At 32.4% G+C, this 72,089-nt stretch overlaps 5 protein-coding genes across 9 annotated transcripts; 1 reads left to right on the forward strand and 4 right to left on the reverse strand.

The window, feature by feature from the left end:
• The first annotated feature begins 16,663 nt into the window (after positions 1 to 16,663).
• LOC121229587 (uncharacterized) lies at positions 16,664 to 37,057 on the forward strand. 4 transcript variants are annotated; one of them, XR_005927364.1, is made up of 8 exons: positions 16,710 to 17,275; positions 17,367 to 17,634; positions 18,194 to 18,289; positions 18,406 to 18,611; positions 18,875 to 18,956; positions 19,585 to 19,654; positions 36,673 to 36,732; positions 36,828 to 37,057. XR_005927364.1 is itself a non-coding variant. In XM_041114271.1 (5 exons), exons 1-5 carry the CDS (start codon positions 16,860 to 16,862, stop codon positions 18,948 to 18,950), a joined length of 1,062 nt encoding a protein of 353 aa, XP_040970205.1. In that variant the 5' UTR covers positions 16,664 to 16,859; the 3' UTR covers positions 18,951 to 19,112. The 4 variants fall into 4 exon arrangements, 1 of the variants encoding a protein (XP_040970205.1); XR_005927366.1 differs by lacking the exons at positions 36,673 to 36,732; positions 36,828 to 37,057 and adding an exon at positions 34,993 to 35,394; XR_005927365.1 differs by lacking the exons at positions 36,673 to 36,732; positions 36,828 to 37,057 and adding an exon at positions 34,996 to 35,394.
• Positions 37,058 to 37,148: 91 nt separating this feature from the next.
• On the reverse strand, positions 37,149 to 38,663 carry LOC107959799 (probable galacturonosyltransferase-like 10). The gene has a single exon (XM_016895952.2). The coding sequence runs from the start codon at positions 38,328 to 38,330 to the stop codon at positions 37,242 to 37,244; it is 1,089 nt and encodes a 362-aa protein (XP_016751441.1). The 5' UTR covers positions 38,331 to 38,663; the 3' UTR covers positions 37,149 to 37,241.
• Positions 38,664 to 40,375: 1,712 nt separating this feature from the next.
• On the reverse strand, positions 40,376 to 44,303 carry LOC107959801 (uncharacterized). Its single transcript, XM_016895955.2, has 3 exons — positions 44,058 to 44,303; positions 43,869 to 43,935; positions 40,376 to 43,253 (listed from the first exon to the last, which is right to left on the reverse strand). Exons 1-3 carry the CDS (start codon positions 44,112 to 44,114, stop codon positions 42,442 to 42,444), a joined length of 936 nt encoding a protein of 311 aa, XP_016751444.1. The 5' UTR covers positions 44,115 to 44,303; the 3' UTR covers positions 40,376 to 42,441.
• A 1,726-nt stretch (positions 44,304 to 46,029) lies between these two features.
• On the reverse strand, positions 46,030 to 54,774 carry LOC107959802 (paired amphipathic helix protein Sin3-like 2). 2 transcript variants are annotated; one of them, XM_016895957.2, is made up of 23 exons: positions 54,486 to 54,774; positions 54,325 to 54,400; positions 53,591 to 53,806; positions 53,315 to 53,495; positions 53,139 to 53,237; positions 52,843 to 53,016; positions 52,490 to 52,763; positions 51,624 to 51,760; positions 51,449 to 51,524; positions 51,342 to 51,371; positions 50,564 to 50,754; positions 50,322 to 50,476; positions 50,031 to 50,158; positions 49,681 to 49,935; positions 48,778 to 49,389; positions 48,549 to 48,625; positions 47,779 to 48,390; positions 47,585 to 47,685; positions 47,365 to 47,503; positions 47,131 to 47,283; positions 46,825 to 46,988; positions 46,552 to 46,663; positions 46,030 to 46,455 (listed from the first exon to the last, which is right to left on the reverse strand). In XM_016895957.2, exons 2-23 carry the CDS (start codon positions 54,396 to 54,398, stop codon positions 46,327 to 46,329), a joined length of 4,089 nt encoding a protein of 1,362 aa, XP_016751446.1. In that variant the 5' UTR covers positions 54,399 to 54,400; positions 54,486 to 54,774; the 3' UTR covers positions 46,030 to 46,326. The 2 variants fall into 2 exon arrangements, with proteins under 2 accessions (XP_016751446.1, XP_016751445.1); XM_016895956.2 differs by having other exon boundaries at positions 48,549 to 48,628.
• Positions 54,775 to 58,899: 4,125 nt separating this feature from the next.
• On the reverse strand, positions 58,900 to 65,749 carry LOC107959803 (ABC transporter B family member 15). The gene is made up of 7 exons (XM_016895958.2): positions 64,866 to 65,749; positions 63,583 to 63,637; positions 63,303 to 63,481; positions 62,763 to 63,220; positions 62,083 to 62,623; positions 60,704 to 61,615; positions 58,900 to 60,504 (listed from the first exon to the last, which is right to left on the reverse strand). The coding sequence occupies exons 1-7, from the start codon at positions 65,088 to 65,090 to the stop codon at positions 59,116 to 59,118; spliced, it is 3,759 nt and encodes a 1,252-aa protein (XP_016751447.2). The 5' UTR covers positions 65,091 to 65,749; the 3' UTR covers positions 58,900 to 59,115.
• Positions 65,750 to 72,089: the final 6,340 nt, after the last annotated feature.

Here is a 72,089-nt window from a genome sequence, read left to right on the forward strand (position 1 = left end):
AAATAAGAGAAAATATTGAACCAAAATGAAAAATTGTCAACAACGGGTTTTCATACAGTGTTATTGTTGAAATAATGAAAGAAAAGGAGGATCTTGTATAAATCTATTGAGAAATATAGATATAGAATATATTGACCCAAACGAAAGACACAATCCATGTAGAATTAAATTGTGAATTTTCTAAACTAGAAGTCCAAACATCTAAAGTTAATAAAGCCAATAAGGTGCAAATGAGTAGTTTTGCAAAAATGAAATAATAAAATGAATTTTTTCACTAAAGTCCTAGCAATGATTATGAAAATATATCCTTTTGTGATAGATACAACAACTTTTAAATTTCTTATTAAGTTTGGAAGTTTGTGAAAGATTTAGCATGTGTCTTATGATTGTTGTTACAATCTTTATATGAATCACTATATGATAAAAGTTTATATTAAAATACTTGAAGGATTTAAATTGCTAGAAACATATGAAAATTCTCGGGAAATTGTTCAATACGGTTGCTTAAATATTTATATTAATTGAAATGATTTGAACATATGTGGTAAATTTGACTCAGTGAATAATAATTGAAGGAAAATTATAAAATGATCTAACATGAACATGTATAGAAGGATCATGACCAAATTTTTTATGTTTATTGTTGGAGCTCTTGAAGGGATCAAAATAAATTTCCTTAAATTTTTTTGTCATTCGTGACTTTCAAAAGAATGGTGATATAACTTCTTGGCAAATACATTCAAGCAATTATTTGAAAAACTAGCATTCAAGATTGAATACATAGAATTTGAGATATCATATGATGTCATCATGAGGGGAGTAAAAACGTGTTATACTATTTTTTTCTTAAATAAGATTTTGTCAAGCAGAGTTTTCCTGATAAGGTTTTTAATGAGGTAACATGTTATGCATATTATAGATATGGTACTATTTCTTCCTTCACTAGGAATTTTCTTCTCGCAAGGCTTTTATTGTAATAAGGTTTTAACAATGCACATTATCTACCAATAGACATTGAAGGGAGAGTTTAATGAATATTTTATTATTAAGTGGATGTCCATCAAGATTTAGATAAGTTTGATATACTTTAAGATTTTAATATTCATTAGAAGTAGAGTTTTATTTCATTTATACTTCTTATGCTTATAAATATAGACTTTAGAGAAGTATTGTAAACATCACTATTGATCAATAAAATACACATTTCTCTTTTACTCTCTTATTTCTCGTTTTTTCTATCTCTATTCTTTTGTTTCATAAAAAAAACATTATATATTTGGATTAATATTTGGTGCACTGGCAGAGCATTTTCTTAATTCTACAAGCAGCCTTAAAAAATTGTCACGTGTCTCTTTTTTTTTAATATTTATTTTCTTAATATTTTACCATACCCCTATAAAACACTCGTTAACCTTCTAACCTTACTTGTGGAGTCTAAAAACTTCATTGGCAGTGTATCAAATATTTTCCACATATATATATATGAAAATATTTATGTATTTGTATATATTTCTTTGATTTTTTTAGAATTAGGATCAAATTGAGACCATTTGTAATTTTGAGGGTTAATTTTTTGAAAAATTATGACTAAATTGATATAATATATGAAAGTTGAGAACTAAATTTGTCATTATACCCTTTTTTTTCATTATACCTTTTTTTTAACTACCACATCATTCTTTAATCAAACATTAAATGGAAATGGACAAAAAAACACACCGATTAATAGGATGACCAATTTTTTTTTAAAAAAATCATATTTGGGTGACCAAAAAAGAAATGGGCCCATAGTTTACCCCAATTATTTAAAAATAAAAATACATAAATATTTTTAAAAATACATAAAAACTATTAAAAAAACCAAAAAATATTAAAAAATATTTTTTTTCTAAAACCTCCCTACTAACCTTAAATACTCATATTGATTTAAAAAAAACACTAAATACCCATGCCCTTTCATTGTTATCATCAACCTCTCACCAAGCTGCACTTCCATTCTCTATTCACTCATATGCCCATAACCCAACACCTTATGTCCAAGTTTTCTCGTAATAAAAAAAAACTAAGCTTTCATTTGCTTAATTTGCATTCTGTTCAAATTTGAATCTCATTTTCAACTTATAATCTCAATGTTTTGTGAAGGGAAGGATTCATTTTCACCGATGTAAAACTTAAGTGGTTTTATATCTTTTCGTAAATTTTTATGCAAATAATATTTAAACAATCCAATTGTTATATTTCATGCTCTATTCATGTAGATCATGTATATCAAGTTTAGGATAAATTAAAATTTTCTAACAATTCTGTAACACCCCGATACTCGGCCAAGAAGTTAGACAGAGTTCCGGGGGTTACATTGACCACCGAAGCGATCCTAGGAATATTTTCAAAAGAACTGTTTGAAACTTAATCCGAACACGGTTTGCTTGAATTGAGCTTAATCGTTTATCAAACAGATTTTGAAATTTAAAAGACTGGCGTTATGAAAAATTATTTACAACGGAGAATGTAATACTTTCCATTTGAATGCAAAGCACAAACTAATATTTTATGTTTAAAACTTGCATTGTCTTAAAGGTTAAACCAAATTTTTCAGAAAACCAAAACCACTTACGAAAATTATATTCCAATTTGAATCCAAAAAACTGTAATCAAACTTCAATGCAAACTAAAAAGTTTGTGAGTCCAAACCAAATTATACCACGGTCCATAAAATGTTGCTAACAGTTAAAATGAAAATGATTTAACAAAGTTATTGAAATTTTTAATAAGTCCAAACCGATTTGCGAAACCCGAGAAGAAGTGCTAAAATCACCAATGCACTGAGTCCGACACCAAAACATGAGAAATACCTGAAAGGGAGAAACACTAAGGGGAGTAAGCTACATGAGCTCAGTGTGAGTCTGAAACATAAACAGATGGCAAAAGACTGTTAACACAATAAATATTCTAGAAAAGCATATTTATAAAAGTCACTTACGAAGATCTCAAACCGGTGATTCAAAATACAAATGTTCCCAAATCATACCAAATCACAGAAACGATGTCCCAATTGTATGTAATAATCGGAACACATCATAACACATTAACCATATTGTCAATAACCAATGTTCACACAAACAGACGTATATTCAAATCTAAAATGAATGCAATAAGTCAAAGATCCCACCCCACCAACCTTACACCACTTCGTCCACCCCGCACACCACATAAGGGCTACAGTAGGCCCGTCCACCCTACACACCACATAGAACCATAATAGGCTCATCCACCCGACACACTACATTGTGAAACTAAGCCACTCGAATAATAATATACAGCTGAGCTGACATATGTATAAATCATTGTGGTAAATCGCTATATAGAAATATTGCAGTTGAATTGCCGAATCAATCTTCCTTCTCTTCACAACCAAAAACCCCAATTTTATGCAAATGTATGAATGCACACCAAACACTAACAATCTCGTAGATACAGAAACTTATATTCAGTTGGTCACTTTCAAAATCAGTTTTACTTGTATTACAATTCATATGTAACGATAGCAAAAATACCTCAAATTCATTTATCACATCACCTAAACACATGAACAAACAATTAACTTAAATCCTATAATTGTAAATACACACCCGAATCTAAGTTGAAAATAGAGTCCCAACATATTTACAGAGGCCTCAACGAAAGTTAGACTACACAGGAATTGAAACGGGTCAATTTCCAACACAGAACACAAAATCTGCGAAATAGGGCCACACAGCCATGTGTCCAGGCCGTGTGAAAGGTCTAGGCCGTGTGAAGAACAACATGGCCATGCGAAGGAGGCACATGCCTGTGTGTCCAAGTTACATGATCGTTTGAGTAGCCCGTGTAACTCACTATCCAAAAGTGCCAAATTAATAAGCAGAGTAGGAACGGTCATGTGTCCAAGGTACACGTCCGTATGAAAATCGACAAAAATCCCCAAATATAGCCACACGGTCGTGTCGCACTAAAAAATGTACAAAACGCTAATTTTGAAGCTTTACATAACCGTGTAAATCGCCCATGTGCGGCACATGCCTGTATGGTCACAAAACCACACCAAAATAAGCTGAAAGTCATGCTTTTGGCAACAAAACAACCCCCAACTTTTGGTAATTCAGAAATATACCAAAATATACAAAATCTCATGCAATTTAATAGAAATACAATACTTCAATTAATCAATTTCAGAAACACACCTTAGAATGCGATATCAAGCACTAAAAACTGATCGATCCGCTCCCACCAAACTGTTCAGAAACCTCAATTTTGCATACAAACTAAACTATAATAGTTACAATTAAGCAACATAAAAGATATCAAAGCAATTCTTTCGTTAATCCAAAAGACAAACATACCCAATTTAGAATTCAATTAGATGGAACACACGAAGACAATTTACCCTTGACCAATTGCAAGTAACATATATGTAGAAATTAAAAAGAATAAAGAAAGAATTGAAAAGTAGAAGAAACCCCAACAAAATTCTAAAAATTTGGGGAAACAAAAGGAAATAGAAAGAGAAGAACATGAAGAGAGTAATGGAAAGAACGTGATATTTGTTTTATGAGAAATCTTCCTATTTTTAAAAAAATTCAAAACAAAAATAAAAAAAATACTTAATTAATTTAACTTAAACCAAAATTAAAATAAAATCAACTCCTTTCTAACTCACATGAGGATTCAAACCTGAGACCCAAAGGTAAATTAACTCACATTCAATCATCGAACCAGTAGATTCATTCTAACACTAAATCGATAAAATAAACTCAACTTCTCAACCTATTCATAGACCCTAACTACAAACCTCAAAACTTCTAACCCTAAATTTCGAGATGTTATAAATTCATTTTATGTAAAAAAAAAAAGAAAAAAAAACTTTCAACTCTTAAGTATATATTACACCATTAAAAGTCTTACAATTTAAGTTCTTTAGTGAATTTTTATAATCATTTACCATTACTTATCTCTATTTTTAGGTTTAAGCTCTCTGTTCAATTCAAATCACCAATCTATTAACCCTTGTAAACATTAATACAAACTCTTTCACTTCACTTCAAATTCAAGTAATCCACTCACTATCCAAATCACTTACTAATTTAATTTAAGCAAACATTTTACTTCTTTATAACCAATGGTTACTTCTATATTCATTTCATATTTCCATTACCAATTTTAATGCTAATTACTATTCCTACCTTCTCCGATTGGAATTAGAAATCTTTGTACTTGAGCTTAGCATTCATCTTGACTTTAATTTATCTCTTATCAATTACTCTTGATATGGTACATTTATGATAGCATTTCTGTGTCATCTATTATACAAGATTGTCCACCTTCATAATGCAATATTTTACCATTAATCTATTTGTAAACACCCACTTTTCAGTGGTGTCAGAAAATACAGTTTTGAAATCTTATTTCCGTAAACCAAGTCCGTAAGGATAAAATATAAAATTTTAAAAAGTTAGTATGAACATATATTAAATTTCAGTTAAGTAATTTAACTGAGAAAATAACTAATTAAAGCTCAATGGCTAAATTGTCAAAGTCCAATCGTTATTTAGTTTTTATTTAGAAAATGCTTGAGGACTTAAATAACAATTATCCAAAAGACCAAAATAGTTATTAAACCATTGCTCTTTTAAAGTTAGTGGGATGAAAACCATTAATTAAATTAATTATAATTAATATATATTATTTAAGTTAACAATTAATTAAGATTAACTAAATTAATTAAACTTTAAATTAAATATATATTAAGTTTAGTGGAAAGAAAGATGATAAGAATTTCTTATCATCTTTCTCCACTATTTGTCATTAAAAAAAAGAAAAAAAAAAGAAAATCCCAAGCATTCAACTAAGCTTTCGGTTATTCATTTCTTAAGGTAATCAAATCATTTCTTTGAAATTTTTATAGATTTATGATCATGAGAGCTTGATGTAACTAACCCATATATCAATTTGTTCAATTGCTTAAGTTTTAGCAAGTTGTCATTAGAGAGAAATTGATTATTTAGGGCTTATTTTGAAGAAATTGATAGTTAATAAGCTTAGATTGTTAATATGATTAGATTGGAAATTGAATTAAGCTTGTTAGATAACTTTGTAACATTAGGGATTAAATTGAATAAATTAAAAACCTATCATGAGATTATGTTATGAATAGAAGGTATAGGGTCCCTTATGAAAGAATGTGAAATCGGATTTCGATCCAATGTTAGACATAAAAAAAAAAGCATATCCCGAGTATAGGGACTAAATTGAATAAAATATAAAATATGTTTGGCTATATATTTGAATGTTAATTGGATGTAAACTAATGTTGTTTCTATTAATTGAATTATTGAACATAGCTAAAGGCGACTGTTAAATATGACTCTTATTTTCAGTCAAATTTGAGAAATAATCTTTCAGTTAAACTCTATTTACTTGTTTCAATCAAACACTGATTAGTTTAGATTATTTTATTATTATTTCAACTATGAATTTAGCCTATAAATAGGATTTTTTACAACCTTAGAAAAATACTCCCATTAGAGATTAGAACTCATAACACATTTAGATAATTTTGTGTTTACGTTTTGTAGGTTCTTTGTTTTCGGGTTTTTGGCGTTTAGTTTTTATCTCCATCTTTTGTACTCGTCGTTCTTTTGCTATTATAGTAAAATTACCTTTGCCCGTGGTTTTTTATCCTCTTTGGAGGGTTTTTCCACGTTAAATTTGTGTGTTCAATTTCTCAATTTATTCTACTATTTTACTTATTCGCTGCTTAATCGGGTCAAAATCTTAACAAGTGATATCAGAGCTAGTTCAATTTTCATAGATCAGCCTATTCAGAGATGGCAACAACAAGGTTTGAAATTGAAAAGTTCGATGGTAAGACAAATTTCAATCTGTGGCAAGTTCGGATGATGGCAATTCTAGTTCAATCAGGCTTGAAAAAGGTTGTTACCGGGAAAAAGCCTGAGAATCTAAATAAAACAGAATGGGAAGAGCTTGATGAAAAGGCTTTGTCTGCAATCCAGTTGTGCCTCGCGAATACGGTATTGCAGGAGGTATTGATGGAGAAGACCTCATCCACCTTGTGGAAAAGGTTAGAAACTCTTTATGCGACTAAGTCTCTAGCTAATCGTTTAGTGTTGAAACAAAGTCTATTTACGTTTCTCATGAACGAAGGTGAGCTTCTTAGATATCACATCAGTCAATTTATTACTCTTTTAAATGATTTAAAGAATGTTGAGGTTCATATTGACGATGAAGATCAGGCTATGCTATTATTGTGCTCTTTACCCCCTTTATACAAGTCTTTCAGGGAGACCCTGATTTATGGTAAAGACAAACTCTCGTTTGAATATGTGAAGGGTCATTTGTTGAGTAAAGACAAACTCGACAATGAGCTTCATTTGGATAGCAAGACAGATAGGCAAGCTTCCGTTTTGGTAGCATCAAAGAAACGAGATAAAAGGTGTCGCTATTGTAAAAAGTTAGGATACGTCAAAGCAGATTATTATAAACTGTAAAATAAAAAAGCTGCTGAGAGTAATGAGGAAGATGTAGCTGGTGCTAATTTGGCCAACGAAAATGGTGATGATTTCTTGTTAGTGTCAACAAGCGATAACACCAAGCTCACGCTCAAGTGGATCCTAGATTCAAGATGTTCTTTCCACATGTGTCCCAACAGAGAATGGTTCTCCACATACAGTTCGATTGAAGGTGGAGTTGTGCGCATGGGAAACGATTCATCTAGTAAGGTAATTGGTATTGGTACTGTTAAAATTAAGATGCACGATAGGACGATTAGGACACTCTCAGATGTCATGTATGTACCTGATTTACGAAATAATCTCATCTCCTTAAGTATTTTAGACTTGAAATGATACAAAATCAACATCGATTCGAGCGGCATTAAAGTATCTCGTGGAGCTCTCATTTTGTTAAAAGGTAAAAGAATCGGCAGTCTTTATATTCTGGAAGGTTATACAGTGACCGGTGAAATCGGACGTCCCTCATCCGTTACGGAGTTGAAGTCAACTTGTTTGGAGCGGAGGCAACTTGGTCATAGGAGGGAAAACGTATGACTGTTTCGTTGAAGAAAGGTTCTCTTTTAGATGCAGGTTTTGAAATGATAGGGCACTGTGTTCGTGAAAATCAGACCCGGGTTAGTTTTGATTTGGCAGTGTACAAGTCGAATACTAGAAGTCTTCCAGTTTCTAAGAACAAATTCGACTCAGTTAATTCCCTGCATAGTTCAAGATAGGCTCGTGGTGGGCTTTGGCAAAGATGGCGTTGTGAAAATATGAGTCAATGTGGAGATTTGTTAAATATGACTCCTATTTTCAGTCAAATTTGAGAAATAATCTTTCAGTTAAACTCTGTTTACTTGTTTCAATCAAACACTGATTAGTTTAGATTATTTTATTATTATTTGACCTATGAATTTAGCCTATAAATAGGCTTTTTTACAACCTTAGAAAAATACTCCCATTAGATATTAGAACTCATAACAAATTTAGATAATTTTGTGTTTACGTTTTGTGGGTTCTTTATTTTCAGGTTTTCGGGGTTTAGTTTTTATCTCCATCTTGTGTACTCTTCGTTCTTTTGCCATTATAGTAAAATTATCTTTGCCCGTGGTTTTTTATCCTCTTTGGAGGGGTTTTTCCATGTTAAATTTGTGTGTTCAATTTCTCAATTTATTCCACTATTTTACTTGTTCGCTGCTTAATCGGGTCGAAATCCTAACAACGACGTTGAGTCGTCACGAGAGAAGGGAAAGACGAGAGTCGTAGACAAGTGTCAAATGTTTCGATTTGTACTTTTATGATTCGAGATCATTCTATTCATATACATACATATAAATATTTTTTTTTTGCATATTAACTATTAAGGTAAGACTATTACTTATCTTGAATTGGATTATGTGACGATATTAAATGTCAAGATTGTGAATTGGTCTGAGCATAGTAGAAATGAGTATGACATGAATTGCTGGTAAGAGATCATGATATCTGAATTGGTTTATAATATGAAATTGAAACATTGGTTACCTTATTAGTTGTTTGGGTAAAGTTGGATATAGTTGGTGTAACATCCCGACTTAGGGTCTAGCCAGAACAGTAGTTTTGAGACCACAAATTTGACGTAATAAAATTTATTTTTATTATATTTTTATGGTCTACGATTTCACAGGATGATTTTGTAAACATTTATTTTGAAAATTTTGACGTTTAGGCACTCAATTTGGTCAAAAGGACTAAATTGTAAAAAGTGCAAAACTTGAGTTCTAGAAGCTAGAGGTGTCTAATTGCTATGAAATTTTAAATTGGAGGTCCTTATATGGTAATTAAACCATTGGTTAATTTTTGGGACAAAAATGGACATGAAATAGGTGAAATAGAATTTTTTTAGGTTAGGGGCATTTTGGTCATTTAGTAATTAAAATAAATTAAAAACAAAATTAAAAGCCAGTTTTTTTCCATCTTCAAGATATGGTTGAAACTTGCATAGAGAAACCATGTCTAGGGTTTTCCAAGCTTCCAAGCTCGATTGTAAGTCCGTTCTTGCCCTGTTTTTAATGATTTTTATGTTTTTGAAATCCTCATAACATGATCTAGCTATTTCTACCATTTATTTGAGCTAGGGTTGATGTTTAAAAATTTACCCACGTGCTACATGTGTGTATTTTGATGTTTAAGGGAGGAATATGAATGTTTGTTGTGTGTTAAATGACTTTTACCAAGTAGTTTTCGGTGAAAACGCTAAAAAGGGTTAATTTGTAAAAGTTATAAAATTTGTCATCAAAGTGTGATTTAGTAGAAATTTTGGGCTGCTATAGTTATGAAAATGATTCGGATAGGCTTAAAGTACAAAGAAATTGAATAAATTTCATTTTATGAGCGTAGGGGCAAAAATGTAAATATGATAAAATTTAGGAGCAAAAACATAATTTTTTCATAAAATGATTTTTGGGTCACAATGAATAATGTGACTAATTAGTAAGCTAAATGTGATATTATAGATCAAGGAAAATGAGATTTGGACTTAAATCGGGGAAAAATAAGTATTTGACAGTTAAGTCCTTTTTTCACCATTTTTGGTATCGAGGTAAGTTTGTATGAAAATAATGCAACATGTTATTTTTATTATAGATTTAACGCTTAAATAAACATGAAAATGTGTTGATTTGAATGTTATGTTACATTGATTATGTATGTAAATTATATAGACATTGCAATGAATGAAATGATATATGCTGGAAATTATTAAGAAGGATTATATTCCGTTTGAATATTGAATTGTGTGAAAATGTCCATAAGCCCGGAATTTATTGAAAAAGGGTTGTAATTCGTTTGAGTACTGAATTCCGATGGATAGGCTATATCTTATGTGAAATGGAATCTTGCATGTGTTGTAGAAAGGATTTAGCCTGGACAGGTAATCTGTTGATCTCATTATGGGAAGGATTTAGCCCAGGCGGGTAATCCTAAAATGAGCCTTTCGAGCATATGGTTCAATTAGGATTTAGCCTGGACTGATAATCCTAATTGACTGGATTTAGCCTGGACTGGTAATCTAGAATAAACTCTATGGAGAATTCTTTGTCACAAAAGGATTTAGTCTGGACTCGTAATCCGACAAAGCTCCTAGAGTATATGTTATAGACAGATTCTAACCTGGACTGGTGTTTCTAGCTCGAAGGTGTACCTTAATATGCACTACATGATATGAATTGACAGAAAATGAAATTGTACACTTCGAGTGTACTACATGAAATGTCCATTGGAAATTCAATGATTCAATGAATAACATGTTAAATGACATGAGAAATAAAAGATGAAACATGTACATGGCATGATGAGCTCATCTATGCATATTGATATACAAGTAACTTGTTGATTGAGTGTAGGTATTTAATAAAATTACCTTGATCGATGGAATGTACGGTTAAGTATGCCCATGAGAAATACCGACTTTTATATTGAGCTCTGTTTTGTAAAAGAGAATGGGATCCATGAAATGGTGAGTTCATGATTAGTTGGAAACGATTTTATGATAGTTATCATTGTATTGCACTAAAACAGTTTTGGACAGCAGTAGTCTGAATTTGAAAATCCATCAAAAATTGTGGAAGTCAAATTAGAGGGTGAATAAAATGTGAAGTTAAATATTATTAAGTCTAGTTTCACATGACGGAAATGGTGTAAGCAAAAGAATTTCATACTATGAGATATTTGAATTTTTGTGAGATAGGGTCAGAGTGATTTCAGGCTCCCCTGTCTTAAATTTGGAAAATTATTAAAAATTGTATGAAAATAATTATTGGTTAGAATTTGTATGACTAAAATTCTTAATAAGTTTATTTTCAAGAGAAACAGATGGGAAAATCATCCAAATCCCGTACTAAGAGATAACAAATTTTTAGTAAAGAAAGGTCGAAGTAGTCAAACAGTAGAACAGGGGTAACTTTAAAGAATAAATTGTACTTATTGGCTAAACCAAAAATTCTGAAAATTATAGGGTAAGAATATATGCGAGTCTAGTTTATGTAAAAATTAGCAGATATTAATTTGGAGTTTTGTAGCTCCAAATATAAATAATTTAGTAACCATGACTCAAGAAAATAGCTTGACCAGAACATAAGTAAAAGTGTAATTATGATTGTATTACCTTGAGAAGCATGTTGACATATTGCTTATTATTTTCATATGGACTTACTAAGCTATAAAGCTTACTCCCTCCTTTCCATTTCTTTAGTGTTGTCAGGTTAGCTTGGGGTTGGAGATCGTCAGAGGCAGCATCACAATATCAAATTATCAATTTAGGGTATTAATAAATCTTAAGTGTTTACAAGTGAGTGGCATGTATAGAGACTTAGTTTTTTGATATATGTGTTTCATGATTTGGCCAAATGTATTGGATTATAATGATTCAATTTTATATAGCCATGAGATGTGGCTTATATTATTATTGGGTAGTAACCCTATTATATGTGCATGCACAAGCTTAAAAGTTTCATGTGATATGAGTATGTGACTTGATTTGGTGTGCAATGTCTTAGACAAGCATGTTATTCTACGCATGTGAAATACGTTGGTATGTTATAAAGTTATGAGTTAGCCTTGAATATGAATGTTTGATGATTAAGTTGAAATCTTTTGGTATGATGGTAACCAAGGTATAAAAGTATAAGTGATATCAAAATAGACAAGGCCAAATGGGTGTGAATTGGTGCGTTTAACTTAGTATAAAATGAGAATGTAAAACACATGTATCATGACATGCAAATGCTATGTTTGTGGCCTAATTGAAGATGTATAATCATTAAATGGATGCCATGTTATATGTCCTTGATGTTGTATAAATGTGTGAGGGTTTATGGTTGACCAAGGCTTGGAAAATAGCCTAAGTGTTGGCCACACGGGCAGAGACACGACCGTGTGTTTCAGCCGTATGAGGGACACGGCCTTAGCACATGGGCGTATGACTTGGTCATGTAACCCTATTTCGTTGCTGATGTCATAAACAGAGAGTTACACGGGCTGAGGACACGGGCGTGTCCCAAGCCACACGGGCGTGTGTGATTACACAGCTTAACCCATATGGGCGTGTGACTTTCTATACATAGAAAATTCCCTAAGTTTTGTAAAATTTTTAGAAGTTCTCGGTTTAGTCCTGAACCACACTCGATGTATGTTTTGGGCCTCTTAGGCCCGTATAAGGGATGATATGCATGTGATTGGATGAATTTGATTTGGACCAAATTTTATGGTCCAGTTTTACATGTATGTGCATGTTTAAGTCCGGTAATGCCTCGTATCCTGTCCCGGCGTCAAACACGGGTAAGGGATGTTACAGTTGGCATGTCATAGGGTCAGGTATAATGATTAGAAACCACCGTTGTCAGGCAACTCGAGGTGGTAGAATGTACATATTCTAGTAGTCATTGTTGTCGAGCAACCCAGGATGACAGAGTAAAAATTCTGAAAGTCATCATTGCCAAGCAACCTAGTATGGTAGTATGTACATGTTCTAGTAGTCATTGTTTTCGGGTAACCTGGGATGACAGAATAATAGATCCATGTATCTGTCTTAAGTCTGTGTCTTAAGTCCATGTTGGATTAATAGAGTTTATAAAACATGAATTGGTTATATGATAATTAAAATGAAATGAGACTAAATTTGGTATACTTTGTACATATGTGAAATCTTTAAACCATAGAATGTGAAAGATCATGCAAACTGGTTTATACAAGCTCAGAGGGTCGACATGGAAACAAAAGGAATCAATAGATTTGACACAGAAATGAGATATTGATATAGTCAAATGTTATGAATTGAAATGGAAATGTATGCATTATTGAAGGTAGAATGTTAACATGATATGTTTATTTAGATTTGCTAATTGTGATAATGTATGAATTTAAGCATATGACATGAATAGGTGGAAATGAAATGGTTATGACTAATTATATATTGACTTGTATTAGTCTATATTAATGCTAATGTTATTGACTTGAAACATGAAAGTACCACTGAGTTTTATCGCTCAGTGTATGATTTGTTTATTCTGTGTACAAATATTAGCAACTCTCAAAGACTCGAGAAGTGATCCAGCATCCAAACCGTGACACTCAACTTTGCAATGTTTGTAAGGTTCTTTTGTTTTCAATAAATGGCATGTACTTAGGTTTTTAGCCGATTTTGTATTGTAAATTATCATTTTGGAAGTTTTGGTAATTAATGTAAACTTAAATAAAGTATATGGTTTGTTTAGTATGCTTGGAATTGGTATATCTTTTGGAATAGATAAAATAATGCAAGTATTCACTTGTTTTAGGTGTCCTGAATTGATACCATATGGTTCTTGTGAAACAGCCAGTCATGTTTCAACGTCGAGTCCTTGATGTCACGACAAGAAATTGACAGTGAGTTGTATCACAACCTGGAACCCCCGAAGTTTCGACGTCAACCCGATATTTTGAAATCTTTACATTTTAGTCCTTATTCGATCTCGGGTTATCAAATGAGTTTTTGTAAGCCCATATAAAGCCTAGATATGATTGTACAACATGTCATGAATGCGTAATGATTTTAATAGCTTGTATGAATTGTTAAATTGAATTCTAATTGTTTGTAGTTGCACCGGCAACAAATGTGGCATCTCATAGCTCGGACCCGACGATCAGATTGAGTATGGGGTGTTACACTATTAGCGTAATATGTTATCAATCTAGTTATTACACAACTCGTAATACATGATGGAGGAATGCTAATTTAGATATATGGAAAAATTCATCTATCACACCACTGTCACCTAAGTCCCCAATCATCGCACCGATAGCATATAGTGTTTAAATATAACCCTCCATCACACCAATAGCATATATAATATATATCAAATAGCATATATCACACCAAATGCACATAGTGCAATAATGAATTATATAAACATTAATCGTGTACTCTCTAATACCTCGTACACTATAATAGCCAATACTATTAAGGTTTCCTTGACATGCCAATTATATCCAAATCTATTCTTGCTAGTTTACTAAGATATTTCAAATTATTAGTTGCATATATGTAAGTGTAACACAACTGCCAATTACATAGCTCAAGCATCATAATTCTTTGATTCCATTTGAGTTGCATATAATATAAATCGACTTAAATTACAACTAACCATTTCTTAAGTCTCAATATAATTTCATGCCTCATAGTTTTGAAAAATATTCCATTTTATGCAACAATTCATTTTATTAATTTATCAGTTCAATTTCATAAGTTCAGTATACACATTATAAACCATTCATCACTTTCACTAACAACATAATTACCTATGTTCAAGGCAGCATATTTACCATGTTAATCAAACTTACCATTTATGCTTACTTTTATAGACAATATTACTATTAGTTCTTGGATGCCAATATCATATTTCTTATAATTAACTTGGTTATAACATTTGTAGTCTTAAGCTCATATTTTTGACATGGTTAAACATACATATAAGAAAATTAGAATTTAGTGAGCACGTACTAATTAAGAACACCACAAGCTTTAATCTACTATCTTTTCCTTGCCTTTGCTAATGCCAACAACTTCTTTATCTTGTTCACCTTCAAAGAAACATATCCAAAGAATAATTCAATTTCAATTCTCTAATTGCTCAAACTAGCATATTTACCAAATTTTAACAATGACAATTTTACGTGCTTTGCAATTTTCCAACACTCCTAACCCCTCCTTCCCACGTGGCTAACTCTAATATTAACCAAACCTCAATTTCCTTTCACCAATACACTCACATAATCACACTTGATCACCATTTCTAACATATGGTATTACATTAGTAACAATTTATGCTTATTTAACAAATTTCCTTGCCTCTCTTCCTTAATGCTTTAGCTAATAGAACTTAGTTTCACTATCATCAGTCTTTCACTTCTAATCACCTCGTTAAAGGTAAGGATACTAGGTGAACTTGGAAATGATGGTTATACTCAAATTTAAAGTAGAAAATCTTAGAATTGTGATGGGGAAGTCACGGTTTGGTGACTTGTTCTTCCTCTTTATTCTTTTTGTATTGGCCGATTATTTTTGGTAAAGTTCCCTCTCAAACTTTGCTGTCTTTTTTTTCCTCTATTTTTTCCAAAGTGTATCGAAATGTCTCAATATCCTTTTTCCCACTCATTCAACCGTATGATAGCATGCAAGAGCGGAAAATTCGTCTTCCCATCTCATTACCACCCAACAAGGTAAACCCCACTTAATGTTCTTACTTTCACACCTAGCAAACAAGGTGTATTTAAGCCTTTATTTACATTATGTTTGGATTAAAAGTAGTAAATGAAAAGAAAGGTAAAGGGAAAAAAAAGGTGGAAAGCAAAAATAAATAAATAAATATCTATTATTTTGTTTGTATTGTTAAAATTAGTAAAGAAAAAGAAAGTTAAATAATTTGAATTTAATTTTTATTTGGATCAACTGGAGAAAAATATAATTATAATAATTTTCTACAATTATAACTCTTTAATAAAATTATTTATAAAAGAAATTACATCTTAAAATTTTGTTTTCATTTTCTTTTCTAAACTTTCCCCCAAATTGAGCTAATAAAAATTTTAACTTTTTAGACAAAATAATGATATTCAACTTTTTACTTTCTCTAACCTAACTTACAAATTACATCCAAACAAAGAAAAAAAAAGTTTTGCCTTACTTCCCTTTCCTCTCCCAACCTCTAATCCAAGAGATAGGCTAAGTTAATAAAAATCATCACTAGTTAACCATACAGTTTTTTAATAAAAATCATCACTAGTTAACCATACAGTTTAATTGCCATTCCTCAAGTCCAATAGTGTAATGGTAATTTTGCACTTTAAATCCCTAGAATATCTCACCTTTTATATCCTCACTTGACATAATTAACTAGGACTAATTCTTCACCTAATCCTTCAATTGTTAAACCAATTTCAATAGAGTCCCTACCCGAAATTGCAATTTATAATTGATCACTTTTAATGTCGTAACCACATCAAAATTTTCAAGTTCGAAATCAAACTTGTTATTTTATATACGACTAATTTTGAAAAATAAGTTGGATAATGTATGGGACATAAATTTTTAAAATTGTTTTCTTTTTTCCGAAAAAAAGGAAAACCCTTAACAAATTAAAGTGTCATTCATTCAGTCAACTTCCCGATTTCCCGTGGGCCAAACAAAAATAGTTTTAAAAAAATAAATAAATTTAAGAATAAAAAATTAGGTTAGCTGCCCGAAATTACGGGTAAGAAACGGAAAACACAAAAAATCTTGAAGCCCTCAACTCTGAGATGGCATCGACGACAGCCACCGCTCGAGCCGTCGTCTTCTCCCGCATCACCACCTTGTCCGCAAAACCTCTCACACCTTCTCTATCTCGTTTCTTCCGTAACCGTCACAACCGCGCATTTTCCGCCCTAACTGTCAGCTGCTTAAACAGTGGCGGAGTCTGCGACGATGACTACTTCGTATCAACGCAGAAATCGAATTTAGATCGTGGATTGCTAGTAATTGCTAATATGTTGAAGAACATTGAGCCTCTCGACAATTCCGTTGTTTCCAAGGGGGTTTCTGATTCCGCCAAGGAATCCATGAAGCGGACTATCTCCACTATGCTAGGGATTCTTCCATCTGATCACTTCTCCGTTTCGGTTTCCGTCTCCACCCCTCCTCTTCATCGCCTTCTATTCTCTTCTATCATCACTGGGTAACTTATTTTATTTTCGACCTCATAAAAACTGTAATACTTCATAATTTATTGCATTTTTTTTAAAAGAAAAACCTTTTTTTCTCTTTAGGTATACGTTGTGGAACGCGGAGTATAGGGTTTCACTGATGAGGAATCTGGAAAGAGCAGCGCCGGGCGAGGAGGTGGCGGGGGAGACAGAGGAAGTTATTAGGCAGCGGCAGGGAGAGGTGTTTGCGGAGAAAAGGGAGGAGAGAGCGAGTCAAAGTGATGGCTTTCAAGAATTCGAGAAGATTAGGCCTTGGGTTTCCGGGGAATTGTCGCCAGAGGCTTTGAAGTATATTGAAAAACTGCAAGCGGAGTTATCTGATGTGGTGGAGGTAAGGATTTTAGATTTTATATCAGTGAAATGAGGCTTGATATAATTATATGAAGTATTCTTAGGTAATGGTATCTTTGAGAAAATTAATTGTAGATTTTTTTTGCTTCTAAAAATACTATTGGGTATTTAGATTCTGGTTTCTTCATTGAGTAGTGATTGAATTCCTTCATCCGGACTGTATCTCTGATTTTTAGAGGGCTACAGCTACATTTATACCTGACAATTCATATGTTTGTCCCATTTCTTGTTTATGTTGTTGGTTACTTTTGCCTTGTGTTTGTATTTTGTTTGATATTGCCAAGTCTAGCCACAATCATGTTTTTACAATCGATTTTATACTGCCCTTTTCTTTCCTTGTTATGTGCTAATAAGAATGTTTATATTGATGACTGTTGTACCGGTTTTCCAAAGTTTACATTGGCTAGCAGTTATTTTAGGGTGATCACTGTCGTGCTTGTCAATAGTTTGGCATTTAAGTATACATACATGTCTGTTTGTAGATAATGTGCTTTCCGTATATTCCCTCTGTCTAAGCTAATTGTTTTATTTTGTTTCAGGAACTGAATGTGGAGAAGGAGAATGTGCAAATAGAATGTGAAAAGGAAAACAGGAATGATTTGTTGGAGTACTTAAGATCCTTGGATGCCGACATGGTAATGACCAAAATCATGTTTTTTATTAGATTATCTTGTTCTGAAAATGAATTATCTTAGTTTGATCCTACATGGAACTTAAAAATCTTCTCGTTACGTAAAATTTTTGTTGCCAGGTCACTGAGTTATCCCAACCATCATCAGTACAAGTCGAGGAAACAATCCACCAGCTTGTTCAAAACATATTGCAAAGGCCCTTCAAGAATGAGCGTAAGAGGGACTCAGGGATAGTGAACAAAGGAAATAATCATCAAGATGTTGCCGATGAAACTTCTGGCACTGTTGGCACTTCCCGGGATTACCTAGCGAAGCTGCTTTTCTGGTACATTTTTTTACAAGTTAATTAGTTCTTAAATTTTGGTGCATTAGGCTTTTCTTGCACTCAAGACGTTGCTGAATGCATTAGGCTTTTCTTGTTTTCTTTTTGCTTTCTCCATCTATATTTGCCTTTTGAACTGTAACATAGAGATCCATAAAACACTCCTTTATAATATGTAATATTATTTGTTTATTCTTTCCATTTTTATCATTTTCTTTGTGTTTTCTCCAGCAATGTTTGCCTTACAAATTGTTTTATTCTGACAGGTGTATGCTATTAGGTCATCATTTGAGAGGCTTGGAGAACAGATTGCAACTAAGTTGTGTCGTCGGATTATTATAGAGTAAGGTTTGTGAAATTGTATAGCCTTTCTTTTTCTTGTCTTTCTTGTGTTATTTTTGGTTTATCAGATAATGTACATTCTTCTTCATGAAGCTATTAGTGAACTTATATTGTTCCAACTCTAATTTTTTAAGAATCCGTATATAACATATATTCATGTTATGAATATGAGAATATGATATTCAAAAAATTAGGGTTAGAGAAAATTTGCTTGTTTTATTTGACTCTTTGCCTATACAGAACAGCAGGTGAACGGGTGAGTCCTTTGAATTCCTTGTTGCAATATAACAATTCTGGAGAAAAGCTAGGATGGTAATTAATTATAAAAGACTAAATCAAAATATTATTTTTTATGTATATTTTATCCCAAGAAAAGATGTTTTAATAAATCAGGCTAAACAAACAAAATATTTTAGTAAATTTGATTGTAAATTAAGATTTTGGCAAATAATGCTAACAGAAGAATTTAAGCCTTTAACAACATTTAGTGCACCTAATGGTCATTATCAATGGAGAGTAATGTTATTTGGGTTATGTAATGCACCTCAGATATTCCAAAGATGGATGGATTTTATATTTAATAAATATAAAAAATTTTGTGTAGTTTATATAGATGATATCTTAATATTTTCAGATACTTGTAATTGGTATCAGAGGCCTCCGGAGTAACTATTCTTGGAAAGACTGATATCATAATATCCATTGTAAGTTCTTATTTTTAATTTACAATTTAGTTAATTTTGTGGTTATTTATCTTAAAACTCATATATCTGTTATTCTGTCTTACTTTTGCCTGTTTAAGTTTGAGTAAAAGACGTTTGGCCTTTGTGTTTAAGACATAATAACATAACAGACGGTTTTAGGTACAATAGATAAATAACATGGAAGAAACAGATTGTTTATATAAAGATAAAACCTGCAATCATATTATGCATATAGATTCTAAACAAGAAAATAATCTTTTGGCCTTAGTAAAGGATTTAATAGTTTAATGGATATAACCTCTATATATTATAATAAATTATATAATAAAGTTAGTAATATAGAAAAAAAAAGGTAAATCATTTAGAAGATATTAAGGAATTAGATTTGAACAACAAATCTAAAGAAATATTATTTGAAGTAAATAATAAATTAGAACAGGTTATTATTAATAATATTATAGAGTTAGACATAAATTTAGGTGCTTTGTATTACGGTAGTAGTAATATAATTTTAACTTTATCTGAGGAAGAAAAAACTTCTTCAGAAAAGTCATCTTCTACTATTAATAGAAATAAAAAATCTGAAAAACAAAAAGGAAAACATATTGCTCAACAAAAATATGATTTTCAATCCTATAAAGAACTTATAGAACATTGGAAAATTAGATTTACTAAAAGTATAGATAAAAATGAAAGAGTAGAATATTTAAAATTAATAGAAGAACTTTATGAAAAACATAAAGATCTATTTACTTTATCTAATTATCATTACATGTTAAATTATGATACTACAGAAAGTAGCAGTTCTAGTAATTCTGATAATTAAGAAGATTTAAAAGTTACTAGTTATAAATCTGATGAAAAAAATACTTCAACAAATGAAGAAGAAAATATAGAAATTCCAGAACCTATGGATATTGAACAAACAGATCTTTTGTGATTAAAGAAAAATAGAATCAGATATCTAAAAGATGATTATCTGAGAACTTTAAATAAAGATTTTGAGACAGTTGAAAATACAACTAGGATTTTTGGTAATCAAACTGAAAATATAGCTACTAATGAAATTAAAACCGTATATACAGGAGAGTTTTCTAATCAACAACCAAGTCAAACTATACCTATACCACATAGGATAGATGATTTAAATAAAAGAAATGTGGCCCAAAGAGGAATATATTTAGACTTAACTAATATTTCAATATTAGACTATGAAAAAACTATAGACGATTGGGCACAGCCAATGCACAGCCAATGACAATTGTTGTAAACAACAACAATACTTGGTCAAAAGAAAAATTCTTAAATTATTTTGTAGGGACTTTTCAAGGTGATGTTTTACAATTTTTAAGACGTTGGGAAGAATCTGATGAAGGAAAAGTCCAAAAAGGACAATTAATTAATCAAATAGGTACTCCTAAAGATCTTTTAAAAGAATTAACAAATATTCTAAAAACAAGAGGTTATTTTGATATAAAAAAAAAGATCAAGATAGTATAGCTAGTTACACCTTGTCAAAAATTAAATTATGTGATATAAGATATCTAAAAGAATTTTCTAGAAAAATTTTTCATGAATATCAAAAGCTCAAAAATGAAAATATAGAATTTTAGAAAAATTAATATTTTCATAAGCTACCCCCACCATGGGATGAAATATGTATAAAGAAATATGTTTTATTTAGAAAAACATAGTAAAGAAGCAGGAATAGCAAAAGAAAATACAGATTCTATAAGTAATAGGATAAATTTTGCAAAAGAAAGAATAACTTTACATTGTTTACAAACTAAAGCTTCTAAACAAGTAAAAAATAAATTAAGTTATAGTCATTGTACAAAAATTTTAGAAAATGAATAGGAGTTTGGATGTAAAACAACACGTCTTCATACTTACAAAAAGCATAGGAAGAAAAATAGAAAAAATAGATTAATTAAATGGAAACCAGAAAATAAAAGATATACTAGTAATAAAAAAAAGAAAAAATATGTTAGAAGAAAATTTTCTAAAAAACCTAAAAAATAAATATATAAATGTTTTATATGTGATAAAGAAGGTCATATAGCACCAAATTGTCCTAATAAAGGAAAAAGTGCTAAAAATTGATTAAAAGTCTTGAAGAATAAGATTTAGAAATCTGTTATGAAGAGAAAATAAATCCTGAAGAAATATTATATGAATTAATATTAGAAATAGATTCTGATTCAGATAATGAAGAATATATATATTTATGTTTAATGTAGAAAGTAGTTCTAAAAATTAATTAGAAGAAATTCCTAAGTCTAAGTAACAAAATATAAAATTAGGAAATTTAATCGGAAAAGAAAAAGATTTTCTGATGAAATGATAGAAAAAATAAATAAAAATCATATTTCTAAAGAAGAAATATATAAAATATCTAAGTTTAAAATATAGAGTCAAAGACGTATAGAGAAAATTAGTGACAATACAGTCGTTAAAGATACTAGAGGTGGATTAACAGAAATTTCATTATTTACTAAAGATAAAATTAAGAGGATTAAAAAAAATACACTCAAGTCAGATATATACATTTAGGTATAATTATGATAACAATTAAAGATTTATTTAGAAAAGGTCATGATATACTTATAATAGCAGTTTTACTAGATAAAAGATTTGAAAATCCAATAAAAGCACTTATTGGAGGGATTCAGTCTAATTTACATACTGATGTAATAGGTTTTAAAGTTAAACCAAACTATTTTATCTATTACAGATCTTCTAATAGAAGAATGTTTATGTTTAAGAAATCAGACAAAAAATTCTGAAATTAATGATTTAGCAGAAGATCTAGCAATAAGTTGAATTTCTGTAAATGAATATACCAATAGGCAGAAGTAGAAATTAAGGAGAATAACAATAAAATAATTGAATTATTTGAACCTAATAAATTTACTACAGAAATTCAGTCAAAATTATTACATTTAAAATATTTATCAATACCAAGAGATTGGATGATAAATAGAATAAGTGGTGCTAGTACTTCAAAACCTGTAAGTACTATAGAATATATGTCATCAGGAGATAGATTATATTTTAAAAATAATGCTATAATCAATTCAAATGATAATTTAGTATTACCTTCAAATACTTAAGCAGAGGAAGATGAAGATAATATAAGTACAATTCCAACACCAATAAGAATGAAAACAGCTCAAATACCTATTTTTCCCATTGAACCTAATAGAAATTCTAGAATAGAATATACACAATCTTCTACAATTATTCAACAAATAAAAATGGGAGAAAATGATATTATTACATTCTCAAATTTTTAACCCAGGAAATATTATACATATATAGAAATAACATTTCAATTTAGAGAATATAAATCATATTCTTTACATGCTTTATTAGATACTGGAGCTACCACCAGTAGTTGTAGAGAAAATGTCACTCCTATAAAAAAATAGAAATTAATAAAAAATCCAATTAGAGCCATAGGAATAGATGGTAAAGAAACCATAATTCAATATAAGGCTAGAAATATACCAATTTACATAAATAATGTAAGATTTGTAATTCTTAAAATATTGTGTTTTCCTAAAATGCATGGAGACATATTATTAGGAAATAATTTTATATATCATCCTTTACCATTTTTTATTGATAAAAACTTAGTAATATTGTCAGCAGAAAAAATTTCTGTAGAAATACCTTTAATAGAAAATCATAAATTTATGTGTGATAAAGGATTTACACCAATAAGAAAAGAACAAATTAAACAACTAGAAACAAGTCATTGGTTGTTTAAAATTTTAGAAGATAATTTTAGTGAAAAACCATTAAAATTATGGCAAAATAGCCCGAGATATTGTGAAATAAAATTAGAAAATCCTAATAAAATTCTTAGAGTTAAACCTATGATCTATACTAGACAAGATATAGATGAATTTGATACACAAATCAAAAAATTGTTAGAAAAATGATTAATAGAAAAAACTAATAGCCCACATTCTAGTTCAACCTTTATGGTTAGAAACCATGCTGAAATAAAAAGGGGAAAAGTTAGGATGGTAATTAATTATAAAAGACTAAATCAAAATATTATTTTTAATGGATATTTTATCCCAAGAAAATATGTTTTAATAAATCAGGCTAAACAAGCAAAATATTTTAGTAAATTTGATTGTAAATCAGGATTTTGGCAAATAATGTTAACAGAAGAATCTAAGCCTTTAACAGCCTTTAGTGCACTAATGGTCATTATAAATGGAGAGTAATGCCATTTGAGTTATGAATGCACCTCAGATATTCTAAAGATTGACGGATTCTATATTTAATAAATATAAAAAAATTTGTATAGTTTATATAGATGATATCTTAATATTTTCAGATATACTAGAAAAATATAGAAAACATTTAAATATTATTTTTCAAGAATTCATAAAACATGGAATTATTTTGAGTCCTAAGAAAATAGAATTAAAAAAATAGAAATAGAATTTTTAGGATTAAATTTATCAGCAGATGGTCTTAAACTACAAGATCATATTATAATAAAAATAAAAGAATTTCCTGAAAATATTGAAGATAAAAAACAACTTCAACAATTTTTAGGAATAGTCAATTATGGAAGAAATTTGTTTCCTAACTTATCTCAAAAAATTGGCAAACTATATGAGAAGTTAAAAAATGATAAACCTTTTAATTGGTCTAAAAAAGATTTAGAAATTATAAAAAATCTAAAATCAGAAATAAATTATACTCTAAAATTTTATTTACCTAAACAAAGTGATAAATTAATTTTAGAAACAGATGCATCACAAAATTGTTGAGGATGTATTTTAAAAGCTAAAACATTAAAAAATGAAGAATTAGTATGTTGATATAGTTCAGTAAAATTTAAACCAAATGAAATTAATTATGTTATATATGAAAAAGAATTATTAGCAATAAGGAAAGGAATAAAAACTTTTCTTATATATTTAGCACCTGAAAGATTTATCATAAAAACCGATAATCAGGGGGTTAAACAAATCCTTACTAACAAAAGTTTGGAAACAGTACCTAGAAGAATTAGATGGTATAATGAATTACGTACTTTCAATTTTGAAGTTTTATATGTAAAGGGCACTGATAATATCATTGCTGACTATCTTAGCAGACCTTATGGATAGAGGTAAAAAAACCTATAGAACAAGTTGGAGAATGGACTACAATTCATAAAAAGCCCCACAAAGGAAATCAATAATTCTTAATCAAGGATTTGTTAAGCCATCTCCATAGCCATCGTTCTATTCTAACTAAGAATATTATATTCCCTATCCAATGCTAAAACCACCAGTCAGATCTCAATTATTTTCTACACCAAGTATGGTAAGTCAATACCCTTGGTCCCAAGATCCAAATTCGGCATTTCGAGCCAGTTATGCTGAAATGATCAAAGGAGCGAAAAATTTGTTGAAACAACAACAAATTCCAGAAATAAAAATTTTTTATAATCCAGGATTACCAAGTGAAATTTATAAATTTATCAATGAAATATGGAAAACCCATATTTTAGAACAAAGAGCAAATTTTAGAAGAACTCTTACAAAGTTTCACAATTCTTAGTTGAACAAACAACTAAAGAAAATGAAGCTCATGAATTATTATTAAAATCAATTTTATATAGAGATTGGGAAGAGCTTGAAATAGAATATATGAATATTAAGGAAATAAATAATCTTCTTAATATATTTCAATATTTTATTCATAAAGGAACAAATAGTCCTCTTATGAATAAAGTATTTAGAATATGTTTATATAATAAAGCTGTAACATCCCAAACTCAGCCTAGACGTTATGGTTGAATCTAGCGGCGTCACATGAGAGTGTTTTTAGAAAATCTTAGCAAGTTAAAAATCGTTCAGTTCATTATCGTTACTTAAGTCGTAAAATCTCCAATCCGATTATTAGGTGAACACATTTCATTATCGCGGAAGCTAAAACACTATTAATTCATTAATCAATAACTTAATAGTTTAAAATCCTGAAATAAACTTAAAAATAGTTCAAGTTCAAGACATTTTAGTCCCAAAAATAAATATTTAAAATAAAGCAGATAAAATAAAATGTTACTCAAAAATCTATAAATGTCCAACAGTGGTCACCATCGAGCCTTCCGCCATACTGATCCATCTACTCCTGTGGATTACCTGATATAAAATAAATAAAGGGGTGAGTTTTCGCCAACTCAGTGTGTACATCCCTACAAACAGCATGCATACAAACAGATAACAGGATACAGATATTCAGCCTTAGCCATACAGATATCGCATGCAGATCAGATCAGATATCAAAGAACAGAAATCATGCCCACCAACCCTGCACACCATTTTCGTCCAACCCAAAATACCATGTGGGGATAAAATCGACCCACCCAACCCTACACACCAAGTATGGGGATAAAATCGACCCATCCAGCCCTACACACCAAGTGGTACTGTAAAACAGTACATAACAGATATATGCAGTGTAGTTGCTCGATAATAGGCTAATCACCTCTCAGACTTCCTTCTCTTCACAACAACCCAACCCAATGCAATGCATCATAAATATCGTGGCATGCTTATATGCAAAAAACAGACCATATCATAGCAGAACAAATATATGAAATCAGGCAGATATACGTGCTTATTGTAACATGCTTTACATACAACATAATAATCATTCATTTTATGTGATTTAAATAACGCTTATCGTCCCTACAGGCAGGTCACAGTCGACTTAGGCGACCTGTGCAACCTTACAGAACATTTTAGGAAAATTGGGCTCAAACGCCCGTATACCCTGTCTGTGTAGGCCCACACACTGTGTGGTCTACACTGCTCAAATTAGCCTTGCTCGTATGGATCACACAGCCTGGCCCAAGACCCACACGTTCGTGTGGTTTACCCGTGTGACCCACATGCCGTACGGCCTACACGGCCCAAATGGTCTAGCCCGTGCCTCGCACACGGCCTTGCCAGCCTCACATGCCCGTGTTTGTCGCGCCAGTGTAGCGCGCAAAAGGCCCAGCTCGTCTGTCACACGCCCGTGTCTCGCAACGCAAGCTACCACACAGGCAAACGACACGCCCGTGTGGCGTTGACAGACTGATTCTTCGACTTTCGTCGAAACTCGTTTTCTGTTCAATCGGAGTACAAACCTAGTTTGTTTCCACTGCAAATCCAACCACGAGCACTCCAAAACCTAAGATTGACAAAACTGAGCCCAAATCAGTCACTTAAATCGATTTACTTAAGATTGGATAAAATTTGAAACCCGAGATCTACTTACCTTCAACGAAGAACGGTGTTTCCTTTCCATTTAGAACCCTGATTAATGATCCACAATTCCTTGAATCCTCTCAAATAGCAACCAAAACCTCTCTTAACAATCTCCAACAGAAAATACTTAACTTATATAAAGCGATACTTACCGAATCGACAAAATCTACTAGCAAAGCATCAAGCCAAATGAAAGGGAAAGAAAAACAAATGGAGAGGAGAAGGAGAATAGGAAATTTCGGCAGCAAAAAGAATTTTTGGGGAAAAGAGAAGACGGCAAGTAAAAACTATTTTGCCAAAAAGGAAGAACAAAAAGATAACCCTAGGTTTTTCCTTTAAAGCCCACGACTTAGAATTTTAATGAAGCCCAACGCTTACTGAAACTTGCAGCAAAAATAATCCTAATGCCACTGTAGGGAATCGAACCCCTGACCCTAAGCGTAATCCCTTGTCACTTAACCACTAGACCAGCAGGTCCATTCTGTTAAATTTTTACCAACAATTCCTTTTAAGCCCATTGACCTCAAGTCAGGCTTAATTCAATTAAAAACCCAAATTTAGCCTAAGTTACAGCCTGAACTTAGGACCTCCCAAGCATACCCCAGACCTCATAATTACTTAACCCAACATACATTTAAGCCAAAATAACATGAACCATAAATTCAGACACTTCCAAGCCTGAAAATCGTAAAAAGTCAAAAATTAAAAATTTGGGGCGTTATAACTCTACCCCCTTAAAGAAAATTCGTCCTCGAATTTTACCTGATCAGAAAAGGTGAGGATATTGCTGATGCATCGAATCCTCTGGCTCCCAAGTAGCCTCTTCAGTGGTATGATTCCGCCACAGCACCTTTACTAAGGGAATAGACTTCCTACGCAGTATTTTAATGTCGCAATCCAAAATTTGAACCGGCTCCTCCTCGAATGTCAGGTCTGGTTTAACCTTAATCTCCTTCATAAGCACAATGTGAGTAGGATCAGAACGATACCGTCTCAACATCGATACGTGGAATACGTCATGAATACGATCCAACTCTAGAGGTAGCTTCAACTGATATGCGACTGACCCCTCACTTCAGAATTCGGTATAGCCCAATAAATCGAGAACTCAGCTTACCCTTACGACCAAATCTCAAAACCTTCTTCCATGGTGAGACCTTAAGAAAAACCATGTTTCTCATAGAATACTCGATGTCTTTTCTTTTCAAATTCGCGTAGGACTTCTGTCTATCAGAAGCCGCTTTCGGTTAGTCACGAATCAAATGGACCTTATCCTCAATCTCTGAAACCAACTCTGGACCCAGAACACGCCGCTCACCCAACTCAGTCCAACACAAAGGAGTGCGATACTTACGACCATAAAGTGCCTCATATGGTGCCATCTATATACTAGATGATAACTGTTGTTGTAAGCGAACTCAGCTAAAGGCAATAATTCCTCCCAATTGCCTCGAAAATTTATCACGCAACCCCTCAACATGTCCTCCAATATCTGAATCACCCTCTCCGACTGTCCATCTATCTGAGGATGAAAAGCAGTACTGAAGTCAAGACGAGAACCTAAAGCCTTATGAAGCTTTTCCCAAAATCGAGACGTGAAACGAGGATCTTTATCAGAAATGATCGAAAGAGGTACCCCATACAGTCTCACTATTTCATAAATGTATAGGTTGGCCAATTTCTGTAGAGAGAAGTCTGTCCTAACAGGGATGAAATGTGCTGACTTGGTCAATCGATCCACAACCTTCTTAGTGAGTGTTAGGGGCAACCCACTAACAAAGTCCATCGTTACTCGCTCCCATTTCCGCATTAGTATCCTTACTGGCTAAAGCAAACTCGAAGGTAATTGATGCTCAGCCTTAACCTGTTGGCAAGTCAAACAACGAGCAACAAAGTCAGTCACCCCATGTTTCAACCCTGGCCACCAGTACAACTCTCTAAGATCCCTATACATTTTGTTGCCATCAAGATGCATAGCATGAGGGCTACTATGCGCCTCCCTCAGAATCGACAACTTCAAATCCTCATCATTAGGTAAACAAATTATATCTCGGAAACGCAACACCCCATCACTGTCAATCCTAAAATCAATGGTAGAACCAGCCTCAACCTGACGGAATCATAACTCAAGAGACTTATCCCCTAACTGATTATCCTTAATTTGATCTAACCACGCGGGTTTAACCTGCAAATCAGCTAGAAGACTCTTATTGTTATAAAGACTCAGTCGAGTGAACATCGCTCTCAAATCGGTCATCGCCCTACTACTTAACACATCTACCACCACATTGGCTTTACCAAGATGATACTCAATGCTGCAGTCGTAATCTTTAAGCAGCTTTACCCATCGACGCTGCTTAATATTTAACTCCTTTTGAGTGAGGAGATACTTGAGGCTCTTGTGATCAGTATAGATGATACACTTCTCGCCGTACAAGTAATGCCTCTAGATCTTAAGAGTAAAAATCACCGCTGCCAACTCTAAATCATGCGTCGAATAATTAACCTCGTGAGTCTCTGCTGACGAGATACATACGCGACTATTTAACCATCTTGCATCAAGACGCAACCCAAACCCACATGTGACGCATCACTGTAAACCACGAAATCCTTGCCAGACTCAGGTTGTATCAGAACTGGAGCCTAAGTCAAGACTGTCTTGAACTTCTCAAAGCTCTCCTGCTGAGTGTCTTTCCAAACAAAGGGAACCCCCTTACGCAGTAACTTAGTTAACGGCGCTGCGATAACGAGAACCCTTCTATGAAACGTTAGTAAGAATCTGTCAAACCCAGAAAATTGTAAACCTCCGACACACACTATGGCTGTTTCCAACCCATCATAGCCTCAACCTTTCGAGAATCCACTCTAATCCCCTCTGCAGAAACTACATGTCTTAGAAATGTCACTTCTCTAAGCCAGAATTCACACTTACTAAACTTCGCATATAGTTATTTCTCCCGAAGAATCTACAGAACCACTTTTAAATGCTCGTCGTGCTCGTCCTCAGACTTAGAATACACCAAAATGTCGTCGATGAACACCACTACGAACTGGTCTAAGTAAGGTTGGAACACACGGTTCATCAAGTCCATGAATGCTGCTGGTGCATTAGTCAACCTAAAAGGCATAACTAGGAACTCGTAATGGCCATACTGAGTCCTAAATGCCGTCTTATGCACATTGGCCTCCTTTACTCTTAACTGATGGTAACCTAAGTGCAGATCAATCTTAGAAAACACTAAAGCTTCTCTGAACTAATCGAATAAATCGTCTATCCTCGAAAGTGGGTATTTATTCTTGATCGTCAATTTATTCAACTAACGATAATCGATACACATCCTCATCGTACCATCCTTCTTTACAAACAGAACTGGTGCTCCCTATGGAGACACACTAGGACGAATAAACCCACGATCCAACAGCTCTTGAATCTGAGCTTTAAGTTCCGTCAGCTCTTTCGGTGCCATTTGGCAAAGGGCGATAGACACCGAAGCTGTACTAGGAATCAATTCAATCCCGAATTTTACCTCACGGCCCAGAGGCAATCCTAGTAGTTCCTCTGGAAAAACATTTGGAAAGTCCTTCACAGTACGGATGTCCTTGACCGATAAGCCCACAGAATCAGAAGCACTGATGCAGGCCAAAAATACCTCACATTCTTTCCTCACCAAATTTTTTGCTACCATCACAGATATCACATTACTCAGATAATTCTGTCGTTCCCCAATTACAACTATCTCATTATCCTCTTCGGTCATCAGAACTAGCCTCTTTTCGGCACAATTTAGACTTACACGATTCTTCACCAGCCAGTCTATATCCAGAATCAAGTCGAACTCTCCAAACGGAAGTTCCATCAGATCAGCCAAAAATATTGTCCCTTAAACTTCTAATAGAACGTCCCTGAATAGTTTACTGACCTTAATAGACTGTCCCAATAAACTCACTACAGAAATCTCACTAGAAGTGCTCTCATGCGAAATCCCCAAGGTCTCAGACACAGAACATGAAACATAAGAATGTGTAGAGCCTATGTCTATCAGTGCAACATAAGGTACATTAAAAATTAAAAACGTACCCGTAATGACATCTGGAGCATCTCCATCCTCATGGCGGCGTGCAGCATAGACAAGTGTAGGCTGCCTCGCCTCAGTCGGCTCAGCATCCCTGTCAGGTGCTCTCTGACCTCGACCCATACCGTTACCACCCCTAGCCTGTCCTCGGCCCCTAGGTGGCTGTTGTACTCCTCTCGGCGGTTGCGCAGTCTCAACAACTAGAGCTTGCACCTGATTACCCCTCAGTGGACAATCCTTAATTCGATGCTCAGTCGATCCACACCACAAACAAGCACTAGTAGATCTCCAACACTCGCTTAGATGGAGTCTATTACATAGCTGACAGATCGCCACCCCAATAGGTGCAATCGTAGACCCAACTCTAACGAACCCGTCAACCCTAGCCTATTTCTTATGCCTCATCCCAGAACCAGTAGACTTAGAATCCCTCTTAACTTTCCCTTTCTCATGGTTTTGGCGCTCAGAGCGCTTCACCTTCTCGACTATCTTGGCCTTCTCAACCAAAACTGAGAAATCTCGCTCCCTCTGAGGAGCTATCAGAACTCGCAGACTATTACGAAGACAATCCTTAAATTGAACACAGCGCTCATACTCATTCGTCATCATGCCCCTCGCATAGCGGCTCAGCCTCATAAATTCGACCTCATACTCGACCACTAAATGATCTATCTGAGTGAGATTCAGAAACTAACGTCACCTTGCGTCAGTGTAGCTAGCTCCTACATACTTACTCTAATAGATGGTCTTAAATAAATCCCAATTCAACCGCCACTGGTATGCCTCATCGTGAAGCAGAGACACAGCCCCCTTAAGCTTCTGCTCATCAGTAAAATCCAAATCATCCATTATGTGCTCTGTGGCCTCTATCTAATACTCGGCTACATTCGGAGCAACTCTAACGATGCCCCTAAATATCTCAACCCCATTCGATTGGAGTCATTCCGTAACCGGCCCACGACCTTCAAATCCAACATTATCTCTAATGAACCTCTTCAAAATTGACAGCATTGTCTGAGATAGTACGTCGTCCCCAACTGCACGGTCCTGAGATTCAGCACTCGTCTCAGTAACAGGTGACACCGACGTCTCACTAGTGTCTACATTAGGGATCGTATCAAATGCGAAGGACTTAGCTCAAATCCCTCTACGGCCTCTAGTACCTCGTCCACGAGTACTACGTGTGCTCATCGTACTTTTCAAATTAATCTGTATTAAGGAATTTTATGCACATTAATTTATAGTTTCTATAATTATTAGCAGATATTTTATGCAGAACAGTATTAGAGTTTTGGAGTCAGTTATCGCGAGTAATAAGCTCACTATAGTTTCAGTTTACACTACCTAAATATTTCGGTAAAGTTCTACCTGTAGTAGTCTCACAATACATACATAGTATTTCAGACAAATACAGACAATGTTTCATTTTAAGCATGCTTTCAGACAATACATATCAAAATTTCAGAGAGCTTACAGGATCAGTGCTGGAAGCTCGATGTACCACATACTTATTATCAAAAATATTTCCAATCATTTCACAAATCATTTTCTTTAAACCCAACTTTTGAAACCCAAATCTATAGCCGAATTTTACAAACCTGACTCTGATATCACTAAATGTAACACCCCAAACTCGGCCTAGACGTTATGGCCGAATCTGGTGGCATCATATGAGAGTGTTTTTAGAAAATCTTAGCAAGTTAAAAATCGTTCAGTTCATTATCGTTACTTAAGTCGTAAAATCTCCAATCCGATTATTAAGTGAACACATTTCATTATCGCGGAAGCTAAAACACCATTAATTCATTAATCAATAACTTAATAGTTTAAAATCTTGAAATAAACTTAAAAATAGTTCAAGTTCAAGACATTTTAATCCCAAAAATAAATATTTAAAATAAAGCAGACAAAATAGAATGTTACTCAAAAATTTATAAATGTCCAAAAGTGGTCACCATCGAGCCCACCGCCACACCGATCCATCTACTGCTGAGGATTACCTGACATAAAATAAATAAAGGGGTGAGTTTTCGCCAACTCAGTGTGTACATCCCCACAAACAGCATGCATACAAACAAATAACAGAATACAGATATTCGGCCTTAGCCATATAGATATCCCATGCAGATCAGATCAGATATCAGAGAACAGAAATCATGCCCATCAACCCTGCACACCATCTCCGTCCAACCCAACACACCATGTGGGGATAAAATCGACCCACCCAGCCCTACAAATCAAGTATGGGGATAAAATCGACCCATCCAGCCCTACACACCAAGTGGTACTGTAAAACAGTACATAACAGATATATCCAGCGTAGCTGCTTGATAATAGATTAATCGCCTCTCAGACTTCCTTCTCTTCACAACAATCCAACCCAATGCAATGCATCATAAATATCGTGGCATGTTTATATGCAAAAAACAGATCATATCATAGCAGAACAGATATATGAAATCAGGCAGATATACATGCTTATTGTAACATGCTTTACATACAACACAGTAATCATTCATATTATGGGGTTTAAATAACGCTTACCATCCCTATAGGCATGTCACAGTTGACTTAGGTGACTCGTGTAACCTTACAGAACATTTTAGGAAAATTGGACTCACACGCCCGTGTGGCCCATACAACTCAAATTAGCCTTGCCAGTATGGATCACACGGCCTGGCCCAAGACCCACATGCCCGTGTAGTTCACCCGTGTGACCCACATGCCTGTGCGGCCTACACATATTCTTCGAGAAATAAAAAATCTGAAAAACAAAAAAGAAAACATATTACGCAAAAAAAATATGATTTTCAATCCTATAAAGAACTTTAGAACATTGGAAAATTAGATTTACTAGAAGTACAGATAAAAATAAAAGAGTAGAATATTTAAAATTAATAGAAGAACTTTATGAAAAACATAAAGATTTATTTACTTTATTTAATTATCATTACATGTTAAATTATGATATTATAGAAAGTAGTAGTTCTAGTAATTCTGATAATCAAGAAGATTTAAAAGTTACTAGTTATAAATCTAATGAAGAAAATACTTCAACAGATGAAGAAGAAAATATAGTAATTCCAGAACCTATGGATATTGAACAAACAGATCTTTATGGTTAAAGAAAAATAAAATCAGATATCCAAAAAGATGATTATCTGAGAACTTTAAATAAAGATTTTGAGACAGTTGAAAATACAACTGGGATTTTTGGTAATCAAACTGAAAATATAGCTACTAATGAAATTAAAACCGAATATACATGAGAGTCTTCTAATCAACAACCAAGTCAAACTATACTTATACCACATAGGATAGATGATTTAAATAAAAGAAATGTGGCCCAATGAGGAATATATTTAGACTTAACTAATATTTCTATATTAGACTATAAAAAACTATAGACGATTGGGCACAGTCAATGACAACTGTTGTAAACAACAACAATACTTGGTCAAAAGAAAAATTCTTAAATTATTTTGTAGGAACTTTTCAAGGTGATATTTTACAATTTTTAAGACATTGGGAAGAATCTGATGAAGGAAAAGTCCAAAAAAGACAATTAATTAATTAAATAAGTACTCCTAAAGATCTTTTAAAAGGATAAACAAACATTCTAAAAACATAAATTAATTTTAGAAACAGATGCATCACAAAATTATTGGAGATGTATTTTAAAAGCTAAAACATTAAATAATGAAGAATTAATATGTAGATATAGTTTAGGAAAATTTAAACCAAATGAAATTAATTATGTTATATATGAAAAAGAATTATTAGCAATAAGGAAAGGAATAAAAACTTTTCTTATATATTTAGCACTTGAAAAATTTATCATAAAAACTGATAATCAGGCGGTTAAACAATTCCTTACTAACAAAAGTTTGGAAACAGTACCTAGAAGAATTAGATGGTATAATGAATTATGTACTTTCAATTTTGAAGTTTTATATGTAAAAGGCACTGATAATATCATTGCTGACTATATTAGCAGGCCTTATGGATAGAGGTAAAAAACCTATAGAACAAGTTGGAGAATGGACCACAGTTCATAAAAAGCCCAACAAAGGGAAATCAATAACTCCTAATCAAGGATTTATTAAGCCATCTCCACAGCCATCATTCTATTCTAACCAAGGATATTATATTCCTTATCCAATGGTAAGACCACTAGTCGGATCTCAATTATTTTCTACACCAAGTATGGTAAGTCAATACCCTTGGTCCCAAGATCCAAATTCGGCATTTCAAGCCAGTTATGCTGAAATGATCAAATGAGCGGAAAATTTGTTGAAACAACAACAAATTTCAGATATAAAATATTTTTATAATCCAGGATTACCAAGTGAAATTTATAAATTTATCAATGACATATGGAAAACCCATTTTTAGAACAAAGAGCAAATTTTAGAAGAGCTCTTACAAAGTTTTCACAATTCTTAGTTGAAAAAACAACTAAAGAAAATGAAGCTCTTTAATTATTATTAAAATTAATTTTATATAGAGATTGGGAAGAGCTTGAAATAGAATATATGAATATTAAGGAGATAAACAATCTTCTTGATATATTTCAATATTTTATTCATAAAGGAACAAATAGTCCTCTTATGAATAAAGTATTTAGAATATGTTTATATAATAAAGCTAGAAAAATTTTACCGATAGAAATTTTTGCAAAAATAAATAAAATTGTTTGTAATCAGCAAACTCAATTTCAAAAGACTTTTTCTGAATATTTTTTACAAGCATATATTTTTATGAATGAATTAGGAGAAGAAACTCCTACTATAAAGTTTAGACTTGATTATGAACCATTTGATATAAGCAGTATTGAATGGGGTTTTGTTAAAGAAATAGTTGTTCAAAACTTTTCTTTTAATTTACTAAAAGATTTTCTTGCAATTATTAAGACTATATTATCATAAATAGTAAATCAAGATGATTTTTATTATTATTTTTATATACAAATAAGTAGTCTTATTGGTATTGCTCAAAAAGAAAGATTTTATCAGCCATATCAAATATGGATTATTCAAAGAATGATTGGAAGCCCCAAGTTATCAGCTGTCAAAGAAAACAAAGAATACTTGACAAAAAAATTGACAAGTGTTATAATAATTTTATTTATTATCAAATCCAAACAGGAATTGATTTGATAATAACAACTTAGCATGTACTTCAACATAAGACTTATAATAGACTGATGGAAGGAGGATAGTGGTTGATGACATTGGAAATATCTAGAAAAATAGAGACAAAGAATCTTTAAAGCTGTTAAAAAATATAACTGATATAGAGATTGATGATTATCTATCGCACATAATCGATGAAATTAAAAACACGTAGGAGACTTGGAATTCACCAAGACTATTACTAGAATCATTACATTTAGATGAAATAGAGACTTGGAATCTCGATAACATCCAAGAAAGATAAAGACAAAATAGCTAGCCACATAGAAGAAATTCAAGGCAGGAGGTAACTTACAAAGCAAGGCATCTATGTACAAGCAAAAAGGTGATAAATGCAAGGATACGTGGAAGTCACAATAAATTTTGCCAATATATGTGGAAGCTATAATAAATTGATCCTTATCAGAAACACTGTTCGGGATTGAAGAAAAGGTAGAAGTAATGCTAGATACTATTGAATAGCCATTGAACTTGTGTAGGTTTTATTACGAGGACTGGCAGAAGTTGAGTGCAAAATTCAGAGCCAGGCAAGAACAAAGGTAGTAAATTATATCTATAAGCATGTGGAATTGTAGACCTTTGTTGCTCCAATTGTTTAATTTTGTTTAACCCATTTTGACACTTGTGCTTGAAGTATCGCCGGATATGGATGCGGAGATATGAACCTATCCTTCATCCAACGACTCCAAATGCATCAAAAACATATGAACCTTCATCCAAGGGCTCCAAATTCACTATAGTCTTTAAACAATTGAATATAACCCCATACCCCAATGTGGGACCACTTATTGAATGTACCTCATATAGGACACTTGTATGTTCACCCACCGGTTAATTGAATTCACAGTTTTGAGTTTTTCTAAATTCACGGTTTACTCAAAAATAGGCAAAATGATTTACACACAACATAACTCTCTTGTTACAATACAAGCTGAAAAAAAAATTCCGCAGCTTCTTTGGTGTCTATTTACTCAAAATAATAATAATAATAATAATAAAAAGAATACAAAGTGACTGAAAAGAGTGAAAGATGAAGAAACAAAATAAATCACAAAGAATCAAATCTAAATCCATCCAATTGTCGATGCCGAGAATATCTATGAAATTTATACAAATCATAGGGTGCCCACAAGAAATCAATTGAACAAGGTCTCTTTGCATCTAATCTAACCCATGGTTTCCCTTTCCCACTCCAATGAAGCAAACTTACTGGACCAGGGTGCAATGTCCTGCAACTGTTAACCAAATTATCCCCACCAAGACCATGCTGATTCCACCTATGATCTATGGCTTCAATATCTCCACCAAAAACCAACAAAAATGGTGGCAGAGAACCCAGTTCATAAATCCTTTTATCTTTCTGAACTCTCATCCATTTCTCAATCTCCCTTGTGTAATCACCTTGTCTCCATCTCCCCAAATCCATAACCATCACACCTGTGTTGAAATAACAAGCTCTTTTGCCTTCAAATACCTTTGAAAATCCTGGGCTTGACCAGAAATCACTTGTGAAATACTTGTCAAAGTTTGCATTGCAGTACTCGGGTGCCCCAATTGTTCTGGAACCAGTCAGATTTATGTTCCATAGCTTTTGGATGTCATCTACAACAATGGTGTCTGAATCTAAATAGATCACTTTTTGGATGCATGTTTCAAGTAAGTCAGCTAAATAAATCCTTGCATAATTCAAAGGGTTGTCAAGAGCTTGACGGATTGAAGATGAAACAAGATCGCTTACAAGCTTTTTCTGGAAAACATAAACCTTGAAACTCAAAGATTGGAATACAGACTTCACGATCCGAGTTAGTTGGGTTGGTACAACCAAGCTGGAATCGGAGGCAATGAAGTGGAAGAACACGTTTTGTGGACATGAACCATGTTTCACAACTGAATGGATGGCTGCAATGGTGCCTCTCAAGTATTCAGGATCAATGGTCATTGCAATATGAACAATGGAAGAGTCACATATCAAAGTATCTTTACCCAAAACCGGACAGTGAGGTCCATTTTGATACACTGGTGCCTCCATGAACAAATCTGATTCATCCTCAGCTTTAAACAACCTGATTGAATTTGCAGGGAAAAGAAGCAGTGAAGAAAGGAAAATAAACCCAAGAACAGATCTTGATAGGAACATGATATTGATTGTTGAAATCCAAAAAAAATTGTTTGTTTGATAAAGTTCCTTAAGAAGAAAGTATTGGAGAACAATGGCTCCAATCCAAATGAAACTGAAAAGAAAAGTGCAATATACATATATATGAATAAATGAAGATGGAAAGAGTCCAATCAAGATTTAAACCAAAGTCCAAAAACGTCTGCTTTTTCAAAGAGAGGACGCGGAGAAGGTTCAATGGTCTGATTGACTCGTTTAATTTTCTTTTTTTAATTTGTTTGTTAATTGTTGGTTTCCTGGAAACTGCTTGGTAGCCTTTATGTCGGTTCGTTCACCATTGGAAAAACAAAGGACCATGTGCTTTGAATTAATCATTCTTTTTTTTTTTTTGGGGGGGGGGTGGGGGTTGGGGTGGTAAGTGCAGTGCGGTTGACGAAAGACCACATACAATGAACCAATTCAATTTATTTATCTGTGATTCATGGTTAACCCCTTCAGTTTGTTTTGCATTTTTACCGATAGGTTTGAGTGGTGCCTCGTGCTTAATTTCTACAATTTTTTCTCATTAATTTCAGTTATTTTTCTGTATCCACTAACAACCCATCAATCTTTCTTCTTTAAGATCCTTTTTTCAGAAAAAAGAAAAAGAAACCAATTTATTTTTGTTACCTTTCAAAACAAATTAAATAAGAATAAGATATGTAGTTTTTATCCGATAAAAACACGGATTGGGCACAACACACCTAATTTACAATACAACTTTTTCATGGGTTGAATCATCCGTCTAAACATAAAGATTTATACGAAATTTTAAAATATTTGAACAAGAATATTATATCAAAAAAATGAGCTCGAATAAAAAATTAAACCCGTTTAAACTAAGGATTAGACTCAAGCTTGAACATTCAAAATTCGAACCTAACTCTACTTATTTTTAAGTTTATAATATTTTTATATTATGTAATTTTTATATATTATGTAATTTGTACCAAAAAATAAATCTATACTAAATATACAATGGTACACTAATGTAAACATTAAAATAATATTAAAATAACTATATAAAAAATTCAATAAATAAAAATATATATTTATTAAATATTAAATTAATTTTTTTAAAAAAAAGAATAATATGACTTGAATTAATATTTTACAAATATAAACAAATTTAAACAAAATTTTAAATCTAAATTTCAAACTATATCAAACTTAAAGAAATATAATACCATGCTTAAACTCAACTTACCCAGCGACAAAGACCACTAATTTACAACTAAAACACGTTAAAACAGTCATTTTCAATCAAATTAATAACCTAATCTATGTTTTTTATATCTTTTCATTTCAAGAGAATTATTTCAATGTTTAAACAGTCACGTGGACAGCTATGAATGGCTGCAGGCTTTTATGTGTGCTTTTTATTTTTCCTTGTTGGAGTGTTCTATTTTGTGATTTTCTTTGACATCACAACGAAAATCACATTGACCAAAGACATGCATTTTTCTATTTATTTTAATTTTCCTTTCTTTCTATACATTTATTTCTTTTGATTATTCTAAACTCTACACCAACCTCAATCCTTCTGGAATCTTTCATTTAGCCGTTGAGGTGATCACCTCCAATATTATATCAGTTCTACATTTAATTTTTTATTAATTTGTGTCAAATCAGACATAATTTGGTACAATATCACAAAACCCCTATATTATATCTTAAATTACATTTTAGTCTCTTTAATGAACGAATTAATCTCTATACCATTCTGTAGATTAACATAACCTACCGTCGGAAGAGTCCAGAAAACATTGCTGACAACGAATAATCGGTAATGATACTGTAAATATTTAAAAAAAAATGGTATACCCATTTTGAACATACATTGTATTGATCAGAGTAACATAAGCTGCATTGCAACAAGCCAAAGATCTTAGTTTTACAGGACCGGCTTTGAAAAAAGTAAAACAATGGAGAAGAAAATTTTGGCTTATGGGTCCAAAACACGCACATGAATATCAAATCTGATGCTTTGAATAATAAAAAATGAAAAGAAAAAATTATACCTGTACTTGACTTCGAAATCTGAATAGCATAATCTAGGCTGCAAGTCTGAGAAAGCAAAGCAGACAAGAAGAGTACAAAGAGAAGACCAGTTCAAATTTAATGCATTTATTGTTGTTGTTCCCCCGTATTTTTGCCACAAAACACAGTTGTATCATCTGCAAGAGCAAGGGCCATGAATGACTCAGAATTCAATGATTTTACGGGCGGACTCAATCCCCCACCCCCCATTACATTGGGTTTGTTTCCTACTCCTTGCAGTCATTGGTGAAGGTGTTGACCGTGATCCTTGGGTCATCACACTTTTGTTCTGGGGTTTGGATGTTTGATCTTTGGTCTCAATTGGCTTTCTTGTCAGCTGTCTTGACTTTGTTTTCAACTGGCTTTCGTCGGTTGTCTTTAGTGATCTATGATTGCTGTCATGCACTCTCTGTTACAGCCGGACTGTATTGTTATTATGTCTGCTGCAATGCTCTCTTGTTTAATCAAGGTTTCTTACAAAAAAATTAATGCATTGGCTCCATTTGTGCAACTACTAATGAATATATGCCTTCCAAGTAATACAAGCCAAAAAAGGAATTTTTGCAGGAAAGACTTTAATAGACTTAAGATTTGAGTTTACACACCCTAAAGCTGGATTTCAACAAGTAAAAGAAAGGAGATGGCTATCTTTATGAACGTTATCACCTAAAGACTTGACTCATCGGTGTTATTTAGGCTTTGTTTAGCATTGATGTTAGCACAATAATACTAACCTAGCTTTTAGAAGTTTAAACGATCCAGCGTGTCACCCAATGTGATAATCAACAGAACAGTTTGGATTTGAGGCTTTCAGCTGGTGTGTCTAGCCTAATACTAAACCCACTTATGAGGTTATTGTGGTTGCATGTCTTAAGAACTACTAGGCCTTTATTTGTACCTCTCTTCTTTCAGAAAAAAAAAAAGGAAGTAAAGACAAGCCAGACCTCATAATCAATTATTCAAGATTCAACCTTAGCTTGTATCAATTTCATTGTAAGTAGTCAATGCAGGTAACAAAGGAGGAGGAGAATGGTAAAAAGAGCAATGTGATGAAATATCTAAGAATCCTCTCAACAGTGAGTAAAAGGAGAAACTGGTTTCATGAATAGAATTTGCAGAAAGCAACCTGATAGCAAGAGATTAGAAATCAAAGGCCAAAGACAGGTAGATTCTCTTCCCTGGCTCCGTTTTCCAGCCTCACCACAATTTTCTGGCTACAGAAAAGAAAGAAACTTCAAATGGAAGGCAGAAAACTTGAAATGGTGAGAGATGTTACCTTTCATCATTGGTCACCAAGCCATTTAAAAGGTGCAACTGCAAGCACGGTTCAGTCTGCTAATCTGATGTCTTAACCTGCAAAGTTCTCAAAACCATATCTACAAAATGCATGTGTATATGCAAAACAAATGCCAAAATTGTGAAGGCTAGGCTGCATGATACAAATTAACTAAGTAGCACTATGGAAGATGCATGTGGTTACTCCATTTCATGCAAAAAGAATCTAGGAGACAGTATATAACTGTGCATGATAACTCAAAAAGGAGAGGAAAAAACACCAAAAGCATACTTTATAAGAAAGAGAGAAGCAGGTTGAAAACCAAGCAACAAAGAATAAGTGGATAAATCGCCAAAGTCCTTTTTGACATTACACTATGACTTTCCTGCCAAGAATCCGATATTCATATGAAATGCTTTAAAAAGATTCAATAAGAACATGCAAAAGAAAAACAACACATATAGTTTGGACCAGAGAGAGAGCAATGGCAAGCAGTGAAAGCAAAAGTTACCACTAAATTAAAATCGCCAACCACAGTACTTGGATTCAGATATTGACATCTATTTCTTAGAGTAAAGCGTGTAAAACATTATGCAAATAAATGAAACTAACCCTTGGCTTAATTCAGCATTAGGTCACTTCAGCAAACAGTTTCTAGACATTATTAATATACGGAGAGATATAAGACATGCATTTTATTAGGAGGAAAAACAAAGAAACTTCCCTCCTACGCTCTAGGACTCATTCTACAAGAACAAGCTAGTCGAAAAGCACAGCTCATCTATTGAAACATATATTTCTATTAATGCTATCATAATGTTTCCTACATCCAGGACACCGCCCATCCACTTCAAGAATCCTTTTGTGACAGAAGAGGCAAAGCAGAAATCCGCATAAACAAGGGAGAAAACTAGAATCTGTAGCATCCAAGTCCTCATAGCAGATGGGGCATGAAGAAGGGTGATACATAGTGCTCCTCTGTTTCCAGGTGATAGCCCCATGGCCACTATACCAATCCGAATTCAAAGAAATGTCATGCTGTTTAGAAAGGCTTGGCAGACTTCGAGGACGCAAAACATCATCAGGTCTCCATGCTCGACAATTCGTGTGGGAACCATAAACTGTTTGCTTACTCTCTGAATTTGACTGATCTATTCCTTGGTCCTTGAACTGTTGGTCAGCACCAGCACATTCAACCATTGTTTCAGATTTAGCAGGAGAATTCATGGGTGAGTTATGTTGACTGTCATCTGCACTCAAGGCATCTGCAACATCCTCCCAATTGTCTAGGCACCCATCCTTCTCTTCCTCACTGACACTTCCAGAACAAGAACCACTGCTACTGCCACTGCAGCTATGTGCACTAATAGCTTCTTTTGTGTCATTTTTTCCCAGATTGCTTTGAATGGGGCAGTTCATCAAGGACTCCAAATCACTTTCATGAATGCTCAGTGCATCTTCACTTTCCTCTTCCCTCAAATTTGTTTCCAAATTGCGCAATGATTTGTTCTGTTCATCAGCTCTCTTTGTGGAAAATGGAGGAGACCCAGCACATCCATTCAAATCCACTTTGCAGTCCTTGTTCTTTACTGCATTTGCAATCCGACTCCATTATGAGCACAACCAATTGAATTTGCTAAAAATGCAGTAACTTGGTAATTTTTACCAATCCAAACCCAAAAGCCATCTTAATCATTCACCTCATAAATAAGATAAAAATTGCTTCTTTCATATTAGTTCCTAGATCCCACCAGTAAATTTACCTTGGGTCAAAAGCTTTTTGCTTTTATCACAACTCTCTCCCTATAGTTCTTCTATGTATTTGATACTCAGAATGTGCATCCACCAACTTTCAATACTAAAAAAATATTAAAAATGGTCAAAAGAAAAAAAAGAAGGAACTCAACAAAACCATGTCGATAAAAATATGTAAGGCATTCATTTTGGCTTAATAAAACGAAAAGAATAACCCTAACGATAAGTACTCGAAATTCCCAATTTATTTTCCTATCACACGTCCAAAACCACAACGTCCAATATAAGCGATTCATTCCTAACAATTAACTCTTTTTGTTCAAACAAGTGCCCTTTCAATAATGCTCCATTCAGTTCATTAAAAAAAAAATCAATCTTTCTAGTTTCTATTGAAAGAATCACATTCAAAATAAAAATAATATAATAATTAAAAAGAAAAAGAAGATTACCTTGAGACAGCCATTGTTCACGCCTAACATCGAGCTTATACTGCTTCAATTTCGCTAATCTATTTGTCTAGATAACCAAAAAAAAAAGAAAGAGAAAAAGAAAAAAAAACTCTCAAAATATGAAACTAATCTTAATCTACATTTCCTCATGAAACAAACACAAATTATTTTTAAAAAAAAATTACTCACTCTCTTCTTCTTCGAAGGGCAAGGCAGAGAAACATTGGAGGCGAAATCAGAAACCATGGTGAGAAACTGATACAATAAAAATCCTTTTGGGTGTTTGGCGAAGAGGAAAACAGTGTACGACGAAGAAGGAGATTAACGCCGGAGGAGAGAAATAACGGATTACCGGATAGAATGACGATCAAACGGCTGAAAATGGATAGAATGAGATACACACACAAACTCTGCACACCCCTCCTTAGAATTGATTTCTTTCTATTTATATAAAAGTCTACTTACTATAATGCCCTTGCCATTTGAATTTTTTACCAAATTGTTTTTATGTTTTAAATAAAGAATTCCTTATTATTTACTCTACTTTAAATAATGGTAAACTATTTTTTTAATGAAATTTTAAATTTCACTACTTTGGCATCAGCTGGAAAATTAAATGAGAATATTTTTTTCTTATTATATTATTAAATAAAATTTTGTACAATATATAATTAATATCTATTCATGGAAAATCTCTTTTTTTATGACTATTTTCACTGAAAGCATTTCTTTTTTAAAACAATTTGCTTCTTTTTCACTCATAAATTGTGTGTGACAAGTCCAATTTTCTTGAATATTAAGTCTCTTTCTTTCTTTATCTTAAAATTTATTTTTAATTTAAAATTTGACAAAATTCCTAAAAGAATAAATAAATGAGAGAACTTATAGAATAACAAAAACTTTCAAAATATATTTGAAAATATAATAAAAAATTACAGGCCAAATTTTTAGGCTATTAATCTCTCATGTGAAAGTAAAAATTAAAGAATTTTCTTTTCTTTTTTTCGAAATGGGATGCTAGCAATAAGGTCTTTTGAATATAATTGGCGATTAAAGAACACCAAAAACAAAGCCAAATTTTTAATATGAAAAGGTTGAGTAAGAAATTTTAGTAAGTTAGGAGGGTATTTTAGGAAAATAATAAGATTATTAATTATTTGAATTTGGTTGAATTGGCGTAAGAAAATAAGCATGTTCTTATAAAAGGCCACGTGGATAGTCCAGATTCGACAAATCTGTTAGCGCTATATCATCTTATGGGCCTATTTCCCAAATATCTTATCACACTTTATTTTTGGGCCAGACTACCAGAGTAGGAGCAAAACTAGCTGTCTTTTCCTACTATATTTTTAACCATTATTTCTTTTTATAAAAGTAGAAATTCTATTAATGGTGTAACACAACTTACAGTCGCTTGTTCCCATCCTTTTTCTGCTTCATTTTATAGGAAAGCAGAAAACTTTGATCAAACTGTTGCACAGTGACTCCTACACTGGCAGCGTTAAAAACGAAACTATCGGAGAATTAATGGTTGATAATTGCATTTTAGCCTCTCAACTATCAAACTAGGTCCATAATTAGCTTCAGTCAACGTGATGACAACGTTAAGAGGCCTCCACTTTTCTGCATTAGTCTTCATGGAAATGAAAACTAAAACTAATAACAACTAAGAAAAAAAAAACAGAGTGAATTACACGAGAAACAAGTAGGAAGAGTAGCAGGGAAAGTAATTAAGGAAGAGATGTTTGGGATATTCATAAGGTGTTCCTTTATGTATTGCATGAATGAATCCTTTGCCAGCAAAGGTGTACACAGTGGAAGAATGTCCTTGGTAGGAAGTGAATAAATTGAGGACGGACATCTTACCATTTCCCTTTTTTTACAACCATAATGGCAAAGTATAGCATTAGCGGCTATTTCATAACTCCACTCTTCCTTATGCATTTCCCATATCAAGATTAGTCTGACCTCTATGACCCAATACATCCAATCCAAGAAGTTTTTAGTATTTTTTTTTAAACAATAAAACGAAAAATCGACCTCAATTTTTTTTAAAATCAAATCACCATAAACAACTCTATATTGAAGTTGGTATATCCCCGATTAAATTAGTTTCTATTATTAAATAAATCAATATCATTTACCTTTAACAAGGTGGATGTGAAAATTTCCTTCTTTTTTTTATAAAATACGAGACATTAAAAACCCTGTTTTGCTTTTTCTTTTTTTGTTATTACAAAATATCATGCAAAACCCTATTTACACAGTAATGGCTCAAGAACTTTGAGCATTTGATCTTACAGCTACGCTACATTTTTCTAACAATTTCTTCCTTCTTCAGTACTACTAGTATGGCCAACTTGCATCTAGTCTCCGCTTTCGGTTCGGTTGCACCAATGGCATTTTTACAGGAAATGCACAAATAGTATAAAGCTTGCAATGTTGTTCGTGCCGGATATTATTGGGAAGCCGATAAAAATTTATGGAACCGTTGTACTCTTGCCTGAGTATTATATGATCCGCATTTTGGTGGCGAATTTCTTCTACTACGATAGAAGAAATCTTCGGTGTCCAACACATAAGAAATCTGAACATAAAATATAGATCATACTTAAAAAAAAATTTAAATTTTTTTTAAAATAATACATGCATATGCGATTTATTATTAGTAAAGAAAGATTACCTTGTATGAATTGCAAGCTATCTTGTTCTCTAAGCCATTAACCAGTTCAACGCCTTCCATAGCCATGCAAACGGCAGCAAATTCATCTAGGTTTGCATATTTTTTCTTGTTTCTGCAAAAATCTCAGCAGAGAAAAAGCCATATTAATGGCTGGTTATTGTATGGGGGTGATCCAAATCTTTGCTACAATAAACTATAATAACACGAGGGGCTGGCAGAACCTACGTTTACAGGCTACATTTTCATATGAATGCTAATGTTGTCGGTTATTACCTCTTTAGCGTAACACCATGTGGTTCCTTTTTCCCAGGAAAGACTGATTGAAAATCATTGTGCAAAAAAGCTGAAAAATTAGGTTCCATTGAAACAGCAAAAGCCTCGGGTTTTTCAATCACATTGTCCATCAGCTGAATAGATAATCGAGATGGAGAAGATGACTGTAACAAGGGAAACAAAATAAAACAATTATACATGCAAACAAACACAAACGAAGTATAGCATTTCATGTGCCTTAGTTTGTATTTCGGTTCGATTCTTTTTCCAAAAAAGTGGTCGTACTAAAGGGGTATGCAAACTTACACATTTCAATCGATAAATATTCTCCTCATGAAGGAGGACACGCGCATTTTCATAATACACTGAATCCATTGTCCTTGCATGTTTCCGGGATTTTTCATACTCAAACAGTTGAAGAAGCTTATTATCCATCTCATCTGTTGCAACAGCTTGAAGCTGCAACGAAACCATCATTCAGTACAGTAGGAAAAAAAAAAAAAAAGAGGAAGACATGAATGATCATCAAAGAAAGCAAACCTGCTTAACCAATTTATATATTAACTTGTCCAATGTGAATAATACGTATGACTGGTTTCCTATTATTGCCCGACATTCATCTTCAAACTTCATATTGTCAGAAGATCCATCAAGTAGACTGTACAGTGCACTCATAAATCTGTGTAGCAAAGAAATGAAGCTTTTGAATTAGAATAAACCAGGCAATATTGTTTGGCAATACTATTGATTTGTAAATCACCTGGCATAAAAATCTGAAGAACACGATTCTTTTGAGTTTTTCCGCTTTAACTCAACACCTGTTGAGTTTGTTTTCGCAGAAAGTATTCTTTCATATAGGATCTAAACAAAAAAACCAAAGATTGAAGAATACTTGTTAAAATGTAGAAAGAAAAATTAGAATAAATAACTAAATGACTCAGGATGCTTACGCACTTGATGAAATCTGAAAAGAACATAGAAATCATCATTTGCATAAAAAACCCGAGAACTGTTTTGATCTTCTTCAGGAAAAACTGCAGGTACGTGTTTCTCAAGAGGCTTCACCGTAAAAAGAAACCGTTCGGAAGTTGACACAGACATGCCATCTCCTGCATGCATATCATTCGTCCCTTCGGCTTCACCTTCACTCTCGGCCTTACCATCAACTTCATCACGCTCAACCTCTTCCTCTTCGTGCTCTCCACGAGAGCATTCATCACCTGCAGACTCACTGCCTGATGCATCATCACCAGCCTCAGAGGCATTTTCACTATCCTCATCATCAGCATCTGCATCATTTTCAACTCCAGCATCCTTACAATGTGACCCTTTTCCAGACTGATACTGTCCACTTTCAACACTATGCTTCGCCACTGGAACAGCCTTTAGGCCATTATCACCATAAGCAACAAAATTATCCTCCTCAAAATCACCATTAGGTGATAATTCACCTTCTTCTTTCTCAATTTTCAAGGGACCAGCAGGTGCTTCAAGATATCTCCTAGCATTAGTGTCATCTGTAGGCCCTCCATTAACTAATAGAGCATGTTTTGTTACATCACCACCCTGAAATACCAAGAAAATACACACAAGCATTTTACGACTAAAATATTCAAAGCAATAAAAAGATGTCAATTATTACTATATTTTACAAAAGCAATTTGTAATATCAGCTTCAACCATGCTAAGTAGAATACAACAATCGACAAAGCATAAACTCATACCTCTGATGTGTGCGGAAGGTCTGCATTAGCTTCAGGTTCATGATCCTCACCAGCTGCAATGCTACTAGGTCTAGATGCTGCTGCATGACATCATTGAAATTCTAAATCGCAGTATTGTAACAAAATTTTGGAGAGCAGGGAATAAAAAGATGAAATTAATAGTAAAAACTAGTTCAATGAACAACAACATCAGGGAAAATAAATGTCAGATTCTTTCAGATATACACACCTGAAGCCCCTTCAGTATTGCTTTTGCTGTGATTATTTTCAGCTTCAAATGCAAGGGCTCCAATTGCCAGCATGTTTATTCCAGGTTGAGTGTTCTTCTTTAAATCATCTCTAGATAAATGACTTGAGTGTTCTTCTTTGGCTGAAGTTTCCCCATTTGCCAAACCATTTCTGCAGGAATTAGTTAATTCAGGTGAACCATTCTCATCTCTGTCAGTAGCAGCCTTTTGTTGTGTGGAATTAACAGTAGTATCAGCTCTGGGACTTCCACCACTTTCAGCAATGCTTGACGTAACGCAGTTTACAGCAGGATTCTGAGCTTTACCAGCATCATCAGTACCCTCTCTGCCATTAGGTCGAGGAGGAATGCCCGACATTGGCTCCAAGAAAGTGGTCCACAGCCTCATTACTTTACTTAACTGTTCTTTAGTCGAGCACATCTCTTCACATGAATATTCTATAAGTTTATATAGGTCTTCATGAATGTCAACATCCAAATATTCATAGTTGAGGTGTGGAGCTAAGGGTTGTCTGTGACCAGCAACACTAGCCACAAGAACGTCATCCTCTTTCTGGTTCTTCTCTTTCAACTCCTTGATTTCAGCCACTAAAGCTGTAATTGGAGATAAGGATCAATATGATGGGATTAAATAAGCTAAGTAATAAGAATATAGAAGATAGAAACACCCTCAAGAGACCACGGAATAGCATGCAACAATACTTTTAAAATCTATCAAACTTGCGGCTTTGTTACAAATGAAAAATTTCCCTCAACCCTTCAGCAGGATATCGCAACATTTGAAATCACATTATTAAAGACATAATTAATGGTTTCATCAATGGTAAATTTTTCAACATAGGAAAATGCAGCATTTTGCATCGTTGGTATGGAAAGTCCTCTTACATTTTACACTCAAGTTCTTCGAATCCTGCTGCTTGAAATAGAAGCTGCGATGATCAAGTGATTTATAATGGTTTTTTGAATAAATTTCAGCCCAAACTTTGTTAAAGTCAGAACGGCACTTTGTCCACTCTTCTTGCTTCTGCTTCAGGCGAGTTAAAATGACAGGCAATGCAAGAGCAGGGTTTTTATGTAATATTTCCATTACATCAAGACCATGGTCACCATATAAACGCTCAATGCACCTCAAATTTAGAACTGCAGTGATTCAGAAGGGATCAAAAATAAAAAAGATGAACGTCCAACTAGCAGATAGTAGGGTATAATTCAATGATCAAGTAATAGATACAAACCAGTAAAGTATTCTTCTACACGAATTGGAGAATCCATATTGATTTTATTTTCATTAATGCTGTTCAGAAGGTCCTCAACACGCTTGGCAGTTGAACTCACAGATTCTAGCAACATATCCAGTTCAAATCTACAAGCAGTAGACAAGAAATCCATTATGTCTAGAAGGATCCAGTACATTAAGTTGTGATCGGATAACATAAGGACCAAATAACAAAGAGAAACAAAAACAATTACTATATTTGTTGCATACATAGTACTGGGACATATAGAGGGCAGTCGGCATATTTTACCTATCATCCTCACATCTGAATAAGCTCTCTTCATACTGATTTCGGCGCATGTGCTTAAAAGAATAATCCTCACTTCCTGAAGTCACAGATACCCAGTGATCATTCAGCACTTGAGCGCCAAGCCCTGATCTTTGACTTGCCGAAGGTATTGGATACTGAAAGACAAACACCAAAAAACATCAAAATCAGAATATCAAATCAAGCATAATTCTCATTTGAAAAAAATAATCAAAATTTTATACATCATCAGGCAGAAGCCGATAGCTTGGGGTACAACGTTGGCAGTTGGAAAGGTCAAGTTCCTGTATGGATTTTGCCAGATACTCCCTATATCTCTCCTTTTCCTTAGGCCCCTCCATTTCACTCCTCTGTTCTCTATCTTTTTCCTCTATCTTCACTGGCCTGGATATATGTCCATTTCCACTAAGTGATTCTGCAATCAAAGGGGTAAACATCATTGCAACTTATATGTATGCAACAATAAGTTCTCAATAGAAACTATTTTCACTTATCAACCAAAAAAAGGGCCCTAATAAAGACAAAGCTATTGCACAATCAAAGCCAATTTCATTTCCTATGAACGAATGTGAAAGATAACCTTTGATACACACCACTAGCTGTTTAACTACTTTACAGGGAACAATCAAATCACACAATTCATTGACTTCTCTTCTAAGGAAGTAGAAAAACCCCACATGTTCTTTCTCATATCACCTATAGAAATCCTTGGCAAACCCCTGCACCTGATTCATCCCCTCAAATAATGGGTTTGCTGGAGAAACTTCCTTTGACTTGGTGTTGGTGAGATGGAAGTATGAAAACAATAGATGTGACACAACAAATAAGGCTTGTTGCCAAGACCCCATCCTCTTGCAATATAAATATACACACATGAGATTTTATTTGCATCTTATAACATTAAACTATGCAAATAAGAGAATAAGACAAATGAGACAATGGTTGAGAAAAATAAGAACAAGTATAACAAAATGATACAAAGGGAAGATATCAATTACATACTTTTACTAATAACACCAGCAAGAAGCCCGTCTGCAGAAGACATTTGGGTTAGAAGCAGCCGTGAGGATAATCAAAATAAAACTTAAAAATGATACTTCAGCAGTTACCAGTATTCTCACAACACTCCAAGAACTGATTGAACTCATTCATAAGATCTGGATGCTTGCAAAGTAAATCAGTCACCTGACATAGGCAAAACCAGCAAAGGTAGAAAGTGAACATGCGCCTCTTGATAATTTTACAAAGATAAGTGGATTGAATGAAAAGTCAAATATAACATACCAAATTTTGCAAATCATTTCTTTTTATTATTCCATAGCTATAAATATTAAGGCACTTTAAGAATGCCTGGTGGTCATCAGAACTGCATAGCCTCTCCTTAACTTTCTCACAGAATATGAACCCTTGGTTGCACATGCCTGAGATTTGAATAGGAAAAACCTAAAACTCATAAGGTTGATATATCAAGGACAAGAAGAATGTGATTAGCCCCTTTCACATTACACAAGCACAGCAAAATATTTGAAAACTTAGAAGGAAAGGCTGAAAAAGGTCATTAACAATCATGTGCAAATACAAAATTCAAAAGAATTTCCCTTGGGTTAAAAACTTCTTAGTATTTCCCAATATTATGATTACACCTGATGCAACTTCACCCTTGAAGAGTTATCTATTTTTCCTATCATTTCCCCGAGTCTATCAATACCTCGGAAATATTAAGAGCTGAGTTTGCTAAAACATCAAGATGGACTACCTAACCTGTTAGTACTTTTCCCAGCAATAGATCACTTCAAAATCACAGGAAACAAAGATAACATGCTTATACAGCTTCCTTCCAGTCAAAAGTCAAAATATCATTGAAAATTGCAACTAACCTGATTTAACCATATCTCACATCTTCATCTAGGCAAAAATAAAACTACAAGCTCATTCTCACCAGTAAATCACATAAATGATTGATGGAGAGGAGCACCTTGAAGAATATATAATGACTACTTTATTAGCAATAGATGACAAAAGAACAACAAAACAGTCACCCTAATACATTAAAGAAAACTATATAACTATAGTATTTGAAAACAAAAACAAAAATTATAGCTTGCATATTATAAACCAATACAAGCTGTCGAAAAAGTAAATAGACTCACTTTTAAAAGTATCTCTCTCATCATTGGAAGCAAATCCTTCAATCTTCCTTCCCGATCTCTTTTTGTCAGGAAATCGCTGCAAGTTAAAATCCCTGTTGTTGTCATGCTCAGGATCATCATGTTCACGGGTTCTCTGATCCCTACTGTCCTTTTCCACATGCTTTCTCTGGTCCTTTTGCATTTTCAGGATATCTTTATCATCATCCAGTTCAGGACGATCAACACTGAGATCTTTGTCAGCATGGGATGTCATAATCCAATCCCTCCGACCTTGCTGTAAAAAAGATTCCATATCACAAATGCCTCAAAGTAGCAAGTACCAAAAATTGTATATTAAAAACAGTGACAGTTGCCTTGTCCATTTGTATATGCCGCAAGGTGGGTGTAGCAGAGCTTTGCTCATTATAACGCTGAGTTGAAGTTCGACTATATGGAACTTGTTGAGTCAAAGGCGCTGCTGCAGAATCTGGTAAAAATCTTGTGAACTCATCTAGCAGATCAGGATGGTCCTCAAAAAGAGAAGCAACCTAAAGAAAACAGAAAAAGAATCAAGTAATATTTTCTGGTAATAAAAGTTCAAAGAGATTAATATTCAGAAAGCACCACAGAGCCAATGAACACTGGTACAAACCAAAATAAGACATATTACCTCATTATAGACCTCATTTATGTCCTTGTGCTCCTTCCTGTACATATTCAAGATATCCAGGAATGATTTATAAACATACTCATTGCTTTGGAATCGTTTCTGCAAAATAAAATGTATAACTTAGATGGCTAAACAAGGAGTTGATAAGGAGAACGATTATGGAAAAATGGTTTCACCTTTATCTTGTTAACAAAACTGATTGCTTCTTCAAATTCAACCGTCTTTTTTGGAGGAGCCTCATCGTCATGAAGGGTTATTTCATATCCCTTAGGTAGGAAGGTATTAAATCCATAAATCAAGTTGTTGTGCCCTTTGAATAATTCCTTAACTCGGGCAATGACACCAACTGTATCAGTCCTGCAGACGGTGAAAGATGCGTTGAACATTTAGCAGTTTAAAGCAAGTAACACACTTATTTCATTGACTAAACTCAACGTTTCAAAAGTGGATACCTCTGAGCCTTGAAATCCTTCATGACTTCAAGGAACATGTCGTATTTCTCTTTTTGATCCTGAAACATCTCCTTCACTTCCTTTAGATACGTTAAGGCATCATTTGTAGTCAGTTTCTGTGGCATCCCTCCTCCTACCGGTCCTCCACATTCACCCCCTGCTGCTGCTCCTCCCCTTCCCACTCCCCCTCCACCCAGCATTCGGTTTTGCCCATAGCTTCATAGGTAAATAATAATCACAAAATTCAGAACCACAACCATTTGACTTACACAGATCAAGAACTTCAAAAGTTTTTCTTGCTTAATCTAATATGCTTTTAAAAGATAAAGTTTCCAATAAATTAGAAGTAAATTTACTACTTACTACAAAACCAAGTGAAAAAATCCTACTAAGAGTAACGATCTCAGAATCACAAAAACCAACCTGCTTTTCAAGCAAAACATGACAAGACAAGCCAAAAGCATAAACATAACTCGATTCAGGTGGTCAACAGAACAAACCCAAAAGCAAAAAGCTCAACAACATTCCCTGTCTAACCTCATTAAGCAAAGCAATTAAAACTCACAACAATATCCAACTAGTCATCAAACCAAAAACAACCCAGATTACCAATGAAACCAAACTTTCATATAAAAGCAAAACCAATGATACAAACCCTCGAAAAAGAAAAGCAAGCTAGTTTAAACAGATTAAAGAAAATACAACCAACAAAAGAAGAAAAGAAAACAACTTACGATTCAGCCCTCGAAGAACCAAATGGGCGTTTAAATTGAGAACCGGAATATATATCCTCTCTTATTCGCTTCATCCCTGTAAGCCAAAAAAAGAAGAAAAAAAAACAAACATGAGTAATTTTCGAAGAAGTTGAAGAATTGGGTTAAAGAAATTTACTTACCTCTGTAACAGATCTTACAGAAGGGAAAGACACAGAAACCAAACCGTTCTGATCCTTGGTTCTGGTTGGGTTGTGTAAAGAGGTAAAAGAATTGAACAAACACAATATATGTTATATTTATATAAGCAAAAGAAGAGGTACAAGAGAGAAGCTTGGTAAGTAGGGAAAATCCAAATCCAAAAATCAAAAGAAAATTTCTTTTATATTCAGAACACTGGTGAAGGTAAAAGAGAGAGATAGCTTATGTGTTCCTAAATTTGGAAAACAAGACTTTTCTGTGCTATGTCTTGTTCTTCGTTTATGTATTGTGGTTTCCTATTTACTTATTTTCTTTGGGTTAATTCCCAATTCGATTTTATTTTATTTTTTATTTTTTAATTTCCTCCTAATACCAATTCCAAATTAAAATTTGGCAAATTGGGATTGATTTTGGTGACTTGAGGTTGAGGGTGTTTCTGTTTTTTTTTTTAATGAAAATTTGAATATCATTAACATGTATTTCCCTTTTAGGTTTATTTTTTCCTTGTTTATCCAATTAATATTTTTGTATTTAAAGTATAATCACTCCAATACATCTAATCGTTATAAACACTACACAGTATAACTAACTATAACTAATCAAAAGAACTTACACATTTTAACTATCATAAGCCTCCAACCTATACCTCTACTTATGTAATTCATAGTGCACCATTAAACTATAAATAATTTCACTCTATATGAATTCAATTTAAATACATTTGTATTTGTGCTCCTTTGTTTAAATTTAATACTTTTGTTCAATGATGTATTTAAAAATATAATATAATATAATAAATAATAAAACATAATATTAAAATGAAAAATTAAATTAATATGTGAGTAAAACGAATTTTAAATATGTAAAAATATCATTTTAAAAATATTAAATGTACTATAATTGTTCATTATGGTGTTGTCATTAATCTTGAGTTGATGTCGAATTAACTTGTGACATCAACTCAATCAATATCATTTTATAAAGATAATAAAGTGCGAGTAATAAAACTATAATGTATAAAACATATTAAATTAAAGTTTTGATTGAGTGGTAAAGTTAAAATGTTATCAACTTAAGATATAATCAAATATGTTAAGTTAAAAACAGGTTAAACTTTGTAAAAAAGTCTTGAAAACTGTTATTTTTTATTGCAGTTCAATTTCAAATAAAAATTTTTATTTACAGTCCCATTAAACAGTAAATGACATTTTTTAAACAGTTTAGGGACTAAATTGATCCACATAATATTAAAGAAGCTAATATGATCATAACTCTATAATAGAAGAACCTCTCAAGTACATTCACCATTAAAAATTCGTTCATGAACAACAAATAAACATTTTTTTTGGATTAAAATTCTAAAAAATCCCAATTTTTTTAAAAAAATATGAAAATAGATCGAATTTTTGAAAATTTATAGGAATGGACTTTTTAGGTTTTCCATGAAAACGCTTCCAACTGAAAACGTTTTTTGCTACATCAACACTAAAAGTGGCAGTACCTATATATATATATTTATTTGGTGTCACTTATTGATATGGAAATAAAATTTTAAAAACAAACATTTATATAAACCCAAAGTCTCATTTCCATTATTTTCTTAAACAATATGGGATATAATATATGTGTATATATAAACTCATAAATATGTTTACAGTTTGTTCCTAAACAATGTAAGATTGCTTTATTAAATTGTGATATATATAGACAATGTATATATATAGATTCATAAATAAGTTTTATTACAAAAAATAAATTTAAGATAATTATTTAATATAAATTATGATTTTTTAAAGACATATATTATAAAATTTCAGAATGAATTATAAGTTTTCACATTAAAATGCAGCACAAACTATTTTAAATATATACTTAAAAAAATTAAAATCACAACTATTTTAAATATATACTTAAAAAAATTAAAATTATTTTTTGAGTATGTTGAACTAGCATACAATGTGGAAATTAATAATTTCAGGCGCTATATCTGCTGCTGCTGTCGTCGGTTTTAAAGGCCATCTCTTTCACCTTTTTTCTTCTTGGCTTCTCTGTTCCCTTCTGATTTGTAATACTTCTCTATTTTGCACGTTTCGGTTGGCTTCTCTCAACAGGGAGCAATTCTCTCTTTTTTGTTTTGGTTTTTTGTTTTCTGGGTTTTGAATGGATAGGTTAGTAGGGACTTGAGGGGGTGCTAATGTTTTTATGGTGAGGAGACGATAGGATTCGGTTTAGGATGATTTTGGGGGTTGTTGGTGGTTAGGAAGTGGTGAAATGCGGTGGATGGGGGAGATGATGGTACTGTGAGGAAGTTTGGTGATTCAGGATTGATGGTAAGAGGAGATTTGAGGGTGCTTGTGAGGAATGGTGATGAGAGAGGGAGCGTTAATGATGGTGAATGGGGGTCACTGGTTGTGGGAGTTAGTGGCAATGATTGAAAGGGTGAGAATGTGGCGGCAGAATCATGAGGTGCTGGAGATGGTGGACGGTGGGGGTTTGAGAGAGGGCCGAGAGCGATAAAAAAGAACTCTCAGGAGCTCTCCTCTTTCACTTCTCTTGTTGTTTTTATGGAGAATTGATGGAGATGACATAAGGTGGCTTATGGGTGACTGGTGGCAAGGCAAGGTGGCCCAAAGCAGTGGTAGAGGATGGGCGACAGTGACCTGACCGACAACCAAATTGTAAAATTTGCATAACTTGAGGGGCATTTTGTAAAATATCTTCTTTTTTTCCTTAATTTGGGTAAACTACAGGATAATCACACAAAAAATAAAGTTTACAATTTAAGCATCCATATTTCATAATTCAGCCATTTGGATCATTCTCATTAAAATTATAAATAGTAAATTGACGTGACAGTTCAAAAAATCGGTATATAAATTTAACTCTTAATTTTTACATATTATATCAATTTAGTCATAATTTTAAAAAATCATTTCTCAAAAAATTTGATCTTAATTTTTAAAAATTCAAAAAATAAAAATAAAAATACATAAATAAATTTTAAAAAATAAAAATAAATTTATATTAATATTAAATAACTGAATTACGTAATGTGGATACTTAAACTGTAAGTTTTTTATTTTGAATCCCTAAAATGAAATTCCTTTTATAGTTTGGTGACCATATGTGTAGTTTACCTTTGAAATATTGTAATATTTGAAAAGGTAAAAGATAAAAATATCATTAAATTATTGATTTAATTTTATTTTGGCCACTCAATTATTAATTTTTAATGAATATTTTTGCACTGTATTTTATTTCTATCTTAATAGAATATAATAAAAGATAGTAAAAGAATTATATTTATATATAATTATATGACCCAAAATGGATGTGTCAAAGTTCAGCAAAAGAAAATTATCTAATACAAAGATTAATATTAATAAGCCGAAATCAATTTCGGCCTTAATCCAACCCCATCTCAAGAAAGTCTCAAAATAATGATAATAGTTTTCTTGATATTGATTGAGTTGGTGACCTTGTGAATCGTACCTTTTCAATGGGGTGAGTCACATACTTGCACATCACTCCTGTGTTTTGGTCTTCAAAAATTCAAAAGGTAGTTTCTCATTCCTCTACTGAAGTCTAACATCGAACTGTTGCTGCTGCAGTGGTTAAAACCAATTGGCTTGCCAGTCTTCTTCGTGAACTTCGCTTTCCCCTTACAAAGCCACCTAAGCACTGACCCTTGTGAGTCTTATGTTTCATAGCAAAATGAAACATATTGCTATCGGTTTTCACTTTGTTTGTGATCAAGTACTGTTTAAAACATTCCGCTGATCAAGTGGTTGATTTACGCACCAAATCTATGTCCTGAGGAGTCTTTGATCGGCTATTTCCCAAATTGTCTGCTGTTGATACTTGAGGGGATGTCACAAAAAATATGTTGATAGTACCTTAGAAAGGACGATTAGTCTTATTTGTTTGCCATTATTTAGTTGTTTAATTTCTTTGTAATTTATCTTTTGCAATATTTCTTCATTGGTTATTTTGTTGATACTTTTGCGGATATAGTAGAGTTGTCTTTATATATTTCACTATTGTTGAATGAAGAAAATTAGAGTCATCATTTTACATGTTTTATTAGCTAATTACTACGTTGTTCCAAATTTCATATTTTGAAACATATTCTATATAAATATATATTAAGCGTACCCATATTTGGTACCCACAAGAACTATAGGTTCACATATATTGTATGAAAGTTGAAAATACAGTTGGATATGATTTTGTTTTCTTCTTCAATTAAAAATAACTATATGATGACTTATCTTTATTGATTTTAATTTATATTTGGTTATCTTGCATCAATCATCATATACAAAATACAAAATTAACAAGGGAATGAATGTATATAGATACAACTTACCTTTGCGGATGGTATTGCCTTATACATAAAAAAGTAGGAATTTATTATCAGATTTGAAAAATCAAAAGCTCATATTACAGGAACTGCCATCTCCCTTCAACATCTCTACTGAAGGTGGACAATAAAAAGGAAGAAAAAAAAAAGTTGGAAGAGAATATATTTTGTGAATTAAGCTAGGCCTTTCACCATCGAAATTTGGATGGCAACTATAATAAAAAGCCTAATCTAACCTTCAAATAGTTTCAGTTGATCGTTTGAGTTGTATTGTGGGGTCTCCTTTGGAGGCTAACCAATGAGAAGTAAGCTCCAGTGGGACCCTTAGCCAACAAAGATTGATGGGTCCCTTTCTCCACTACCTTCCCTTTATCCAACACAGCAATTTGGTCACAGTTTTGAATGGTTCTTAGCCTATGAGCCACTACCACACTGGTTCTCCCAATCATAACCCTTTCAAGTGCATCTTGTACTGCTTTCTCTGATTGACTATCAAGTGCACTGGTGGCCTCATCTAAGAGCAAAATTGTAGGGTTTTTCAGTATGGCCCTTGCTATTGCAATGCGTTGCTTTTGCCCCCCAGAGAGCTGCATTCCCCCATCACCACACCATGTATTGTAACCATCTTTTAACCCTGAAATGAATTCATGAGCATTGGCTGCCATGGCAGCCTCTATGATCTGTGATTCATCCATCGTATCAGATGCTCCATATGCAATGTTTTCTCTTATGGTGCCTGCAAATAATGTAGGCTCTTGGCTAACTAGTGCTATGTGTTTCCTCAGTGACCTAAGCTGGTATGACCTTATATCTCTACCATCAATTTCCACTACACCCTCAAGTGGATTGTAAAATCTCTCGATTAATCCAATGATTGTTGATTTACCCGACCCACTTTGTCCAACCAGTGCAGTTGATTTACCTGCATCTATGTTGAGCGAGAAGGCTCTGAAGATCATAATGTTGGGCCGAGCCGGGTACGCAAAGTCTATGTCATGAAGTTCCACATGGCCTGTTATCTTTTCGGGATTGTGTCCGTCGGGATCTTCAGGCTCAATCGTTGTGAATCGGTCCAATATAGCAAAGACTGATCCAATTGCTTCTGAGCCCTTGACAAGGTCAGAAGTCATGCTTCCAGCATCGGCTATCACCCGGCCGGTGCTTACCAAGATCATGAAGGTCTCAAACAAAGCTTTTGCAGTGATGTAGCCTTGAGAGATGAGTTTACCGCCATACCAAAAGTCTAAGGCCCAAGTGCAAGTTGTTAGGCTTTGAGACGTGCCGAGTCCAATACCAGCAAACCACGATTGACGGATGCTCTCTCTTCGAGGACCTTCTTGAGCCTGTTCGAGCATTTTCAAGATTCTGTCTTGGGATGAGAAGGCGGTGATGGTTCGGAGGTTGGAAACTGCCTCAGCAGCCAGCTTGCTGCTTTCACCTTGGGCTTTAATAGCCTTCTGTGACATGCTTTTAAGCAAGACACGTCTGGTGTAGAAACAAATAATGATGATGGGTTGAACCGCAATCATAACAATTGCAAGCCGCCAAGCTATGACCATGCCCATGGTGCAAGCTATAGTTACTGCTGACATTGTTTGCACAATCAATGCCATCCTGTCACCTACCAAGGATCTCAGCTGCCAGAACGAAGATAACAATTAGAACCAAAATATGGTTTGGCTTAGATTATAGGTATATGATAATCATAAAATATTTACACAAGTTGGAAAACTCAACCTACTCAATGATTAGCAGATATAAAAATGCCAATTTCTGACACTCAAAAGATTTATTGGATATGCAAGAGTATATGATGCAGGTTAAGAAAATATATACCGCATTAGCATCCTTGGCAAGTCTAGAGCAGACAGCACCACTTGAATTCTCATCTTGATCGAACCAGCCTATTTCAAATGTGAGTATCTTTGAAAGCATCCTCTCTCGAATCCTCTTTGTCAAGTACTCTCCCATGTATGCGAAATTGTAATGCTGACTAACATTAATCAGCAATGTAAACACCGATAACCCGAGAAAGCATAAGGCATAGATCTTAGTCTTCTCCTTGATCTCATTGTGATCAGTTAGAAAATACACTGATACCATAGATCCTAGTGAGAATGCATAAACAGGTTGAACTGCACCAAATAGGATAGCACTTAAACACCCCATTATTGCTTGTCTCCATTCTGGTAAGTTCAATGCCAACAATCTTCTAAAAGATGGCACTGGCAATTTTTTCTCTTCCACTATGGACTCTCCAGCCAATAAAGTATGGTTCTGAGTAAATGAATTGGCGGAACTGGACCGACTAACAAAAGAAAGTCTATGACTACTTGTGCTGTAAATGTCTATATTTGATATTGAAGATGATGCACAGGTAGATAAATTTGAGTTAGCTTCATCAAGAGTCTTTTCTTTCTCTATTTGTTGAAGGTGGACTAAAGAAGCATAGTGACCGATATCATTTTCCATCAACTGATCATGCGATCCTATTTCGATAACCTCGCCATTTTGGACAACTGCTATAAGGTCAGCATTGCGAATGGTGGAAAGGCGGTGGGCGATTACTATGGAGCTGCGGCCAACGGCAGCTTGGTCTATTGCTTGTTGCACAACTCGTTCGGATTCTGTGTCTAGTGCACTTGTTGCTTCATCTAGAAGAAGGATTCGAGGTGCTTTTATTATTGCTCTTGCTATAGCAATCCTTTGCTTTTGTCCACCAGACATTTGAACCCCTCTTTCTCCAACCTGTTGAAAAGATATTTTACTTTTTCAGATTCATTCAGAACAAGGATTTAAAGATTTGATCACAAACAAAAATCAGTTTATTTCTTTAATGAATGTAATCCTCAGCTTCAACTAGTTTCTCAAAAGTGATATGAAGTACGTAAACAAAGATACATAAATGAGAAATGGTTATCATGTTCCTGAAGTATGGTCTGCAACAAATGCAAAAAATTAATTGGCAAATTATATTTTAAAGAATAAAGTAACATGGGTGCTCATTTTGAAGGACTGGGTGTTAAAAGGAATTGTTAGGGAACCAGTTTACTATTAACTAAAATGAAAATGAAGAATATTGTTATATATATAAGATGATAAAACTCAGGCAAGAAACAATGACCTGATTAGACACTTCTCTATCTGATTACTTGGGAAGAAATTACACCTTTTCACTATAATTTTGTGTTTTTTTGGATGTTAAAAGGGCTAACCTGAGTTTCATAACCTTGAGGCAATTGGGATATGAAACTGTGGGCATTTGAGGCTTTGGCCGCATCAATAACTTCGTCCATGCTAGCATCTTCCTTGCCAAAAAGTATGTTCTCCTTAATGGTTGTAGCAAAAAGTGCTGGCTCTTGACTCACCAAACCCATTTGTGATCTTAACCACTTGACCTGCAGCTTATCTATGGAAATTCCGTCAAGCAGTATCTCTCCCCCAAGTGGGTCATAAAACCTTTGTAGTAGTGCTATGACTGTGGATTTCCCTGAGCCACTACCACCCACCAAAGCCACAGTCTTTCCAGCTGGAATGTCGAGGCATAAATCTTTGAAAACCATGGTGTCAGGCCTTGATGGATATGCAAAGTCAACATGCCTAAATTCAACTGCTCCTGTAACTTTTTCCAAAATTTCTCCTTCCAAATTGTCAGAATCAATATTGGGGACTCTTTTCATTACTTCCATAATCCGTTCCCCAGCTGCACATGCTTCAGAGAAATACTTGAGGTTGGATAGACTGGCCCCTAATGATCTGATCATCACCAAAATCCAAAAAATATTACGTGTTTGAATTTTTTATTTCTTTTTATATATATATATTATATATATATAGCAAATATACATATAGATTCATGTACACATTCAATGTGGAAAAGTTTGAAGGAAATTACAGGCCCCCCATGGCAATGGCGGCAGCAACAATGAAAACAGTCCCTCCTGGAGCGTCATGATACATAACCATCCTACTGCCATAATACGACATGAAAGACCAAGTGGCAAAAACAATCCCATTGCTTCCAATCGCAAGACCTTTAGCCAAGCCTTGTCTTAATCCCAACTTCACGGACACTTGTAAAGCTGCTGAGAATTCTGCAATGGTTTTACTCTCACCAACAAAGGAATAAACTGTTCTTATAGAAGATATTGCCTGTTCTGCTATAGTTCCAGCCTTATTGTACTCCTCACTTATCTTTCTAGCTATTCCTATCAACCCTCTTCCATACATTAGACCAGGAATCACCAAAACAACAGCAAAAGGAAACCCCACTATTGCTAGTCTCCATAGCATTATGAATGCTACCATGTAACACCCAACAAATATTGCAACATTCATCAGAAAATTTGGCACCTGCATGACATGATCACCCATTAGTAGTAATTAAATTACTCGTTTTTAGTCAAGAGATTACATACGATTTGCAAGAAGGAACCTTTTCACTGAGAACATCTTGGATTACTAGACTATCATTTGAAACACTGGTGATAACTTCAGCTGTGCTTGTAACGTGCAAATCAAAGTATCCCACATCTTGTCTTAAGATAGCTTTCAAATACCCGGCTCTCATTCTTGTCGCTTGTCTCTCACCTGTTCTTGACCAACAAAATCCTTCTGAAAAATGACAAAAGAAAAGCACATACAAAAAAAAATCATTAACTATGCCTCCATTAACCATTCCTTCAAGCCATTGAATGCTATGAATTTAAACTTACCTAGAAAACAAGCAACCCAAGACCCGCAAGCCAAATACAATAAAGCCATTGAATTCTGTCACCCATAAAACCAAATCATGTTAGGTAGAAACATAGGCGAAGTCAAATATTTTGTTTACGGAGGGCGGAATTAAAAACAATTGTACAACAATTATATATATACATAATCCATTATCCATTATCCATTATATCTAAATTTAAATCAAAATTAAGTTTTTATGTTATATTATTTGCCTAATTTGATGGCTCAAGTTTAATAGATTTTTTTTTTAAAATTTAGATTTTTTTTAATTTTAAAATCTCTTTTATTTTTTAATTAAAATTTTTTGACATCATTCCAACTATATTAATTAAAAAAAAATTCTTTCACTATCTAAATATGTTCTATATCTTTAAATATGTTTTAACTCATTTTATAGAAAGCACTAAGGACGAAGCTAGAAATTTGTTGTTAGTAGGTCAAAATAAAGTTGTAATAGTTTGGGGGGCCAAAAATGTAAAAAAAAAAACTTTAAAAAGGCTTCAATTTAATATTTTATAAATGAAAAGGAACTAAAATAGTATTATACCAATTATCTAGGGGCCAAGGCTGCTTCCCTGAAAAGCACCATATTTAAATATTATATAGTATTTAAATTACTAATATTATATAAAATCTTGGAATAATTTTTTTCGATTTTAAAATATTATAAATTATGTTTCGCGTTACTATCTTAATTTTTTTATAACTATTGAAGTCTCAACATTTAAGAAATTATAATAAAATTATTCAATATTATGATATAAAAACATGAAATGATTTTAATTTAGAAAAAGTGAAATAAGTAATCTTCAATTTATATTAAGAATAAACATAATTTAAGTTTATTATTTTTCATTATGAGCGTAGGATGAAAAATATTACTAACAAAATAACAAGAGTAAATATATATTAATTTGATTAATAAAAATGTAAACAAATTTAAACTAAAAAAGTAATAAGTGATATATATTAAAAGTGTTATGAAAATGAAATTTTAATAGAATTAAATTGAAAAGGGGTAACATATAAATTATAATTTTGAGGGACGAAATCTAAATTTACATGATATAAGAATAATTTAATGTTGCAGTTTTATCCTTGTTTATCTTAAATAGCCTAAACAATAAGAATCGTCTTAAAATTTGGAGGGGGGTTGGGGCCCATGCCTAGCTACTCCCCTTCTTTTTACTGATTTGCATGTATGTGCGTATGCATGTGCCTTTTTTGGAAAAAAAACCAAGAAAAAAAAACGAAGAAAGACCTTGTTTATGTTATGAATGAACATGTCTGCAGTGAAAGCTGAAGAATCACCAAGATTGTTCATCAACTTGCTAGTAACAAGCAATACAAGAGGTGTACAAAAACCATCACCAACGGCTCCGATGAAGCCAAGAGTCATCAACCACATATCTACATCATCCGCATGCATGAAAATTGACCTTATGGATCCGTTTATCTTCTTCTGTTTCTCCTTCTCATTACCCATTTTGAGAAGAAAATAAAAACAGCACCCAAAGAATCTGTAAACCACTTAGGGTAGCACCGGGTGTTTCGTGTTTTTTGTTTGTTGTTGTTTTCTTTGCTTGCCTCCAAAAATAGTTGTCTTTTAAGACAAGTGAGAAGAGAAACAAGTGACAGGGTGATGCTTTTGGCTAAGTATTAAGAAACAAACATGAGAAATGTCTTGTATATATAGCTATTCTTCGTGTTGTGTGGCTTAGAGTTGGTAGTGAAGAGTAAACCACTGAAAGGAAAAATAATAATAATAAAGGGTTTATTTATATGGTTACTAAAATAGTAAAAAAAAAAGAAAGTAAATAGACCACGGATGTTGAAACAGCAAACCGTCCACTAATTGGACCAGATTAACTTGGATCGGACCAAAAAAGCCCACTTTTAAAAACTCTAAGCTAGCCCAGCCTAAATTAGTTAAAGCAAATGAAACAAAAAAGCCCTAGTCTATCAACACTCAACCCTCTGTTCGCCTCCCCCCCCCTGCTCGCCCTCGCCTACGCAGATCAGTGGTTCGTGGCTTGCCCCTGCCATCATCCGCTGTCATTGTTTTCTAAACCTTTGAGCTTTAAAACAAAGGGAAACTAAACACTAAACATAATATGGAGAATTGAAGAACCCAGGAAATGTGAAAAGGAAAACTATTAGTAGTATAAAACTTGAAAAGTGGGTGCTGCATTTATGGGGCACCTGAAAATGGGAGAAAATAATAATGTTTAGCTCGGTGGAAGATAGCTGTCAACTATTTAACCACTATCTATTTTTAAAATAAAAATATTATTTGACGTCTAATTTTGTGAAAAAAATTATTTTAGTCATATCATTTAATTTTTCTCTTTTAATCTCTCGATTATTATTTTTTGTCAAAACACTCTGAAATAAATAGAAAAGTTAACATATATCAGTTATACTGATTTGAAATCCACGTGGCAGTTCACATGCATGTTAATAATGATTAAAAAAATTAAAATTTAAAAAATATTTAAAACTATTTAAAATTCAAGAAAATAATAGAAAATTATTAAAATTATTTTGAGAATTCAAAAAAATGTTAAAAATACAAAAACAATAAAAAAATTTATTTAAAATTTATAGCAAATTATAAAACTATAAAATTTATTTAAAAAACAAGGCAAAAAAATCCAAAACATAGGAGAATAAGATGTCTCTGATGACATTTTGTAACCTTTCAAATTATTTAATACTCATTTTGTAATATTTGAAATTGAATGATCAAGATGTAAATTTATTGATTTTAATGACCTTAGGTACAATTTATCAGATTTAATTTCAGAAATTATTTTTATTAAGTTTTTATAAATCGTTTATTTAAATTATAATCGAAGTTTAAGAGAATTATGAATGGCGAATATCCAAATCAACAGCGATCCGAATCCTATATGATAGCATCGAAATCATAATCTAAAACCTTTTTCCTCGTAACACTTAAAGAGGACCAAATCAGTGGCAGGAAGTTGAATAGGGATGACATTTGTTGCAATTGAAGTTTGGAGACTCTTGTGCTGACATCGCAGGAGAGTTGAAAGAGTTGCATATGTCGTTTTATTTAGAGATATTCAAATGGTCGGTTCGATTAATATTCGAATCGAATTATTATTAATTAAATTATTTGAAATATAAAAATTGTTAACCCTTAATCGAATCAAAACTTTTTAAAATATTTTAACTAAATTGAAATATTTCGATTAATTCGATCGGTTAATTGAATTAACCAGAATTTATATGTTTTTGTCTTTTGATTAAAACAAGTATAAACATTAAAAAAAATACATTGCTAAATGTTCATTTTCTTTTATTTAATAGTTCAAAAAACTTTAAATAGAGATGAAAATAACAAATAATAATTTAGAAACACTACATAAGTCTTGAAATTCAGTTAATTATCCGTTGAAAATGACAAATAAGACATTAGTAATTACTCGGTTTTAAATTGAATTAATTGATAATCGAAATTTCAAAAAATTATTAATTGACTTCCAACCGAATTAAATTCGACTACCGACTGATTAACCAAATTAGATCGATTAATTCAATTTTACCATATTGGGAACACCCTTAATTGTATCTGTGGAGGAGAATAAGCGTTTAACGAGGTTTCCACCCAACATCGAAAGCAATAACAATGGTAATCATCAACTTTTGCTTGATCAAATTGATCTAACCAAAGTTTTGACCAACCAAGAGTGACCAATAAAATTTAGTTTAAGATTTAAGTATTTAGCATTTCTAACAAAAATAGTGTTGAGAAGTTAAAATGGCTATTTTAAAAAAAATGTAAATTAAAAAAAATGCATTTAAATGATATACAAATTTGTTAATATTAAGATATATGAAATGTATCAACTTAACTTATAAAAATTTTTATTGCAATGCATTATTAATAATTTTATATATAAAATATGAATTGAAATACTTTTAAGCAAATAATATATTTTTTTTGTAAAATTTAATTTGAATATAAGCTATATTTCAAATATTAAAATCACATATAAATATAATTATTCCCAATTCAAATATATTATGATATATATTTGAAATATATTTCGCAATGAAAATAATTTATATCTAATATAATTATTACAATAAATTACAATAAATGATAAATGAAAGCATTATATATTATATTATATATATATTTAATGTTTCTAATTTTTAAAAGGGGAGTAAATATTTCAACAAAATTCTTCAAAAGGAATTTAATAATAAGACATATAGTTTTTTTTATAACATATTATAATATTTTTACCCTTTTAATATATATATATACATATATATATATAAAGATAAAATGGTAATTTAATATAGTGAGCAGAACAAATAATTACCATAATTACTATATATCCATAATATAACAACAACAAAAAAATCCACCCCACCCCACATTCACTTTTCAAATAATAAAACCCTTCACCATAGGGAACAAATTGGATGGATTAAAAAAAAAAAACCACCCATCCCTACTTTCACTTTTCAAAAAATAAAAACATTCAGAGCGAATTTGATGGATTCTCATGCCCACTATACCAAAAAAATAAAAAAAAATTCACCCTACCTTACATCCACGTTTCAAAAAATAAAACCTTTCACCATTTAGAGCAAATTGATTTGAAATTCATCGAGTGGTTTAGGTTTTGTCATTGCTAATATTAGAAAAATCATTGATAAAAATAAAAATTTGTTAGTATTAATTAGTTAGAAGTTTCGTAAAAGAATTAAGTATTAAAAAGTAATGGTTTTTTTGAAGAAGAAACACCAAATCTGATTTGAATGACAGATAACACCAAAAAAATAAAAAGATAAATTTAATTGATGACGAAATAATATAATATTATGATTTTTAAAATTTTTTTAAGTTGATTATATTTTGTGAATCCTTCTTGTTTCAAAGAAAATTGGATTTCATCAATAAGTTTTTTTAATATCCTTAAAAGTATTTTATTAATTTAGTGTAAATGTCTTTTTGTTATTTTTAAATTATTACAATCTCAAAATTTACCCTCAATGTTTTGAATTTTTTTCACTTCAGCCTGTAACATTTTTTTTATTTCAATCTCATCTCAATATTGCAAAAAATTTCAAATAAAACCAGAATTAATAAAAATCATTAATTAATTAACAGTCAATAATTTTATTCAACATAATGTGAGAACTCAATTAATGACATTATTGATGTGGCATGCTAAATTAAGATATGCAATAATAGTTGATCGTGTAAATATTTGTTTTAATAGTTTATACAAAGCATGAAGACCCCTCGGAGATTTCAAGTATCGGTCTTAAACATCATAAATGGGCATTCATATAATTTTATTTTTACGAGATTTCTCACAAATTAAACAATATTTTAATTCAGATTAAAATTATATCAATTAATTTTTTATGGCAAAAACATTTTAAAAACAAAAACATTATTTTCACAATTATTAATTATAAAATTATTGTATTTATTTACAAAAACTGCATCGAATATTATGAAGCTAAAGATTTGAAATACCACTATAATGAATTAGTACACAATTCATTATCTGAATTATTGACTAACTATTTTATAGTTATAAACTTTGATTTTGTATAATTTTATACATAAAATTTTGATTTGATTTAATTTTTATAAATCATTAACAAAAGTATCAAGTTAGCACTATTTTATGTTGATATATTGCATAATCAAACAATTATATTAAATCCAATATAAAAATAAATGCATGTATTCATTTATTTGAATGTGTACAATTGAATCAAAATAAAAGTTTTGTGTATATATATGAACCACAATTCAAATTTCAAGTGTATAATTATACTAAATCAAAATTCATGTATAAATTTAATATTTATCCCTATTTATTATATTAGAAACTATTAGGATATTAAAAACAAAGCACTTACTTTATTTTGTTTTATTTTCTCAATCACAATATTTTACCACCTTACTAATTTGTAACAAATAAATATAATATTTTCTAATATATACAATCAAATCCGTGCATCATACAAATATACAAATTAGTTAATTAATATATGTTTTCAATACGATAACTTTTTTTTTTTGTTAAAACTCAATACACTAATTTGATAATAAAAACGTTAAATTGATTATCTTTTAATAATGAATTAAATTATTATTATAAGTAATTAATTATATTATTTAAAGTAAAAAGATATTACATATTAACAATGTTAACTATTTAAAAACTCAAACGTTTATATAATTAATAATTAATTAATTAATAAAATAATATTAAAAATTAAATACTATTAATTATATAATTATTTTATAAATAATATTGCTTTCTATAATAACTCTATTCATTCCTTAAAAAAATATCACTATTCATATTTTATGTATAATTTTACTTTCTAAAACCATTCTATTCATATTTCGGAAATAAAAAGCAATTAAAATAGTATACACCTAAATTTATGTTAATTAGCTTTAGGTTAATTAGCACTAAATAACAATTATTTACTTTCTTAATTATTTTTAGGATAAATTACACTGATAGTCACCCAACTATTAGTAAGTTTCTTTTTTGACCACTCAACTATAAAAAGTTACAAAATAGTCATCTAACTATTTGACTTTGTTGTTTTTGGTCATCAACCATTAAATAGCTAATGGAAAGATATCGTGAGAACTTTTAAAATTAGATAATAACAAATTTATCCATCAATATTTAAGCAATTGTTTCAATTTAATCTTAATCTGAGAATGATTGGAGTAAGTATTGACATGTTTTGAGATGATTTTAGGCTTGATTTTGGCTCCCTCACACCTAAGTTCTAATACAAGTGGGATATGTAATGATACAACTCAAACCAAATGCAAAAATAAACAACATTAATGTAGTGGTACCGATACACTTGCCCTGGTTTGTCTAATTCATGTTATTTTTATACCAAAAGGACCTGAATGACCTTTGATTTCATTTAGATCGTAAAATAAGATTAGAAATGGTTCAAGAAATCTTAAATGACCTCAAATAAGTCTAAAGGATGAATGGAACATGAGTGATTGTTTGGTTTTAAATGTTGCATTCCTTGCTCGAGTCTAGATTTGGACTTGAGTAAAGGATGTTACACTTAAATTATCCTCCATTATCCAAATTGGCCCATGGTGTTTAATTTTTTTTTTGACATGTTGCATTATTATAATGCATCAAATAATCTTATTTTATTTTTTTAATATTATGTATATTATATTGATTAAAAATGTAAAAAAAAATCATGTATGATATATAAATAATTGAAAATTCAAAAAAATCACGACATCATTTTTAAAAAAAATAAAATTCTAAAATATATAAATTTAAATCTTAAAAAGTAAATAATATATAAAAATCTATAAAAATGAAAAAAAAGTATTTAAATTCTAGAAATTGAAAAAAAAAACCTTAAAACTTTTAAAAATATATATTTTAGAAATTTTATGATAAATTTTATTTTATTTTTCAAAAATACTAAATTCAAAAATACAAAAAATGAATAAAACATTCAAAAAATAGAAAAAAAAGTTTAACTAAAAAAATATAGAGTCTAGAAATTAAAAAATTGAAAACTTTTAACTTCAATTTTTAAAAAATTAGAAAAATTTAAAATATAAAATTTCAATTCTAATAACTTTCAAAAATTGCAAAGAAGTATATATATTTAAAAAATAAAGAAAATATGAAAATATTTAAAATTAAAAAAATCAATTAACAGTAGTTAATGGTTGATCAACACTGGTCAACCATCTATCAAAGTGAAAGGTATATTTTAAAAATATTTAATTTCTTAACATTTACTATTTTATTTTTTAAAATTTTGTTAATAAATCTGAATGCCATGTGACATATTATAATTGGTTGGATATGCCACATGGCACATTTTGAATAGCGTCACATGTCAACCGATTTTAAAAATGTTGTTACAAAAATTAGGTAGAATCAGATAATCGAATGATATCTTAAGCAAGAAGATGAGATGAAAAAAAAAATTAAACACCAAAATAATTAAAAAATGTCGAAAGCATTAAACTTTCAACTTTGTTTTTTCTTAGTAGAAATTAACACATGTATTTATCTCTACAAACATGTATTTTTCTTTATAAATATTTGTGGGGTGTATCTCGCATTTATTGGACAGTTTGTAGGCATTAATAAATATGGAGGCAAAATAGGCACAATGTGAAGGATATTGACGTCGTGACGAGGGGCGATGTCACAATGAGAGACGTCGGGATGTCATGACAACGTGATGAGTTCTCCAATTGATGGAGAGGGCAATGTTGAGACGAGCATGCATGGGATGTCATGATGATGTGACGTATTTCTCAAATAATACAGTCGCATTTTGACAACCAAATAAGATTTCTTCTCCCAGTAGAACTTTGATTACTTCAGGCATATTTTAGTTATTTTAGTCCTTTAAACTTAGCATATTTAAAAGGGCCTTATATCCCTGTTTTGATAGG

Source organism: Gossypium hirsutum, chromosome A05 (assembly GCF_007990345.1).
Source record: "Gossypium hirsutum isolate 1008001.06 chromosome A05, Gossypium_hirsutum_v2.1, whole genome shotgun sequence".
NCBI lineage: Eukaryota > Viridiplantae > Streptophyta > Magnoliopsida > Malvales > Malvaceae > Gossypium > Gossypium hirsutum.

Coding starts and splice junctions, on each gene's coding strand:
- LOC121229587 (XM_041114271.1), top strand. CDS start 16,860: ATGGCATCGACGACAGCCACCGCTCGAGCCGTCGTCTTCTCCCGCATC. Junction 17,635..18,193: donor AGTTATCTGATGTGGTGGAG/GTAAGGATTTTA, acceptor ATTTTGTTTCAG/GAACTGAATGTGGAGAAGGA. Junction 18,612..18,874: donor CTAGCGAAGCTGCTTTTCTG/GTACATTTTTTT, acceptor TTATTCTGACAG/GTGTATGCTATTAGGTCATC.
- LOC107959799 (XM_016895952.2), bottom strand. CDS start 38,330: ATGTTCCTATCAAGATCTGTTCTTGGGTTTATTTTCCTTTCTTCACTG.
- LOC107959801 (XM_016895955.2), bottom strand. CDS start 44,114: ATGGTTTCTGATTTCGCCTCCAATGTTTCTCTGCCTTGCCCTTCGAAG. Junction 43,936..44,057: donor GCCCTTCGAAGAAGAAGAGA/GTGAGTAATTTT, acceptor TTGGTTATCTAG/ACAAATAGATTAGCGAAATT. Junction 43,254..43,868: donor TGAACAATGGCTGTCTCAAG/GTAATCTTCTTT, acceptor TTGCAAATGCAG/TAAAGAACAAGGACTGCAAA.
- LOC107959802 (XM_016895956.2), bottom strand. CDS start 54,398: ATGAAGCGAATAAGAGAGGATATATATTCCGGTTCTCAATTTAAACGC. Junction 53,017..53,138: donor TAAATGAGGTCTATAATGAG/GTAATATGTCTT, acceptor TGTTTTCTTTAG/GTTGCTTCTCTTTTTGAGGA. Junction 46,456..46,551: donor TAGCTTGCAATTCATACAAG/GTAATCTTTCTT, acceptor TTTTATGTTCAG/ATTTCTTATGTGTTGGACAC.
- LOC107959803 (XM_016895958.2), bottom strand. CDS start 65,090: ATGGGTAATGAGAAGGAGAAACAGAAGAAGATAAACGGATCCATAAGG. Junction 61,616..62,082: donor CTCAAGGTTATGAAACTCAG/GTTAGCCCTTTT, acceptor TCTTTTCAACAG/GTTGGAGAAAGAGGGGTTCA. Junction 60,505..60,703: donor TTGCCAAGGATGCTAATGCG/GTATATATTTTC, acceptor TCGTTCTGGCAG/CTGAGATCCTTGGTAGGTGA.